This window comes from Microplitis demolitor, chromosome 2 (genome assembly GCF_026212275.2).
Source record: "Microplitis demolitor isolate Queensland-Clemson2020A chromosome 2, iyMicDemo2.1a, whole genome shotgun sequence".
Lineage (NCBI taxonomy): Eukaryota > Metazoa > Arthropoda > Insecta > Hymenoptera > Braconidae > Microplitis > Microplitis demolitor.
The window spans coordinates 6,001,430-6,073,518 of record NC_068546.1 but is presented as its reverse complement, the minus strand read 5'-3'; the positions used below and the strand labels follow the sequence as shown (position 1 = coordinate 6,073,518).

The 72,089-nt window shown below is 30.1% G+C and overlaps 8 protein-coding genes across 8 annotated transcripts; 3 read left to right on the top strand and 5 right to left on the bottom strand.

The window, feature by feature from the left end:
- Nucleotides 1-34,834: 34,834 nt before the first annotated feature.
- Nucleotides 34,835-36,239, bottom strand: LOC103569868 (histone H2A). The gene is made up of 2 exons (XM_008547395.3): nucleotides 35,294-36,239; nucleotides 34,835-35,210 (listed from the first exon to the last, which is right to left on the bottom strand). Exon 1 carries the CDS (start codon nucleotides 36,200-36,202, stop codon nucleotides 35,825-35,827), a length of 378 nt encoding a protein of 125 aa, XP_008545617.1. The 5' UTR covers nucleotides 36,203-36,239; the 3' UTR covers nucleotides 34,835-35,210; nucleotides 35,294-35,824.
- A 309-nt stretch (nucleotides 36,240-36,548) lies between these two features.
- LOC103569869 (histone H2B) lies at nucleotides 36,549-37,530 on the top strand. Its single transcript, XM_008547396.2, has one exon. It carries the CDS (start codon nucleotides 36,574-36,576, stop codon nucleotides 36,946-36,948), a length of 375 nt encoding a protein of 124 aa, XP_008545618.1. The 5' UTR covers nucleotides 36,549-36,573; the 3' UTR covers nucleotides 36,949-37,530.
- A 129-nt stretch (nucleotides 37,531-37,659) lies between these two features.
- On the bottom strand, nucleotides 37,660-38,743 carry LOC103569870 (histone H3). The gene has a single exon (XM_008547397.2). It carries the CDS (start codon nucleotides 38,696-38,698, stop codon nucleotides 38,288-38,290), a length of 411 nt encoding a protein of 136 aa, XP_008545619.1. The 5' UTR covers nucleotides 38,699-38,743; the 3' UTR covers nucleotides 37,660-38,287.
- Nucleotides 38,744-38,978: 235 nt separating this feature from the next.
- On the top strand, nucleotides 38,979-40,021 carry LOC103569871 (histone H4). The gene has a single exon (XM_008547399.3). It carries the CDS (start codon nucleotides 39,033-39,035, stop codon nucleotides 39,342-39,344), a length of 312 nt encoding a protein of 103 aa, XP_008545621.1. The 5' UTR covers nucleotides 38,979-39,032; the 3' UTR covers nucleotides 39,345-40,021.
- Nucleotides 40,022-44,494: 4,473 nt separating this feature from the next.
- Nucleotides 44,495-45,763, bottom strand: LOC103569872 (histone H1). The gene has a single exon (XM_008547400.2). The coding sequence runs from the start codon at nucleotides 45,712-45,714 to the stop codon at nucleotides 45,055-45,057; it is 660 nt and encodes a 219-aa protein (XP_008545622.1). The 5' UTR covers nucleotides 45,715-45,763; the 3' UTR covers nucleotides 44,495-45,054.
- A 12,959-nt stretch (nucleotides 45,764-58,722) lies between these two features.
- On the bottom strand, nucleotides 58,723-60,355 carry LOC103569873 (uncharacterized). Its single transcript, XM_053743004.1, has 5 exons — nucleotides 59,890-60,355; nucleotides 59,463-59,803; nucleotides 59,318-59,386; nucleotides 59,171-59,251; nucleotides 58,723-59,103 (listed from the first exon to the last, which is right to left on the bottom strand). The coding sequence occupies exons 1-5, from the start codon at nucleotides 59,952-59,954 to the stop codon at nucleotides 58,820-58,822; spliced, it is 840 nt and encodes a 279-aa protein (XP_053598979.1). The 5' UTR covers nucleotides 59,955-60,355; the 3' UTR covers nucleotides 58,723-58,819.
- A 447-nt stretch (nucleotides 60,356-60,802) lies between these two features.
- On the top strand, nucleotides 60,803-65,090 carry LOC103569874 (charged multivesicular body protein 4b). Its single transcript, XM_008547402.2, has 4 exons — nucleotides 60,803-61,216; nucleotides 63,030-63,207; nucleotides 63,285-63,535; nucleotides 64,629-65,090. Exons 1-4 carry the CDS (start codon nucleotides 61,036-61,038, stop codon nucleotides 64,685-64,687), a joined length of 669 nt encoding a protein of 222 aa, XP_008545624.1. The 5' UTR covers nucleotides 60,803-61,035; the 3' UTR covers nucleotides 64,688-65,090.
- A 1,831-nt stretch (nucleotides 65,091-66,921) lies between these two features.
- On the bottom strand, nucleotides 66,922-69,244 carry LOC103569875 (transcription factor IIIB 90 kDa subunit). The gene has a single exon (XM_008547403.3). The coding sequence runs from the start codon at nucleotides 68,882-68,884 to the stop codon at nucleotides 67,025-67,027; it is 1,860 nt and encodes a 619-aa protein (XP_008545625.1). The 5' UTR covers nucleotides 68,885-69,244; the 3' UTR covers nucleotides 66,922-67,024.
- Nucleotides 69,245-72,089: the final 2,845 nt, after the last annotated feature.

The window sequence follows — 72,089 nt, the reverse complement described above, 5'->3', positions numbered from 1 at the left end:
TCACATTTAACTAGTACTTATTTCTTACTATTTAAATTTGTATTTCCATAACAAAATTTATCAATAAACGATAAATATTATATGATTGGAGAATTTCTGTACTAAGTAATTACAGAAAAAAAATTATAACAAATTATATTTGTAGTACGATTGAGCTTGGTTAATCAGCCGAGCGCAGAGTGGATATATTAGAGTAGTAGTATGCAATTATAATTTGTAAAATCATAAACCTGTGCCCCTGATTGACAAAAAGTATTTGATAGGATTAAAAAGGATTCAAATGTTAATGCTTTCAAATCCGGCTGAATACTGTAAATCCCGTTTCGAATTTCACGATTAATCATATTAAATACTTTTTCATACTAAAATGATATCGAAAGGAGTAGTAGGATATGACAGAATTAAAGTAGTATTTGAAATTTCTGATTTTACTGAATACTTTTTAATACTAGAATAATGTTTTTTTTTTCAATCTTTTTAGGACATGAAAAGATTTAAATCAGTGCTTAAAAATTTTTGCTTCTGTCAAATACTTTTTAGTCCTGAAATAATGGTTTCATTTCATTATCTCTTTAGAATATAAAAGGATTTAACCAGTATTAAAAAATGTAGTTTCTGTTGATTACATTTTAATCCTGGAATAATGTTTTCATTTCATTAGAATAAAATAAAAACCGGCCTGCAAAATATAAAAGTGGTCTGTACTTTTGACCGGACCTACCTATCTTAATGTATTTCGACGCGCTGAATCCGAATCTGAAGTTATTTTTGCCCGTACACTCTCAAAATTTCAAGTCAATTGAAAAAAACCATAAAAATTGCCAAAAATTAGCAGTTTTGGTAAGAAAAGAAATTATGGAACTATAGACTAAGTATGATTTTTATGTATTTTGGTCCGCTGTATCCAAATTTGAAGTTTATAAGCCATTGAAAATCTAAGTAAATTGCAAGAAAGTCCCTGAAAATAGCAAAAAATTTAGGGCTAACGGGCCAAATAAACTTCAAATTTATATTAATTTACAACTTGTTAAAATTTTCATTTAATAAAGAATTACAAGACTGAAAAACTATCAAAATCTGACAAAGAAAACAAAAAATTGAAGTTATTGTGATAAAATAAATTTTATAGAGCTAGATTAATAGATCGATTATGATTTTTATGCAGTTCAATCTGTTGAATCTAAATCTTGAGTTTATTTGGCTTATATATATTTCTAAATCGGGGGTGCTATAGTATATGCTAGCTAAATTTATTTACTGAAATTAGTGCTCAGAACTATATAAAATGGGAAAATTTTTATCATTTTAAGACGGACAATTAATTATCTTTCGACTAAAAAAAGAATTTTTAAAAAAAATTTTATTTTAAAAAAGTTTTCGAAAATGAGAGGATAAATACCACTATGTCTACGATATAGAAACACAGTAGACTCGCGCTATGACCCTTTACACATATATATGTGTTTGAACGTGTACTTGGTTTAATATATTTCCCTTCACACTTTTCCCAGGCTTAGGACTGGCAGTCAGAAGTAGTTTCTACTGGCGTGTTTAAAAATATTCAGAACCCAGTGTTCTAGCAACATATTAATATAAAATATATCTCAAAAAATAAAATATTTTCAGTGGCCAAGCCGGCCGGTTGTCATTATTTCTTAAAACTAACATGCGATAAACTGAAAAATTTTAATTAATGAATATAAAATTCAATTACTTAAAGAACATGCAAAAAAGGTGATATAACATAAGAAACTTTATAAACTACAACTAATAAATATCGATCACGTAAATTTTTTTTGTTATCAATTAAGAACTTTTGTGCTTCTTACTCTGGTATGGAAGAGCATCTTCTTGTAACGAGCACCCTTTTCGTTTTTGAACCCGTTTCACATTTCTATTTTTCCTCACACTATTCATGGAGCCACTGGTAGAATATAATTCCTCAATCCAACGACTCCTATTCTGGTTTGGAAATTGTCGGATCGTGACTTGTTTTTTCCCTCTTTTATCTAAAACACTAAAATTATATTTTTGATTAACATGCTGTATAGAATGTTTTACCTCTGTCGATTCGAATTCAATTGGCTTCGTCGGCTGGTCGTATTTTTTGTAGATATCAGGAAAATCCCGTTCAATTGATTTCCCTGGAGTTGGTGGTGGTTTCGATATATCAATGTCTTCATCATTGATAAGCACTGAAACAAATGAATACGCTGAGTCAACCATAGTAAGTGAAAGCTTTAACCAAAATATCTACACAATATCAACAAATATTTGAGCTTATTAGTTAACACTGCGATGTAAACGCTAACAAGTTTCACGAAGAAATGATAAATATGGCCGCATAGTTATACTGTATAGTTAAGTCTGCAAAAGAATGGGCTTTTCTCCCACCATTGCTTTATAGGTAAGTCATTACTGCACATGCGCGTTAGCCAACTAAGTAGTGGGAGAAAGCCCATTCCTTTGAAGATTAAATTATAGACTGTTCTTCACATAGTATGTCAATGGGCTTTCTCCCACTACTTGGTTGGTTAACTCGCATGTGCAGTAATGACTTACTTTTATGGTTTTCTTCAATTTACTTGAAATTTTGAGGGTGTATCGGTGAATTGACTCGCGGTTGGTTTATAGCAAGTGATTAATGTTACGTGCAAGACTTGCAATAAATCTTGCATCAAAAAAATATACTCAAAATTTAAGTCAATCAGTCGTTTATTTTATGCGACTGTGCGCTATGATATATTTGAAGCTACCAGTATTACAAAAATTTACAAAGTTCCAAGGTAGCTTGACCCAGGGCGGAGGTCATTACAATATTTAGTAGTGGGAATCGGCAAATAGGAAGTAGGATGAGTTTTCAACGAATGGCAAGTAGGTCAGGTGACCAGAGGGAGAAGTAATTAAAAGATGACAGTTTTTGGGAAGGTGTGGGTGGCGGGAGAGGCCAGGTGCAAAGTTTGACGTCATTGGGTCCAACGACATACCTGAGGATAATTAAGGTAACGGCATGGCTGGACCCTAATGGCAATGTTTACCAAAAATATTAGCACGTCTACTGAATTTTATAATATGCAAACTACAAAAAACCCGGAGGATTGTTAAAAGATTACAAAAAAAATGCCCAAATGTAAACTTTATGACTATAAGAGGATAAGCGAGAATACCCATCTCTTTTGGTATAAATATTTGAATATTTTCTAAAAATTATAATATTTTAATGACTGGGAAAAAATCCAGTTATTTAGTAACAGCTCAATATAATTTTTAAGCCAAAGGCTGCAATAAACAAATAAGCAGCTTAAAATCTTAAGTAAAACTAAAATTTAAGTGTATCTTTAAACATACATTTAGACTATAATTTTAAGCAAATGAATTTAAATTATAAAGTCTAGGCGAAATAATTATTTTAAAAAATATAATAAAAATATGTAAATTTAAAGATATAGTTATAATAAATTTATAATAAAATTTATAAATGCGCGACTGAACAACGGGCAAAGATAACTTCACATTTAGCGCGTCGAAATACATTAAGATAGGTAGGTCCGGTCAAAAGTACAGACCACTTTTTTTATTAACTTCCCGCTAAGAAAATTATTAATTTTCAAAAATTTCGGGAAGTTATTGTTTTCACTCCGATTTCCGAAAATCGAGTTTTCATCAGATGTCAACGTTTTGAGGTGGTAGAAAGCCATTCTTACTATTTTCAGAAGGATATCCGTGTGTGTGTGTGTGTGTGTGTGTGTGTGTGTGTGTGTGTGTGTATATAGATGTAAACTCTTAATATCTTTTTAATGACGTGGCTGATTACAATATTTAAGGTGACAATCGAAAGAGTTTGTTGGCCGTCAGCTTTTCTGAAAATTTCAAATCGATCGATCAAATGGACTCTAAGATATAGAAGTAAAACAAAAAATATTTTTTTTTTAGTTTTTTTCGAATTTATCAGCAATAGCTCAATCGATCAGTTCTAAAATCTAATCAGCACAAGAATCTAACAAAACGCGTTGATTGCCGCCACAACCATCTCAATCGGTTAATTCATTCGTAAGATATCGTGGGAGAAAGAAATGCTAAAAAAACAGTTTCTTCCGACAACAATGGCATACGTGAGTATTTTCCAGCTCGAAGAGCTCAAAAATGTATTCACAACAATGTTTTCGTGCTCAAGGAGCATGTATTTCTAAGAAATTTGTCTTTCGAATCTAATGAACCAAGCTGGGAATATTGTAGAAATGTAATGAATAAAAAAAGTTTAAATGCGAAAAATAGTGTAGGTCTAGACCATCTCTGGGAAATACGAAACGACGATAATGATGTTACGAAGTTGCCGATAACCAGGATAAAAGAAAACTAGGAGCCCCTTAAAGACCTCATGGTAAATTCATAATGGAATCTTATTTACGAAGTCAGAAAAAAGAACTCTTTGAGAACTCTTTTTAAAGACGTCTTACTGAGCTTGATAGGTGGCATTCGACATCTTGAGAACTTCTTAAAGACTTCTTCAAGATGTTGATGAGACGTCCAAATCATAAATAGGAACTCATTTAGAACTCATCACGACGTCATTTTGCTATCTGGGAAGTTATAAAAAACTGAGATATAGAATTTAAAAAATTTTAGTTAAGTTTGAAAAATTTTAACTTCTGATTTTTTTTATTTTACCGGAAGAAGTCATTATCGCCCGGATATAAGTGGGTATACCGCTAATGGACTCTTTACTCTATGAATAATAATATAATTTAATGCAATGCTAATAACACAATCAATCATTTATTGATGTCTTGAATTTACTTAAGTTGATGTGAATTGAAATAAATACAGTCGAGTCGCGTTATAAGTCCTTTTAGTGTCTCTCTCATATTAACGCGAGTCTGGTTAAAAGGAAAAGATACAAGCCGGACTTATAACGTGACTCGACTGTACAATAAATCCTATTGTCAAATGTGCCCCTCGACGCTACTTATTTTTTAAAGGATAAAATCTAGAGATTTGAGTAGTGATTATAGGTACATTGAATACCTGTATATTTGCTAAGTTGTTTAGGCGGCTAATTCTTAGGTACCAGATGCGAAAGGTTATTAAAAATAGGGCTAACTTTACTTTAACTCTAATGGTTGATTTTTATACATGTTACATAATATATTATAATAAAATGATATTGAATGTTGCCAGACACTTACCGTCGGTCATAACTTCACTGGACGCTTTAAAGCTTCTAAAAAAATATCGTAACTTTATTTAGTCGTTTCGAAAATATTTAGAAAAAACCGTTTTCCACCATTTCTTTCTCCCGCGATAACTCTCGAACGAATTATCTTATCTTGATGTTTGAGGTGGGAATCGACGCGTTTTATTGAATACTAGAGCTGATTAGATTTTGAAGTTGATCGTATAAGTCGTTTTTGAGAAATCAATAAAAAACTAAAAAAAAAATTTTTTTTTTTTTCGTAATTCGCCAATATTTTCGAGTCTATTCTATCAAATAATCTGAAATTTTCAGGAAAGTCGATGGCCAACAAGCTCTTTCGATTGCCACCTCAACCATCCAAATCGATTCATTAGTTCAAAAGTTACAAAGAGTTTACATACATACACACACACACACACATACATACACACACTCGGACATCATTCTGAAAATAGTCAGAATAGCTTCCTAGGACCTCAAAACGTCGACATCTGATGAAAACTCGATTTTAGAAAATCGGGGTGAAAACAATAACTTCCCGAAATTTTTGAAAATCGTCGATTTTCTTAGCGGGAAGTTTAAAATATAGTAACTTTATTTAAATTCTAACGTCTGGTTCTTATATATGTTATTTAAAGGACTATTTTAAACATATATTTTTTCAGCCAGACCAATCATAAGGGCCAAACATTTCCCAGACACCAAAAACATTCAGACGTGAGTATGAGCGCGGCGGTACTATGCTCGTGCTTTGAACTAAATGAGATATCTATGTTTGACGTTTATAAAATCTCTTTATTTATGAAATTAGTAATACATAAATGTTAACATAAATTATTAATTGTTCCTATCCGATGGGGGACTTTACCAATTGTTTATTTGTTTTATATTTTTTAACTTCCCGCTTAGAAAATCGATGATTTTCAAAAATTTCGGGAAGTTATCGTTTTTGCCCCGATTTTCAAAAATCGAGTTTTCATCAGATGTCGACGTTTTGAGGTCTTAGGAAGCTATTCTGACTATTTTTAGAATGATGTCCGAGTGTCTGTATGTGTGTGTGTGTGTGTGTGTGTGTGTGTGTGTGTGTGTGTGTGTGTGTGTGTGTGTGTGTGTATGTAAACTCTTTATAACTTTTTAACTATTAAACCGATTTGGATGGTTAAGGCGGCAATCGAAAGAGTTTTTTGGCCATCAACTTTTCTGAAAATTTCAGATCATTTGACCAAGTAGACTCGAAGATATTGGCCAATTACGAAAAAAAAAATTTTTTTTTTTTTTAGTTTTTTATTGATTTCTCGAAAACGACTTATACGATCGACTTCAAAATTCAATCAGCTCTAGAATTTGATAAAACGCGTCGATTGCCACCTCAAACATCAAAATCGGATATTTCGTTCGAGAGTTATCGCGGGAGAAAGAAAAAGGTGAAAAACGGTTTTTTCTAAATATTTTCGAAACGACTGACGCAATCGATTTCAAATTTTAATCAGCTCTAGAATTCAATAAAACGCGCCGATTGTTACGTCAACTATCGAAATCGATTGATTACTTCGAAAGATATCGGCGTTGAAATGTTAAAAAAATAACATTTTATGTTATTTTTTCCGGATAAATCATAATATAACGTACTAAAATGTGCCTGATATCATACCAACTCATCTTTTTTATGGTTTCCTTTGATGATATAATGTCATTGAACTTGGTTTTTAGTTTAAATCATATTATCAACAGAAAAAGCGATAAAACGTAGTTTCTAATATTTTTATCGGATATTTCATATTTTATTGTTTCTTAGATGAGTCAAAACTTACTTAAATCTTGAGGTTGATCCCCGACATTGATTTCTGCCTCAATACACTTATTTTACTGAACAAAATCAGGAACTAAATTTTAAAAACCGCTTCATTGATGATTTTCGATTCTTAAATTTTTAAACTTCAGCATAACAGGTAACTTGTTAGAGCTTGAAAAGATCATAAAAAAACAATTGCATGTGATAACATTTTCGAGCTCGAAGAGTTCCGTAAATGTTAATGTTTTGTTCAGAATCGCTCCTAGATATCTAACGTGATTTTTTGGTCTAATTATTTCGTTGTTTACTTTAATATGTAAGTCTACATTTTTCATTTTCTTTTTGTCAGTGCTATTTACTTTTTTACTAAATATAATTAGTTCTGTTTTACCAGCATTAATTTTGATTTTCCATTAACTGAAAAATATAATTATTTCATTTAGATATTCTTATATTAAATCTACTGCTAGTGTTTTACACCATGAGGCGAGGAAGAGAGCGGTGTCGTCCGCAAATAACGCTATTTGAGTTCTGGTTTTTTGGCAGCAGCTTTTTTAGGCGAATCGACCTTGGCCGGAGCCTTCTCTTCAACTGGAGCTGGAGATACAGATGTCTCAGTCATCTTGACGAATATTAGAGTGACTAATACTTTAAAAAAACGTAAGAATAGTTTCTACAAACTGACGTCAGTAGATAGTGGCGCCACCACCGCTGAACACAAAGCCAACCCTTTTACGCGGATCATTGAGAGAGATTACTTTATTTTTCACCAGAATCGTTTGATCAAATTTTATTCATAATTTAAAAATAGCCTATTGGAATGCCAATGGGCTTCAGCACAAGTGGGCTGAATTAAAAAATTTTATATTTGAAAAAGACATTGATATCATGCTAGTCAATGAATCAAAACTTCCAAAAGATAAAAAATTTGCTATGAGCGGGTATAAAACGTATAGGAAAGACAGGACAGGCGTTAACCCGGGAGGTGGCCTGTTAATTTTAATTAAAAATGATATTAAACATAAAGAAACGAACATTAATCTTGACTTTCAAACAATTGAAGTAATAGGTATCATATTAAGTAACCAAATTGCAGTATATTCTATATACGTGAGACCTACTAAAGACAACAAAACGAACATTATTGACCCTACCGAACTTGAAAAAATCCTAAGCAGCTCCAATAAAATGCTGGTTATGGGAGATTTTAACGCCAAACACTCAACGTGGAACTGTAAAAGAGCAAACAAAAACGGATAGATAATTCACAAAATAGTTTACATCCATAGTTACGCTATATTAGCACCAGACAATTTTACACTACACCCCACAAACGACGGACTCCCCAGTGTTGTAGACTTTGCCATAGCTAAAAACATCAGCACTCCCTTAACTGTAGAAACGATAAACGATCTAAACTCCGACCATCTCCCTATACTTCTTGAACTAGGAAACCACGACAAAATACAACATGACATACGGCACATACTAAACTATATAAAGGCAAACTGGAAAAAATTCAGAAACATAATCAACGACAAGCTTACAATCAATCAAAATATAAACACCAAGACAGATATAGACGAATGTGTTAAAAATCTAACGGATATCATCAACGAAGCAAAAGAAAAAGCCATACCAAAAATCAAAATGAAATCCTGCGAGACACAACTACCAGATAATATAAAACAACTAATCCAAACCAGAAACAGTGTAAGACGTAAATACCAAAGAACTCTACTGTCCATATACAAAATTGAGAAAAATAGACTCAGTAATCTAGTCAATCGTGAGATTAGCCGCCACCTGAACGAAACGTGGGAAAAAAAACTAGAAAACCTAAAAATCAAAGACAACTCAATTTGGATAACAGCGAAACGATTTGCGAAAAGAAATGACTCGGACATACCCACATTACACGGACCAAACGGACTGGCTTTCTCCGACAAGGAAAAAGCCGATGCCCTCGCCCATACATTTGAGAGAGTACATTTTCTAACCGATACAGACGGTGACGAAGACTTTGAAAAGACAATCAAAAAAGCTTCCTTTACGATAAAAAATAAACACATAGATGAAAACACTTTGAAACTAACTTCTCCAGCTGAAATACTATTAGCAATTAAAAATACTGAATCTACAAAGGCACCCGGACCAGATGGCATTCAGAATATTATCCTAAAAAACTTACCCAAAAAAGCAGTGGTCCAGCTAACATATATTTTTAATAACTGTTTTAAAACCTCGTATTTCCCTGCTAAATGGAAAGAAGCACAAGTACTAGCATTTCCAAAACCTGGAAAAGACTATAAAACTATTAAACCTAAAAAACAAGTTAAATATCTAGACATGGTCCTCGATACTCAATTAAAACATAATGAGCATATAATCAAGGCGTGCAATAAAGCATAACAAATTAAAAATCTTTTATACCCGCTCAATAGAACTAAAAGCAAACTATCTGTTAAAAACAAAGTATTATCATATAAAGCTATGATTAAATCTATTTTAATGTATGCCAGCCCCATATGGAGCAATACTACCAAAAATAATATAACTAAAATCCAAAGAGCCCTGATTAAAAACTCCGATTGAAACTGATTGAAAACGTCCTATCAGATTTAATTGGAAATTTCTGATTGACTTTGAATCAGTTTCAATCGGAAACTTCCGAATGATTCTGATTGAAAGTTAATGAGAAATTTTCGATTGACTTTTAATCAGTTTCAATCGGATTCAATCGGAAACTTCCGAATGATTCCGATTGAAAGTTAATCAAAAATTTCCGATGGACTTTTAATCAGTTTTAATCGGAATCATTCGGAAGTTTCCGATTGAATCTGATTGAAACTGATTAAAAGTCCATCGGAAAAAGATTCCCGGAAAAAAATAATTTTATATATTATTAAATGGTAAAAAATTAAAAAATCAAATATATTAAAATCTACGTTGAATCTATATTAACAATTAGATTTTATGTCATGAAGTAATATAGGATATAAAATATTACCACCAAAAATGGCACTTGTCACTCTATCAAAGAACAGAGGAGTGCTCGTGTCAGAATTTTTTTTTTTTGCATTTTAAGTATTGTTTTTATTTATCATTACAAGTTTACAGGAGTATGTTTTACATTTTTATGGCTGTACCTATTGCCTACGCAGTTTTACCAGTTACATTTTTCTGTTACATTAAATGTTTATATTTTTATGTAATTAAGTAATAATACTTGTGTATTTATATATTTGGATAGGGTAAAAATTAAAAAAGCCCATGAGATTTCTTTATTCTTACTTACTATCTTACATACTACTATGTACATCTTACAACTACTTATATCTAAACTATTTACAGGGGCTGTCCCACAGCAAGCTGTAAGGTAATTTGTATTTTATTTGAAACGGAGCGTTGTTCTTATTTAGTGCCCCTATGTCATTCAATATTTTATGTTGCTTAACACTAGTTTTATAGAACTTTTTTGTTTGCATATATATGTCATTTGTTATATCATTAATATTTAGCTTATTTTTTATTTTTACATTAGATATTTCAGGTCCCACATTAGCTATCACTCTTAGTATTTTATTTTGTACAGTTTGCATTTTTGATATTAATGTTTTTGAGGCGTTGCCCCATATGGGTGCCGCATATAGTATTATTGGTTTAATTAATGCTTTGTACAGTATAATTTTATTTTTTGTAGATAACTTGCTTTTTTTATTTATGAGTGGAAACAGGAGGTTTCGCATGGCGTATGCTTTATTGCACGCTTTAGATATATGTAGTTTATGATTCAACCTATTGCTTAGAGTTACTCCTAAGTATTTTACATTATTTTTAGGCTTAATTACCTCATTGTTAATTGTAATATTGAGATCATTCTCCCCTCTTTTTAGTTTCTTTTTGTGACTAAATATGATACTTTCAGTTTTGGCTGCATTTATTTTTATTTTCCACTTATTATAATATTCCATGAAGCCATTGAGGGTTTTTTGCAACTTTTTGATTGCGTTGTTTTTATTCCAAGAAGCTATGTAGACTGCTGTGTCTTCAGCAAACAGTGCTGTATTCGTGTTAGGATCTATGGGGAGATCATTGATATAATATGAGAAAAGTTGTGGCCCTAGGATAGAGCCTTGCGGCACCCCTGCCACAACTGTTTGTAATTTTGATGCAGCACCGTTCACTACAACGCTAAAAGTTCTTTTTATCTGATAACTTTGCAGTAGTTTAATTATGTGTATTGGCATTCCAATGAGCTTTAATTTATATATTAAACCTCTATGCCAGACCGTATCGAAAGCCTTCTCGATATCGAGAAGGATCATAGCCGTTGATTTATTGAGATTAAAATTAGTTGTTATGTAATTAGTAATTCTCGAAAGCTGATGGATTGTGCTCCTTTTATCACGAAAACCAAACTGTTCCTCCCTCATGATATTATTATTTCCTTCAAATTTTTTAATTCTGTTGAGAATAATTATTTCGAATATCTTGCTCAAAGTAGGAAGCAAGCTAATAGGACGATAGTTTTGGGGGAACAGCTTGTCTTTGTTAGGCTTGGGGAAGGCCAATATATTGGCTTTCTTCCATATTTTTGGAAAGTAGGATATCAACATACAAGTGTTAAAGACGTACATAAGCTGTACAATGGCTTTTTTAGGAAGGTTTTTTAACAAGATATTTTGTATTCCATCCGGCCCCGGTGCTTTTTTTGATTTTGTTTTCTTAATGGCTTTAACTATTTCATGTGGTGTTGTTAGCTTCACGTCGTCTTTATCTACGCATGTGTTTATAATTTCTTCGTATGTGTTATTGATTAGTGTTTCTGTCTCAACGTCGCCGTCGTTTTCAGTCAAATGATGTACCTGCTCAAAGTTTTCTGCTAAAACGTTAGCTTTTTCGGTGTCAGTAAATACTAAGCCGTTTGGTCCATGTAAGGTCGGGATTTTATTGTCTAGTTTTTTTGTAAAAGATTTGGCTGTTTTCCAGATTGAGTTATCTTTAACATTTAGATTTTGCAGTTTTTTCTCCCAGTTGTCATTGTTCCACGTTTGTATTTCTCTGGTTATTGTATTAGAAAGGCTGTTTTTCTGTTGTCTGTATATGTCTACTTTTGTTCTTTGATATATATTCCTTATCCTGTTTCTCTTGCGTATGAGTTCTTGTATATGGTCTGGTAGTACACTTTTGTCAGGACGTAGGAGTTTATTAGGGATAGCTTGGTTTTTTGCGTTAATAATGATTGTCTGTAGCATGTTAATAGTATCGTCAACTTCCTCTTTTGTTTTGATTCTATAGTTAACAGTCAGTTTTTCGTTTATTGTTGATTTGAAGAGTTGCCAGTCAGCGTTTTTATAGTCAATCATGTATTTGGGTTCGTGTCTTATGTCTTTAGTGGTACCTAGTTCGAGGTGTACAGGTAGATGGTCAGAGTCAAGATCATTGATTGCTTCTATGTTTGAGATTGTATTACAGTTTTTTACTATCGCGAAATCAACTGTACTAGCTTGGCCGCCATTAGTTGGATATAATGTGTATTGATGTGGAGCTACTACAGTTAGTTGATTACTACTCGTATACTTTTGGATTACGCGACCACTCTTGTTAGATGTTTTACAACCCCATACTTGATGTTTGGCGTTATAATCCCCTAGAGCTATTACTTTTGGAGCACATCCCATAAGCTTGTTGAGATCTGTCGTGTCTATGACGTTTACTTTCTTATTTATTTCCGGTCTGGCATAAATTGAGAAGATGGCTAATTTATCTATTTTAACCCCAATGGCTTCTATAGTGGAGAAATTATGATTTAGAGTTATTGGACTATGTTTAATATTATTATTGACTAGAATCAAGAGGCCTCCACCAGCGTGTTTGCCTGTTCTATCTAACCTATAACTCGAGTAGCCTCGCAAGTTATATGAATATTTTTGTGGCGTGCGAATTTCATTTAGTAGCATCACGTCTATGTTATTATGATCAATGTAGCTTTTTAACTCCGACCATTTTTGCATTAGCCCATTGGCATTCCAATGGGTTATTTTTAAGTTATCAGGCATATTATTTTTATTCGCCATTATTCATTTCTTCGAGGAAGTTGAAAAAAGCTAAGCATTTTGCGGTATTATCTTTGCACGATTTCATTTTGTTGTTAAGCTGTTTGATCATTGATAACATAGCCTTGATGTCACACAGTTGATTTAAGGTGTTTAGTTCAGTAATTAATTCATTAATATTACTAAGATTTTCTTTTAAGTCATTAAATTTTACTGCATTACTAAAGCTAAGATTAGAATTACCATATTCTGTTGTTGGATTGGCGTTGTTGTGTTCTCTTGATGATTCCGCTCGTTGATGTTGATTCTGTTGCTGCTTTGTACGTATAGAAGGGAAGTTTTGAGTTGTATAAGCCGGTGCTGGAGGCTTCCTTGGTATTGAAGAGACAGCTGATTTAATTCTTCTTTGGTCAATATTTTCCAGGTGAGAGAGATACGATGGACATTTTGAATAATTGGCAGGATGCTCGCCTTTGCAATTAGCACACTTGAGTTTATCGTTTGTGTCTAATTTACAATCTTTTGCTGTATGTTCCCCTGCGCATTTAACACATTTTGGTTTATTGTGACAGTTAGATGTTCCGTGTCCAAACCTTTGGCAGTTGTAACATTGTGTTACTCGTTTGGGGTTTTTATATTTTTCCCATCTGACTTTCAGGCTGCAGATATATCTTATTTTGAAGATGACTGAGGTGTCTGCGTCATGTGGTGCGGCCATGTAGTACGTAGCCACTTCTTCATCCTCTTCGTTTTTAGCTTTGGCATCTTTCGGTCTTTTCATGATTGCAACTTTGGTGGGGTTTACCCCCTGACTCTTAAGGTTTTCGACGATGTCGTTTATATCGATTGGTGGAAGACCTTTGATCACAAACTTTTGTTCTCGTTGAGATTTCCGAGTAAATGTATGATACTCTATCTTGTACTTGTCTAGATGCTCCGATATGGTCTTATGATTTTCCTCTGTCGTAGTGTAGAATGTCAAAGTTTTTGGTGAGTATTTCATGTTAACTCCTGGGAGTATTTCTTTTACTCTCTTGATTAACTTTTTTGTATAGTTGATGTCTATTTTACTGATGTCTACTATAATCGGAATAATATTGTTCTTAGTTTTGGTTGTTTGCGTATCCATTAAGTTGTCGTCGTCGTCTTGAGAGTCTTCACTTGATGATGACAAGGCTTCGAATCTGTTTTGGAGTGGTATGTCAATTTTTGCGGTCTTATTTTGCTTTGGCATGTTGTCGCCGTTTAGCTTCCTTTTTGGTTTAGTTTTGCTTTTTTTAAATGCTGCTATTAGCGAATCTTCAAGGTTTTGAGGTAATGTTGGAGGTCGCCCGTTGGCATCTCCTAGAGATGAGTTGCTATTATTATAGCGTGGTTGATTAAGGCTCATAGACCCAGCGTAAGTGAATGTATGCAATTCTTTAAAACACTGTCCTTTCTGTCTCTTTCGTCGTTCCTCTTTCTGTACTCACTGTGCACTGTCAATGCTATTCAATTCTTTCCGTGTCAGAATTGCTTTCAAGTCTGGAATATAATACTTCTGAACTACGTTTCTTACCAGGGACACTTCACAAGTGGTAGGCCCTATCTAGTGGCGAGCATCGAACTACTCCCACTGCTATTGCCTAGGACTGGTGAATTTCCTCTCCTCTACATATATCTTTTCTCCTAAGAAATTTTTCTCTTGGTTCAAGCAACTCTTTTTTCTATTAGTTGGAGCATACGACAATCCTCGCGTTAAACACCCCCATGAAAAAAATTTATTTAAAAAATATAAGTTTAAATACATAAAATATATTTTAGAATTTATAAAAAATCAATCAGAAAACTATTTTTTTAAGAGCTTGACATTGAAATGAAAATAACTAGAAAAAAAAAACGAAATTTTGAAAAACTTTATTTATGATAATTTTTGAGAAATGAAATTACCTACAAAAAAGTTTCTATGAGATTTTCTGATAAAACTGATAGTTTCGCCGGAAAAGTAAGAAGATCTCAAAATTTTCTATAAACTTGAGTTTAAGCTCAAATAACTTTTGAACAGTTAGATTTATCAAAAAATGATGAGACTTTTGTTGTAGAGCATTCAATATCCTACAAAAATATCTGTCGTGCATAATAATTCGTTGATTGGCTTGTAAGTTAGAAAATTCTAAAAAATAAAAAGTTTTTTTCCCGTGTTATTTAAATAGAAAATAGAAAAATTGATTGACGCAAACCGTAGTATTATTATTAAGAGCTTGGATTGGTACCGAAATTTTTATTTTTAGGTAGACTATCAATTTTTGGGTACCAAAAAAAAAAAAAAATTTTTTTTTAACCAACTTAATATATAATATAATTTTTTATTGATGTTTCCTTTTATTTTCGTGATAGTTTTAAACTCAATCAATACAGTTTTTTAAAAAAAGTTTTTATAGAATCCTGAAAAATGCTTGTTTTAACTTTTTATAAAATTGATTAAATTGGAAAGACAGATAAAATTCTATACTCGGTTTTTTAAAAAACTGCTGAATTAGTGATAAATGAAATTCATATCTGCCCAAATTTTAATAATTATCAATACTATCTGAATTGTTATTTTCCGATTGAATCCGATTGATACTGATTGAAAATTTTCTGTCGGATTTAATCGGATTCAATCGGAAAATAATCGATAGATGAATTATTATTTTCTAATTGAATCCGCTTCGTTTGAAACGAAATTTTTTTTTTCTAGCCGACACAAGAAAATTTTGTTGTTTATATTAAGAAAAAAATTCCCTGAAAATTTCAGCTCTTAAATTTAATTCAAAGTACTTTCTCTCGAGTATCACATTTTTCCATTTAAAAAGTATATTAATTGAATAACATTTTTTTTAAATTGCTATAACTTAGCCAGATTTTAAGCTATCTTTTCGAAACCAGTTTTAATTTGCAGAGAATTTGTTGAATTTGAAAGTCTATAAAACAAATTGCTCCAACTCGATCTATGTCGATTCTATCTGCTCCGAAAATCTATTTTTCACTTGTTTCATATAATTTTGTTAATAGTAAAAAAAAAAACGGCTCATCGTACGAAAAAGATGCATAGCACCCATTTTTTAGAAAATTTCGTCCTCTACGGAATTGTTTATTATACTTCCCTGCTAAAAAAATCCGAGAGATTCTTATAGCTGTATGTATAAGGTCCTATACTTAACCATATAGCACTTCTCATAGAACTCATTCATTCTCATAAAATCTCTATGGGAATGTATGAGAATCTATAAGATTTTCTAAACAGGGTGATTTGCTAGAGTGCACTGTTTATAAGATACAATCAGTAGAACATTCTACAGTAAAAAAAAATTATACTATATTAAGCTGACAATTTTCATACTGTCTAATGTTAAACTACTCGTATCTCATAGATAATACGCACACCCCTATTAAAAATAAACGAGGGCCGCCTCGTTTGTCATCTACCGTTAGCATTGATTCTAGCGACGCTAGCCAGTGCCTCGTTTCATTTTTACTAAGGACTTTAGCTATTTATCTAGCTCATCAGGAAGATAGTTTAAAATCAATTAGAACATTCTACACGGAGAAATAAAAAATTGATCAATCGGGATAAAATTTCCGATTGAATCTGATTGAATTTTTTTCAATCAGTTTTAATCGGTTTCAATCGGAAAATAATTAAAAAAAAATTATTATTTTCCGATTGAATCTGATTGAATTTTTCTGAATCAGTTTTAATCGGTTTCAATCGGAAAATAATTTTAAAAAAATTATCATTTTTCGATTGAATCTGATTAAAACTGATTGAGATATTTCAATCGGATTTAATCAGATTCAATCGGAAAATAATCGAAAATAAAAAATATTTTTTTCCGATTGAATCTGATTGAAATTCAATCGGAGGCCTCAAACGCTCCCGAACATTTCAATCGGATTCAATCGGAGTTTTTAATCAGGGAGTACAAAATAAAACGCTAAGACTTATATATAATGAAGTATTAAATATAACTAACAAAAAAATTAGAGAAAAACTTAATGTAACTGATTTATACGATGATATTTTTGAAAGAACATAGAAATTTTATGAAATAAGAGTCAAACAGCATAAAATATTAAATGATGTAGGTACTCTAACTCAAGACACCGCACCATTTAAAATAAAGTACAAACTTCCTCATAGCCTACTCCTAAATAACTAAATACATAAAACTAAGATATTAACTGTAAGATAAATTAAAAATAATGGATATACTCTTTGTAAATTTTGTAAATATTGTATATATTCTTTAGCTTATAAGTATAGTATATAGTTTAATTTAAGGTAAACCCTAAAAAACTAATGAGATTTTTTAAAATTTTACTCAAAAGATAACTAATAAATAATATAAATACGCTATCATAAATAAGTATAAATAAGACATAACAAACTAAATGTGTAAAATTTTCAATAGAAAATGGAAACCTAATGACTAGCACATAAATGTACAACACTTTTGTAATGTTATTATAAAAGATATAAATAAAGAGAATTTCAAAAGCGAAAAAAGATTAAATTTTACTCAACGGTGTTCAAATCTCAGATTTATTTACATTTTTTTAAATATATCTCTCTGAATTTACAATAAATATTTTTTTTCCTTCTAACAAAATGTTTTATTGTGATTTCCGAAAATTTATTTCACTGAAAAGATAGTATATATTAAGTGTATTTGGTATTTTATCAGAGCACTATGGGTTTAGAAGCTATGAATACCGCTTTAACAACTCAAATTAATAATAAAATATAAACATAATCATTGTAGTAATAATTATGGAAGATGCCTCGATGTTTGGCGAGGCTAAAAAAAATATCATACCAATCATGGCATACATTATTACATATATTTTTAATGTATACACTCGGGTCTTACAAACAAATATCACATTTAACTAGTACTTATTTCTTACTATTTAAATTTGTATTTCCATAACAAAATTTATCAATAAACGATAAATATTATACGATTGGAGAATTTCTGTACTAAGTAATTACAGAAAAAAAATTATAACAAATTATATTTGTAGTACGATTGAGCTTGGTTAATCAGCCGAGCGCAGAGTGGATATATTAGAGTAGTAGTATGCAATTATAATTTGTAAAATCATAAACCTGTGCCCCTGATTGACAAAAAGTATTTGATAGGATTAAAAAGGATTCAAATGTTAATGCTTTCAAATCCGGCTGAATACTGTAAATCTCGTTTCGAATTTCACGATTAATCATATTAAATACTTTTTCATACTAAAATGATATCGAAAGGAGTAGTAGGATATGACAGAATTAAAGTAGTATTTGAAATTTCTGATTTTACTGAATACTTTTTAATACTAGAATAATGTTTTTTTTTTCAATCTTTTTAGGACATGAAAAGATTTAAATCAGTGCTTAAAAATTTTTGCTTCTGTCAAATACTTTTTAGTCCTGAAATAATGGTTTCATTTCATTATCTCTTTAGAATATAAAAGGATTTAACCAGTATTAAAAAATGTAGTTTCTGTTGATTACATTTTAATCCTGGAATAATGTTTTCATTTCATTAGAATAAAATAAAAACCGGCCTGCATAATATAAAAGTGGTCTGTACTTTTGACCGGACCTACCTATCTTAATGTATTTCGACGCGCTGAATCCGAATCTGAAGTTATTTTTGCCCGTACACTCTCAAAATTTCAAGTCAATTGAAAAAAACCATAAAAATTGCCAAAAATTAGCAGTTTTGGTAAGAAAAGAAATTATGGAACTATAGACTAAGTATGATTTTTATGTATTTTGGTCCGCTGTATCCAAATTTGAAGTTTATAAGCCATTGAAAATCTAAGTAAATTGCAAGAAAGTCCCTGAAAATAGCAAAAAATTTAGGGCTAACGGGCCAAATAAACTTCAAATTTATATTAATTTACAACTTGTTAAAATTTTCATTTAATAAAGAATTACAAGACTGAAAAACTATCAAAATCTGACAAAGAAAACAAAAAATTGAAGTTATTGTGATAAAATAAATTTTATAGAGCTAGATTAATAGATCGATTATGATTTTTATGCAGTTCAATCTGTTGAATCTAAATCTTGAGTTTATTTGTATTATATATATTTCTAAATTGGGGGTGCTATAGTATATGCTAGCTAAATTTAATTACTAAAATTAGTGCTCAGAACTATATAAAATGGGCAAACTTTTATAATTTTAAGACGGACAATTAATTATCTTTCGACTAAAAAAAGAATTTTTAAAAAAAATTTTATTTTAAAAAAGTTTTCGAAAATGAGAGGATAAATACCACTATGTCTACGATATAGAAACACAGTAGACTCGCGCTATGACCCTTTACACATATATATGTGTTTGAACGTGTACTTGATTTAATATATTTCCCTTCACACTTTTCCCAGGCTTAGGACTGGCAGTCAGAAGTAGTTTCTACTGGCGTGTTTAAAAATATTCAGAACCCAGTGTTCTAGCAACATATTAATATAAAATATATCTCAAAAAATAAAATATTTTTAGTGGCCAAGCCGGCCGGTTGTCATTATTTCTTAAAACTAACATGCGATAAACTGAAAAATTTTAATTAATGAATATAAAATTCAATTACTTAAAGAACATGCAAAAAAGGTGATATAACATAAGAAACTTTATAAACTACAACTAATAAATATCGATCACGTAAATTTTTTTTGTTATCAATTAAGAAGTTTTGTGCTTCTTACTCTGGTATGGAATAGCATCTTCTTGTAACGAGCACCCTTTTCGTTTTTGAACCCGTTTCACATTTCTATTTTTCCTCACACTATTAATGGAGCCACTGGTAGAATATAATTCCTCAATCCATCGACTCCTATTCTGGTTTGGAAATTGTCGGATCGTGACTTGTTTTTTCCCTCTTTTATCTAAAACACTAAAATTATATTTTTGATTAACATGCTCTATAGAATGTTTTACCTCTGTCGATTCGAATTCAATTGGCTTCGTCGGCTGGTCGTATTTTTTGTAGATATCAGGAAAATCCCGTTCAATTGATTTCCCTGGAGTTGGTGGTGGTTTCGATATATCAATGTCTTCATCATTGATAAGCACTGAAACAAATGAATACGCTGAGTCAACCATAGTAAGTGAAAGCTTTAACCAAAATATCTACACAATATCAACAAATATTTGAGCTTATTAGTTAACACTGCGATGTAAACGCTAACAAGTTTCACGAAGAAATGATAAATATGGCCGCATAGTTATACTGTATAGTTAAGTCTGCAAAAGAATGGGCTTTTCTCCCACCATTGTTTTATAGGTAAGTCATTACTGCACATGCGCGTTAGCCAACTAAGTAGTGGGAGAAAGCCCATTCCTTTGAAGATTAAATTATAGACTGTTCTTCACATAGTATGTCAATGGGCTTTCTCCCACTACTTGGTTGGTTAACTCGCATGTGCAGTAATGACTTACTTTTATGGTTTTCTTCAATTTACTTGAAATTTTGAGGGTGTATCGGTGAATTGACTCGCGGTTGGTTTACAGCAAGTGATTAATGTTACGTGCAAGACTTGCAATAAATCTTGCATCAAAAAAATATACTCAAAATTTAAGTCAATCAGTCGTTTATTTTATGCGACTGTGCGCTATGATATATTTGAAGCTACCAGTATTACAAAAATTTACAAAGTTCCAAGGTAGCTTGACCCAGGGCGGAGGTCATTACAATATTTAGTAGTGGGAATCGGCAAATAGGAAGTAGGATGAGTTTTCAACGAATGGCAAGTAGGTCAGGTGACCAGAGGGAGAAGTAATTAAAAGATGACAGTTTTTGGGAAGGTGTGGGTGGCGGGAGAGGCCAGGTGCAAAGTTTGACGTCATTGGGTCCAACGACATACCTGAGGATAATTAAGGTAACGGCATGGCTGGACCCTAATGGCAATGTTTACCAAAAATATTAGCACGTCTACTGAATTTTATAATATGCAGACTACAAAAAACCCGGAGGATTGTTAAAAGATTACAAAAAAAATGCCCAAATGTAAACTTTATGACTATAAGAGGATGAGCGAGAATACCCATCTCTTTTGGTATAAATATTTGAATATTTTCTAAAAATTATAATATTTTAATGACTGGGAAAAAATCCAGTTATTTAGTAACAGCTCAATATAATTTTTAAGCCAAAGGCTGCAATAAACAAATAAGCAGCTTAAAATCTTAAGTAAAACTAAAATTTAAGTGTATCTTTAAACATACATTTAGACTATAATTTTAAGCAAATGAATTTAAATTATAAAGTCTAGGCGAAATAATTATTTTAAAAAATATAATAAAAATATGTAAATTTAAAGATATAGTTATAATAAATTTATAATAAAATTTATAAATGCGCGACTGAACAACGGGCAAAGATAACTTCAGATTTAGCGCGTCGAAATACATTAAGATAGGTAGGTCCGGTCAAAAGTACAGACCACTTTTTTTATTAACTTCCCGCTAAGAAAATTATTAATTTTCAAAAATTTCGGGAAGTTATTGTTTTCACTCCGATTTTCGAAAATCGAGTTTTCATCGGATGTCAACGTTTTGAGGTCGTAGAAAGCCATTCTTACTATTTTCAGAAGGATATCGGAGTGTCTGTATGTGTGTGTGTGTGTGTGTGTGTGTGTGTGTGTGTGTGTGTGTGTGTGTGTGTGTATAGATGTAAACTCATAATATCTTTTCAATGAAGTGGCTGATTACAATATTTGAGGTGACAATCGAAAAAGTTTAATGGCCGTCAGCTTTTCTGAAAATTTCAAATCGATCGATCAAATAGACTCTAAGATATAGAAGTAAATCAAAAAATATTTTTTTTTTAGTTTTTTTCGAATTTATCAGCAATAGCTCAATCGATCAATTCTAAAATCGAATCAGCACAAGAATCTAACAAAACGCGTTGATTGCCGCCACAACCATCTCGATCGGTTAATTCATTCGTAAGATATCGTGGGAGATAGAAATGCTAAAAAAACAGTTTTTTCCGACAACAATGGCATACGTGAGTATTTTCCAGCTCGAAGAGCTCAAAAATGTATTCACAACAATGTTTTCGTGCTCAAGGAGCTCGATCAGTTTTCTTTTATCCTGGTTATCGGCAACTTCGTAACATCATTATCGTCGTTTCGTATTTCCCAGAGATGGTCTAGACCTACACTATTTTTCGCATTTAAACTTTTTTTATTCATTACATTTCTACAATATTCCCAGCTTGGTTCATTAGATTCGAAAGACAAATTTCTTAGAAATACATTAACAAGACCAAAAGCAGGATGACAGCAAAAAAATTTTGAAGTTTCAACAATGATTTAACCCAGACAGCATTCAAGTCGGAATGACTGCTTTACGACGCCTTTTTGAAGGATTTATCAAGAAGTCTTATGATGACTTCTTAAAGATGTCATTTTTAAAAACTCTTAATTAAAAGTTCTTGAACACTCCATAAATAAGACGTCAGTTTTATGACGTCTAAGTGTATTCTTTTTTTAACTTCTTTATGATGCCAAAACTAGGAGCTCCTTAAAGACCTCATGGTAAATTCATAATGAAATCTTATTTACGAAGTCAGAAAAAAGAACTCTTTGAGAACTCTTCTTAAAGACGTCTTACTGAGCTTGCTAGGTGGCATTCGACATCTTGAGAACTTCTTAAAGACTTCTTCAAGATGTTGATGAGACGTCCGAATCATAAATAGGAACTCATTCAGAACTCATCAAGACGTTATTTTGCTATCTGGGAAGTTATAAAAAACTGAGATATAGAATTTAAAAAATTTTAGTTAAGTTTGAAAAATTTTAACTTCTGATTTTTTTTATTTTACCGGAAGAAGTCATTATCGCCCGGATATAAGTGGGTATACCGCTAATGGACTCTTTACTCTATGAATAATAATATAATTTAATGCAATGCTAATAACACAATCAATCATTTATTGATGTCTTGAATTTTCTTAAGTTTATGTGAATTGAAATAAGTACAGTCGAGTCGCGTTATAAGTTCTTTTAGTGTCTCTCTCATATTAACGCGAGTCTGGTTAAAAGAAAAAGATACAAGCCCGACTTATAACGTGACTCGACTGTACAATAAATCCTATTGTCAAATGTGTGATACAACACTGTAGACAACAGCTCAGACTTCGGGCTAGAAGGACTTGGGTTAGAGTCCATTAGTCGGGGGGATTTTTTTTTTTTTTTTTTTTCTCATGGCAATTATTGTATATATTACTTTATAAAGTTATATATAACTATATAAAAACGGATTAAACCAAAACTCATATCTTATTTTATCCAAACATTTTGAAATCATTTCAAATCCTGTTAAATCATATTTTTAGAATTAAATAGTATTTAACATAGTTCAAAAATTTGAATTGTTGAATCCTTCTGAATTATATCTTCAGGATTGGATAGAATTCATGAGGATATAAATTTTTTTATCCTGTCAGTCAAATACCTTTTTTTAATCAGGGTGATTTGATTTAATAAAACCGGGCAGTTAAATAGGTAAATTTAAGTATTAAGAAAATATTCAATATGTTTGGTAAAGGAAAAAGAGTTCATTTGAATTAACAAAGAGAAAATACATCGATTCTTGAGGATTATTGAGATTACGATTGATTATTAATATGATAAACTCGATGAGTATTGATAGAAAATTTCGAGATATACATTTAACCTTTAAAGTGTGATTTAATCATATAAACACCTTATTTGTCATATTTTTGCATCTTTTGACAATGCATTTGTGCTTTTGCTTAGAAAGTGACGTCCAATGGACAGTGACCAGCAGGGTCACAAGATATTAAACCAGTTTCAAGCCAATGGACTGCTAGCTCATCTGGCTTAAGTAAATCAATTTAAGCCTTTCAAAAGAATAAATCAAAACAACATGTCCAGGAAAAAAAACCTAAGGACTGCGGGTATTAACATCTCATTAAGCAACCGATTTGAAGTATTATCATCGAAATATGAATTAGAATTGACAATGAAGACACAGTCAGTACACGCACAACCACGAGAATTGACTAAAACTAAAAGTAAAATACAAGTAATACCTATAGTTCCTGATATTACAACGCTAACTCAACAGCAAACTTCATCATTTCTCAAATTAGTAAAAGAAACACTACCTACGTTGAAAATGAAATACTCGCCTGGAAAAATTATATTCTACACAACTTTTGAAATGAAACATAACGTCAGTATTGACAGCCTCACCCAACTGAAAATATTATATCATACCTACTCACAAAGAGAACAAGTAGACAAAAAATTTTTCATTAAAGGATTACAACCCTTGGAAATAAATGATATAATAGAAAACATCAAAGAACAAGGAGAAACTAATTAAAATAAAAGCACGAGATAATATGCAATCTGAATCGGCAATTTATTATGTGTCAATACCGTATGATACTGCAGTATCATGAGATATCATGAGGCTGATAAAATATAGTAGCCATTAAAGACATCTGTGGCATATTGGTCAAATGGGAGAAATATAAGAATCCTAAACAAGTAACACAGTGCTATAGTTGCCAGAGCTATAGACATGGTACAATTAACTGCCACTATAAATCGAAATGTGTCAAGTGTACAGGAAATCATAAGACAAAAGACTGTACAGTGAAGCTAGAAAATACACCAGCGTGTGTCAACTGGAGGGGTGAACATCCTGCTTCCCAGACAGCATTTGAGTCAGAATGACTGCTTTACGATGTCTTTTTGAAGGAGCCCTCGAGGAATCTTATGATAATCACTTAAAGGTATCATTTTTAAGAACTCCATGAAGAGTTCTTGAAGACTCAATGAATAAGACGGAGTTTTATGACGTCTAAATGTATTCTTTTTTTAACTTCTTTATGATACCAAAATTAGGAGCTCCTTAAGACGTCTTGATGAATTCATAATAAAGTCTTATTTACGAAATTAGAAAAAATAACTTTTTGAGAACTCTTTATAAAGACGTCTAACTGAGTTCGCTAGGTGGCTCATTCGACATCTTGAGAACTTCTTAAAGACTTCTTAATGATGTTGATGAGACGTCCAAATCATAAATAGAAACTCATTCAGAACTCATCAAGATGTCATTTTGCTATCTGGATTACTATTCAAAGTATGCTTGACCTATTAAAAACACCTAGAAAAAATTGAGTTTTGAAAAGACTTCAACGAATAACTACAGCTAAACCAAAACACATGTCGCAACCACCTGTAATCAACCACGAAAACTATCTTACACTATTAACAAATAGGTTCATGTGAACCTAAGCAGAGTCTAATCAGCAACCAGGGCCAACGCAATATCTAGCAAGGGCAAGGCAACAACAAGCACCTTTAATAGGTAACAAAAATAATGTAAGGCAATATAATACTTTACCAAATAGTAGAATAATTAAAATTAATGATAATTTAGAAGATATTAATGAGTTATTCCATTCATTTGAAACGTTAATCAGCCTTTGTAATATTAAATCATTAAATAAATCTCTAAGATTACCAAATGATAAACTTAAGAATTGTACTGATAACACACAAGCAGTATTAGCACGCTTAGAATTTCATCCAATTATAAATGGATAATTAATTATAATAGATAATTATTCGACTAAGCAAAATATAAGAATATCCCATCAGAATGCCAATGGAGTAAAATACAAAGCGAATGAATTGGAAGATTTTATAGTAAGACACAACGTTGACATTATGCTAATTAACGAAAAAAAGATATCTAATAAATGTAACTTTAAATTAATTGGTTATACTCCTCGTTATAAAAAAGACAGACCAAGCAGATACTCAGGTGGTGGTCTTTTGATAATTGTTAGTAATAGAATTAAGCATAAAAAATTGGCATTGACCATAATTTTAAATGAATAGAAATACTTAGTATTAGACTAAATCATGACACTATTCTTTATAGGTAGTCCAAGAGCTCAGTGCCCCTCGACGCTACTTATTTTCTAAAGGATAAAATGTGGGGATTTGAGTAGTGATTATAGGTAGATTGAATACCTGTATATTTGCTAAGTTGTTTAGGCGGCTAATTCTTAGGTACCAGATGAGAAAGGTTATTAAAAATAGGGCTAACTTTACTTTAACTCTAATGGTTGATTTTTATACATGTTACATAATATATTATAATAAAATGATATTGAATGTTGCCAGACACTTACCGTCGGCCATAACTTCCACTTGACGCTTTAAAGCTCCTAAAAAAATCGGTCTGTCGGTTGACCGTGCGGGCCAGCCCCAAAACTTCCCGCTGTTTTCGACCTCAAAGAGCTCGAAAACATTAGTGTAGATATAGTTTCGAGCTCTTCGAGCTCGAAAATGCTATCACATGCAATTGTTTTTTTATGATCTTTTCAAGCTCTAACAAGTTACCTGTTATGCTGAAGTTTGAAAATTTAAGAATCGAAAATCATCAATGAAGTGGTTTTTAAAATTTAGTTCCTGATTTTGTTCAGTAAAATAAGTGTATTGAGGCAGAAATCAATGTCGGGGATCAAAATCAAGATTTAAATAAATTTTGACTCATGTAAGGAACAATAAAATATGAAATATCCGATAAAAATATTAAAAACTACGTTTTATCGATTTTTTCGTTGATAATATGATTTAAACTAAAAACCAAGTTCGATGACATTATATGATCAAAAGAAACCATAAAAAAAGATGAGTTGGTATGATATCAGGCACATTTCGTTACGTTATATTGTGATTTATCCGGAAAAAATAACATAAAATGTTATTTTTTTAACTTTTCAACGCCGATATCTTTTGAACTAATCAATTGATTTCGATAGTTGACGTGGCAATCGGCGCGTTTTATTGAATTCTAGAGCTGATTAAAATTTGAAATTGATCGCGTCAGTCGTTTCGAAAATATTTAGAAAAAACCGTTTTCCACCATTTCTTTCTCCCGCGATAACTCTCGAACGAATTATCTTATCTTGATGTTTGAGGTGGGAATCGACGCGTTTTATTGAATACTAGAGCTGATTAGATTTTGAAGTTGATCGTATAAGTCGTTTTTGAGAAATCAATAAAAAACTAAAAAAAAAATTTTTTTTTTTTTCGTAATTCGCCAATATTTTCGAGTCTATTCTATCAAATAATCTGAAATTTTCAGGAAAGTCGATGGCCAACAAGCTCTTTCGATTGCCACCTCAACCATCCAAATCGATTCATTAGTTCAAAAGTTACAAAGAGTTTACATACATACACACACACACACACACATACATACACACACTCGGACATCATTCTGAAAATAGTCAGAATAGCTTCCTAGGACCTCAAAACGTCGACATCTGATGAAAACTCGATTTTCGAAAATCGGGGTGAAAACAATAACTTCCCGAAATTTTTGAAAATCGTCGATTTTCTTAGCGGGAAGTTTAAAATATCGTAACTTTATTTAAATTCTAACGTCTGGTTCTTATATATGTTATTTAAAGGACTATTTTAAACATATATTTTTTCAGCCAGACCAATCATAAGGGCCAAACATTTCCCAGACACCAAAAACATTCAGACGTGAGTATGAGCGCGGCGGTACTATGCTCGTGCTTTGAACTAAATGAGATATCTATGTTTGACGTTTTGAAAATCTCTTTATTTATGAAATAAGTAATACATAAATGTTAACATAAATTATTAATTGTTCCTATCCGATTGGGGACTTTACCAATTGTTTATTTGTTTTATATTTTTTTTTTTCATGTAGTATAGAATCATTTATTTATTTTCGTGGTAAAAATTGAAAAAAAATCCACTTGATTATTTAATACTTATATCTAACTTAACTCTACTTATTAACTAACTATATTTAAATTTTTACAACATTTACAATATATACAAGTTTTATTAGTTTAAGCTAATTTGTTTAACAGTAGACTATTTGGTAGTTTGTGTTTAATTTTAAAAGGTATTTTTTCTAATTTGTCATAAATTAGGTTATTAAAGATACTGATTTTATTAATTCGTTCTTTATAGAATAGTTCTGTTTGCTTTTCTATGTCACTAAATATGTCTTTTATTTCTAGTTTATTATGTAATTGTTTATTTGAGGTACGGGGTATTGCATTGCTTATCTTCCTAAGTGTTTTATTTTCAACTACTTTTATTTTATTAATGTTAGTATCACATGTATTGCTCCAAACCGGTGCTGCATACATTAGTATAGGTTTTATCATACTTTTATATAATATTAACTTATTTTTTAAGCTTAGTTTACTATTTCTACAGATTAGAGGGAGAAGGATACCTTTGATTTTATTTGCCTTTTCACATACATGTTTGACATGTTCCTTAAATGTTAATGTTTGTCCAGAATCGCTCCTATATATCTAACGTGATTTTTTGGTCTAATTATTTCGTTGTTTACTTTAATATGTAAGTCTGCATTTTTTATTTTCTTTTTGTCAGTGCTATTTACTTTTTTACTAAATATAATTAGTTCTGTTTTACCAGCATTAATTTTGATTTTCCATTAACTGAAAAATATAATTATTTCATTTAGATGTTTTTGTAATAAATCTACTGCTAGTGTTTTACACCATGAGGCGAGGAAGAGAGCGGTGTCGTCCGCAAATAACGCTATTTGAGTTCTGTGATTTTTTGGAATATTATTAATGAAATACAAGAAGAGTGTTGGGCCAAGAATGGATCCCTGTGGGACTCCTGCCGCGATGCTTTGTTTTCGTGATGCTACATTGTTTATAACTACTTTAAAGTATCTATTCGTTAAGTATTTGTTTATAAGTTGAATTACATATCTAGGGAAATTCAAGTCTATTAAAATGTATATTAGCCCCCGATGCCAGACGGTGTCGAATTTTTTTTCGATATCAAGTAATGCCATTGCTGTCGATTTATTTGTATTGAAGTGATTTGATATATATGCCGTTATTCTAACAAGTTGGTGCACTGTACTTTTTTTTTCTCTGAACCCAAATTGTTCATCTATTAATAAATTATTTTGTTTTTCAAATATTTTAATTCTGTTTATAATTAACATTTCAAAAATTTTACTAAGTGTAGGTAATAGACTAATAGGACGATAATTTTGTGGGAAGAGCTTATCTTTACCTGGCTTCTGAAAAGCCAGGACATTTGCTATTTTCCACGCATTTGGAAAGTATGAAATTTTCAGACAGCTATTGTAAATGTACGTTAATTGAACTATTGCTTTTTTTGGTAAGTTTCTTAAAGCTATATTTTGTATACCATCTGCACCGGGTGCTTTACGTGGCTTAGTTTTTTTAATAGCTCTGGCTATTTCATTTGGAGATGTTAACAGTATTTCATTTAAATATATTGGTGTGTTCATTAGCTCGTTATAAGCGTTATTTACTTTCACCTCCGTCTCTTCGTCACCAAAATCTTTTGTTAAGCGATGAACCGATTCAAAATGTTCTGCAAGAGCATTTGCTTTGTCGTAACTTGAAAATACAAGACCATTTCTCCCGTGTAGTGTAGGTATGCTGCTATCTGATTTTTTGGTTAATGATTTTGCCGTTTGCCATAATGTATTATCTTCAACTTCTAGATTTTCTAATTTTTTGTCCCAGTTTTTGTTGTTGTATATTTTGATAGCTTTTTTAATCTCTCTGGTAATGTCATTTTTCAAAATTTTATAAGTTTCTCGACCTGTCCTTTGATAAGCTCGTCTCAAGTTGTTTCTTTGTTTTATCAGTTTTATTACATCGTCAGGTAAGGGTTTGTATTTGCTGTTAGTTGTTTTTTTTTGAATTGCTAATTCAAGAGCTTTATTTATTGTGTCTGTGAGGTCTTCGACTGTTTTATCAATATCCTTTGCTGTTTTAAGTTGTGTGTTTAATATTATATTTGAATTTATGAATTGTCCATACAGTGCCCAGTCTGCTTTTTTGTAGTTTCGTCTCAGTACTGTCATTTTCATGATATTTTGTCGGATTTCTAATTTTATTATTAATGGTAAGTGATCAGAGTCAAGTTCGTTCAGTGTGTCGATTGTGTTGTTATACTGTACGTTTTTGAAGATAGCAAAGTCTACTGTGCTCGGAAGTCCTCCGTTAGTCGGGTATAGTGTTAAATTGTCTGGCGCAACTACTGATAGGTTATTTTGATTTATAAAATCATAAATTAATTTACCGTTAAAATTATTAGTTTTGCAATTCCAAAGCGTGTGTTTCGAATTGAAGTCCCCTACAAGTATAACTGATTTAGAGCTGTTAACTAATTGTCCTAACTCTAATTTGTCTATTTTATTCATTTTATTATCTATAGTCGGTCTAATCTAAATTGAGTATATATTAATGTTATTGATTTTTATACCCAAAGCTTCTATTGTTGTGAAATTTACTTTATTTGTTTCCTGATAATCTAAATTGTTTTTAACTATTATGAGTAATCCGCCGCTCGCTGTATTCCCTGGCCTATCTTGTCTAATAATAACATAACCTGGGATGCTGCTAAGTTTATTTTTGGTTAATTTAGTTTCATTTACCAGCATTATATCTACACTGTGTTCCAGTACAAAGTTTTTTAGCTCTGTCCATTTTTCAATCAGTCCATTCGCATTCCAGTGTCCTATCGTAAGTGCATAATTATTTTTATTTGCCATTATCGTTATCAGTCTCAAATCCTATTTGCGCTGTAAAATCTATAATCGCGTCAAGTTGTGCTTTCTTATTGTTAATGTTTTGGCGTAAATTATAATTTAATATTTTAATCTGTTTAAGAATATTATTAAAATCACAGATTTCATGAATTGACTTAATTTCAGAGACTAGCGAACTAATAAAGTTAATTTCTTTTGAACTAGCTACATTACTAACATTATCAATATTGTTACTAAGATTTTGATTTGAATTTAATTTATTATTTACTTGATTTGTCTTTGTAACCTGACTGTAGTTGGCTGCTGTAGGCGTAGTTAATGGTGGTCCAATCAGCAATGAATTAGGTAGCTCCGGATATAGCTGTGGTGTCCTTGATGGTGGAGGAGAATGTTGTTTAGTTGACTGATACGTGGTTCTTCTTTTTTGGAGTTTTTCTAAATACTTTACGTATACTTCGCATCCTTTGTAGTTTGCAAGATGTAGCTTGTCGCAATTAACGCATTTCGCTGGTGTGTCAGCATCTTTTGTGCATTCACTTGTTTTATGTTCCCCGGCACATCTCAGGCATTTGGACTTTCTATGACAGTTGAGTGAGCCATGACCGAAATCTTGACAATTGTAACATTGTGTGCCTTGTCTTGAGTTTACATATCTTTCAATTTTAACGATGTAAGCATCGATAGATTTAATTTTGTATACCACATTAACGTCCGTGTCTGGGGCTACCGCTAGGTAGTAATATGGAAACATATTTAATTCGCTTTTTGATTTCATTTCTGCTATTTTTATTGGGTCGATGCCCTTGCTTTTGATTCCTTTGATAATGTCTTGCACCTCTAGTTTTGGCAGTCCTTTTATGACAAACTTTTTTTCTTTATTTTCTGGATGTCCGTATGTATAATATAATATATGTTTTTTTTTTGTAGAAAAGTTTCAATGGTTTTGTGGTCTACTAGAGAGTACGGGAAAATAGTGAACGTATGTCTTGTGAGCTTCATTGTTGTATTAGGTAGTATCTTTCTAATTTCTTGTGTTAGCTGGAGCATCTTAGCGTGCTCTAGTTCTTCACTTTTAATGATGATCGGTGCTGGTTTTCGTGATTTCTTGTCTTCATTCATTTCCATGTCATTTTCTGCATTATTTATTGATTCATTTTTCTTTCTTCTTTTACGATTGGTATTAGTGAATCCGTCTGGGTCGAGTGACCCTCCAGTATCGGTTGCACTCATGTTGAGTATCAACTAATCTGAATGCCTATCGTTGTTCACGAGTTAATAATCAACACTTTCACTCTATGAGAAAATTCTTTTCAATCTCTGTCTTGATGTTTACTCGACGAAAGTCCAATGCGAACCACTTAGAGCAGAATCTTCTTGTCAGACTCTCTTCTTGTCAGCCGTCAAAGACGTATTGTACCTTATCTTATCGAGATATCTATGTAAAGTGACTTTTCGCTCTTAAACTCACAGTGCGCCACAGATTACTGTGTAAATGTGTGTGTGTGTTCTTGTGTAGCGTCACATTCAGTATAGTATTGAACCTCGAGAACGTAATTATTACACTGTTTATTTATTAATGTGTGTGTTTTGAAGGGGTAACCGTAATCAATTTTGAATTCAATTTAATTCACGGAGAATCACTGGAAACCTTAAATAAAGAGTTTTTAGCGTTTTTTAAAGCCTTAACAGAGAACTAGAAATTTCATATTTTCAAAAATTATTATTCGCCTCCGAGAAAAATTGTTTTTAAATTATCAATTACTCTGCGAGTGCAACGAAGATAGTTCCGTTTATTTATCTGAGTGTAAGAAAGAGGTCCCGTAACGTATTCCCTCGAGTAAAATAAAAATATATAAAGGCCAAAATAAAATTTATTTTCACAATTTCCAAACGATATCTACAATACTGGCCATTAATTCTTGAGGGGTAGCGTAGAATCGGGAAAAAAAAATGTCTCAAAATAAAAATGTATATGACTACTTTCATACAAATGTAAAAATATAAAAATAAAAAGTTGTAAAAAAAAAATTCAATAATTAAAAATATATATACAAATAATAAAATGTAAAATTATAAATATGTATTGTAAAATAAGTAAATAAAAAAAAAACCCTATAAAAAATGTCTCTATATTTGAAAATCACTAATAAAAATATGGTCACTATTTAAAAATTACTAAATAATTTTAGTGCATATATAAAATTATGAATAATTAAAAAAAACTAAATTAAAAAGTCACTAAAAAAAATTACTATAAAAAATAAAAAGTCCTACAAACCAACATTTGCATAACCAAACACGTATATAAAAAAATTATGTGAAAATAAACATCTCTAAAAATAATATGTCTATAAATAATCGACTGTTTTTGAATATCTCTAAAAAATATAATGTCTATAATAAAATATCTGAATAAAATTTAACCTACAAATTGAAGAATTTCACCATGTGCTCATAATAGTGACTAAGTTTATATTATAAATTATAAGTATTAATAATTATGATAAAACAACAATAATAATAATAAAAATTATAGTTATTATTATGGAAAAATATTAAGGAAAACAATAAATAAATAAATTATTTTAAACTTATAATAAGAGACCTGGAGTAAATGTGAAAAATCAAAATCTGATGTAGAGTTAAAATAGTAAATAAATTAAAAAATGCGAGTTTATAAAAGAACTTTGTTTATTTTTCAAGTTTTTATTATTTTTTTTTTTAAATGTTTAAAATTAATGTTAAAAAAGTAATCTATATTGTAAATATATAATATATACATAAGATATAATTTGTAAAAAACATAATGTTGTACAGTTAAGGAAAATAAATAATAATAATAGAGTATTCTATATTTACAAAAAAAAAAAAAAAAAAAAAATTGATTTAATTGATTTAATGGCACTATTGATTTAATGTATAATAAATCTAACTTATAAGATTGAATTGTTTAGAATTGTATGGATAAATATTTAATAGTAAAAATAAATGCAGCTTAAATACATTTTATAATAATAATAAACGCTGCTTAAATAAATTTTATAATAATAATAAATGCAGCTTAAATACTTATCATTAAAAGGCATTAAATGTTTATCATTTTATATTAGTAGTTATTATATAATTTTTATATGCCGTTCGGCACAATGGGCAATTCTTCCTTCTGTGGACCCAGTAATCATAAAGATAGCAATTGTAACAGCCAATAAAATGTTTACACTTTAAAACTGGGGCACTTGCCTCGGCTGACCGACAATGCATGCATAGCGGATCATACTCTGTTATTTAAACATAAAAAAAAAATTCTAAATTATTATTATTATTATTATTATTATTATTATTTATATTATTAAGATAATAAGGAAAATTTTGTTCCCGGCATATCTGTATGATAGAATTAGTTAATGTTATTAAATTTAGTATCGTTAGGAAGATTTTGACTTGAATTTGTGCCTTTTCATAGTTTTAACTCTTCTTTATTATCAATCATTGAGAAAAATTAAATTATCTGTATCATTCGAATTACATTTAAATTACGCGAGGAAAAATATGATTGTAATTATTTTTTTTAAATAAATTAATATTCTAAATATTCTATCACTCAATATGACTGAATGTCACTGAATATATACTATATTATTTATATGACGTTACTTATTCCAAAATGACAAAGTTTTATATTTTTATTCAGTTTTAGGAGGCTTCTCAAAGCCAAAATAGTAATTAAAGAAGTTTTTGATTGTTTATTATTATTATAAAATGTATTTAAGCTGCATTTATTTTTACTATTAAATATTTATCCATACAACTTTAAACAATTCAATCTTATAAGTTAGATTTATTATATATTAAATCAGTAGTGTCATCAAATCAATTTAATCAATTTTTTTTTTTTTTTTTTGTAAATATAGAATACTTTATTATTATTATTTATTTTCTTTAACTATACAACATTATGTTTTTTACAAATTATATCTTATGTATATATTATATATTTACAATATAGATTACTTTTTTAACATTAATTTTAAACATTTAAAAAAAAAAATAATAAAAACTTGAAAAATAAACAAAGTTCTTTTATAAACTCGCATTTTTTCCAGTGATTTTCAAATATAGAGACATTTTTTATAGGGTTTTTTTTTTTTAATTATTTTACAATACATATTTATAATTTTACATTTTATTATTTGTATATATATTTTTAATAATTGAATTTTTTTTTACAACTTTTTATTTTTATATTTTTACATTTGTATGAAAGTAGTCATATACATTTTTATTTTGAGACATTTTTTTTTTCCCGATTCTACGCTACCCCTCAAGAATTATTGGCCAGTATTGTATAAAATATAAATAATTTATTGTTGTTATCATAATTATTATCATTATTATTCATAAAAAATATGTTTATGTCTTTCAATTTTCCTGAACATCATTGAAAGCTTCATTCGAATCTCCATCATCTTCTATATTGAAATGATGATCATCATAGTCAATATCTTGATCGTTATTGTCGCTAGCAGCTTCATATATAAAAACAAATCCAAAAATTAAAAAACGAACTATGAATGAAATAAATTCAAAAATTGAAATGAATGTAAAATACCTGTATTTTGATGAAGCGATTGACTGACTAAACCCGGTAGTTGATCACCATCAAACCAGTAAAACTGGTACTGGTTGTTTTCCAATGTCCACCCATTGTTTTCTTTAGTAAAATTGCTGGGTTGTTTTCTATGAGCATTATTCCAAATACTTGAAATGTAATTTGCTCAAAGAAATTACTTGAAGATCTCAGTTTTACAAGGTGCTAGAGAGCTCGCATCAAAGTTTTTAAAATTTTGTGGTTAAATTTGATTGATTTTCTATTGTTTGTAATATTTTTCTAATAAAGCTATATGCTTTTGTATATTACGCAGAACTACTTCTAATTTCCATGAGGGAAAAAATACTCCTGTATTATCAGCGAAAAATGCTAGCGATGTAGCCGCATGTTTCGGCAGGTCATTAATATATTTTACACAAATACACTTGCATCAAATGACGGCAATTTAATAACTAAAGAATTTCGTACGTTTTGAAAAATTTGGTGGCCCTGAGAAGGGCCGTTTTGTTTATTAGGAAAGTGGATAGTAATTTAAGAACTGCTTTTTTCGGTTTTCTTGGGTAATAAGACAGCTTGGATGTTGGGCAGAACTCCACCTTGAGCGATGGTAACTCCAGAAAGAAGTTTATTTAACTCTTCATCGTTACGGATGGCCAGTTGGAGATGACGTGGGATGATACGAGTCTTCTTGTTGTCACGAGCAGCGTTACCTGCTAACTCGAGTACTTCAGCGGCAAGATATTCCATAACAGCTGCTAAGTACACTGGAGCACCAGCACCAACACGTTCAGCGTAGTTACCTTTGCGTAACATACGATGGATACGACCCACTGGGAATTGAAGACCAGCACGACTTGAACGGGTCTTTGACTTTCCCTTTACTTTACTACCTTTACCGCGACCAGACATAATTATAAGTTAGAGTGAACGGAACACGTATTTTACTCAAGAGCGTCAGAGACAAATTATGCTCTTCGCAGCAAAAGTCACTGTATTTCACAACTTTACGTTGGTTACTGCGAGCCACTCACAGTGAAGAAATTATCCCCTCCATCGATACTTTTTTTTGATTCGATCGCAGTTTCCGACGCAATTAATATTGTTATTATTTTGTTTCGGTACCTGCGATCCAATCGGATTACGGGTATCCCTTCCATCCGATAGTACGCAATATCATTGGTTCGGTCATACCAATGCGTCAGCTCTTAAAAAAGAAACGAAAGGTTGGCCAATTCACATTTTGACTCCAGTCTTGTACTAGTGTTAAATCAGTTATCATCATGCCTCCTAAAACGAGTGGTAAAGCTGTGAAAAAGTCGGGCAAGGCCCAGAAGAACATCACCAAGTCCGATAAAAAAGGACGCAAGAAGAAGCGTAAGGAAAGTTACGCCATCTACATCTACAAAGTGTTGAAACAAGTTCATCCTGACACTGGAGTTTCCAGTAAAGCCATGAGCATCATGAACAGCTTTGTCAACGACATCTTTGAACGTATCGCAGCTGAGGCGTCCAGACTTGCGCACTACAATAAACGTTCGACCATCACCTCCCGGGAAATTCAAACTGCAGTGCGTCTATTATTACCCGGTGAATTGGCCAAGCACGCCGTCAGTGAAGGAACCAAAGCCGTCACCAAGTACACCAGCTCTAAATAAACTTCCTAATCCCTCAATAAACCAAACGGCCCTTTTCAGGGCCACCAAATTTTTTAAAACGTATTTTTCTCTTAAGCTTTAAATTTACATTTAATCAATGTTAAAATTGTTAATGGATTTGTGTTGAGTTAACCCAAATTAGATAAATGAATTTTTTAAGTTATCTTCCACCATATCAGAAAGGAACAATGATGATTTAGATACACAATCTAAGCATATGGTTCCTTAAGTATTTTAATACTAAAAGTCCCATAACGTTTCTCAATTTACCCTGTAGGTTATAGAACAAAGTAACCAATCAAACGCTCGCTTTAATAGCAAAAGAAAAGTGAGGGGTAACTGCGTCTAACAAACATTACTTTCTTGCCCTGAGAAAATTTTTGGTTTCAATTGATAATGAAACAAACTTGTTGAAACAAGTAAAAATTCTTTACGCTAAGAAATAGTTTTTTTCTGTGTGAGGTGCCTTGTTTTTTATTTTTAGCCTCAATCAATCACATCCCCTGACTTGAATCTTGCATTATTGTTTACTATAAATTATTTTTTTTTCTTTAATATTCACAACAGTCGCGGGTTTTTCAATCATTTACTCTTCTTAACTTGTCTATTTTTTTTTTTCAGTTTAAACTTTTCATACTCTTCGATGTTCTCTATCAATATGTACTCTTTTTGTTTATTATTTTAATTTTATATACATATTCTTTATAAATTAATAAGATTATACGGGTACTTATCGATATTGAATCGTAGTTAATTCAAGTTCTTATTTCTAATGATATCTATTAGTATTTGGAAAAAAAATTTCGCATGATTATTTGTTCTGCGCCACCTATATTAAAATAGAATGAGTAAAAAATATAAAACATAACAATAAAATTGTAAAGTTTGTGGGGAAACAGGCATACATATATTTCAACAAAACTAAACTCTGTAAAATGAACACTTGTCACCAGAAATGATAAACAGAAATTCTACAAGTAATAAAGTATACGATAAATATATTGGTATTCCATTTCAGCGCTGGATTTTTGAGACTACTAAAATTTCCAATCGACTATAATCATTAAAATATATATTTTTATAAATAAAAATTCTACCCTATCATGATCAGCAGTACTAGAACTCTTCAGGCAAATGCATAAGTATGATTAGACAGTGTTTAATTGAAAGAAAAGCGTGAACAGTATTGTTGAAAAATTGGGATAAATATGGTATTTAATTTTTTTTTTTAATGTAATCAATAAAATAAACGAAAAACGAGTTTAATTTTCTTAGTATGAAAAATTTGATGGCCCTGAAAAGGGCCGTTTGGTTTGTTAATGTCGGATGTTGAAATAACTCAAGCACGTTCTCCTCGAATACGACGAGCCAATTGGATGTCCTTGGGCATGATGGTAACACGCTTGGCATGGATGGCACAGAGATTGGTGTCTTCGAAAAGACCAACGAGATAGGCCTCGCTGGCTTCCTGGAGAGCCATCACGGCTGAGCTCTGGAATCGGAGATCAGTTTTGAAGTCCTGAGCAATTTCACGAACCAGACGTTGGAATGGTAATTTACGGATGAGGAGCTCCGTGCTTTTCTGGTAACGACGGATTTCACGAAGAGCGACTGTTCCAGGACGGTAACGATGTGGCTTCTTGACACCACCAGTGGCTGGCGCGCTCTTACGGGCGGCTTTGGTAGCCAGTTGTTTACGCGGAGCCTTTCCACCAGTCGACTTACGCGCAGTTTGCTTAGTACGAGCCATGATAAACTAGTTAAACTCCGAATAAACGTAGTATTACGTTCAGAAACTTAGAGCGGAATGAAATTTCGGAGCCGAAAATCGCCTTTTTGTCAACTTGCAGAGCAGCTGGAGCGTAATTCGTTTGTTTTCTCGGTGGAAAGGGTAATTTAGCATCACACCGATTGGTTCATTTCTGAGAGTGGGAGAAAAATGCACCGCCGCTCTGATTCGTCCAATTCGAGCAGTGGGAGTAAATCTAAGAATGTGTTTATAATCAGGATCAAATTCGGTCCTGGAGCAATCTCAGTCTAACTTTGTTAGTGTTCACTTCGTTTAAAGTTCTTAACTTGCAATCATGACTGGTCGTGGTAAGGGAGGAAAAGGATTGGGAAAAGGAGGAGCCAAGCGCCATCGTAAAGTTCTTCGTGATAACATCCAAGGTATTACTAAACCAGCTATCCGTCGTCTGGCTCGTCGTGGTGGAGTCAAACGTATCTCCGGTCTGATCTACGAAGAAACCCGTGGAGTTCTCAAGGTCTTTCTTGAAAACGTTATTCGTGACGCAGTTACTTACACCGAGCACGCCAAGCGTAAGACTGTCACCGCCATGGACGTTGTCTACGCTCTGAAACGTCAAGGCCGTACTCTTTATGGTTTTGGAGGTTAAGCATCATTCGACTCAGCAAATATTAAACAAAACGGCCCTTTTCAGGGCCACCAAATTTTTCATACGTTGAAAGTAAATCAAGTTTTATTAAGTATTATTAATTGCATTATTTCTTCTCAACTCGCTCACTATTCTATGTAACCAATACATGAACCCTAATTATCTTAGTTAATAAAATTACAAAAAAACATCTTAATTAACAAATGGAATATTTCATCGTCAGATGTTTACTTACAGTACATCATTTATTTAAGTTGTATTATAGAAGATTTGCCTTATCTCGAATAAAAAGCCATTCATAAACGTATTAGCAATAGTGCTCAACAACCAATTAGATATAAGAAGCTATTCTTATAAATAATCTCAACTGCTAGAATTACTATCTATAGGTACAATCGCCGACAATAATTCGCCCCGGGTTGTGTTGCCCCCGGCTTGATGAACTTTTCTATTTCAGTACATCTCTTCCAAAACAACAGTAATAAAAATATTTGTATAAAAGATACTTCTAGTATCAAATTAGTTTTTTATTTGATAAATCCATTCTAAATTTAATATCTCTAGGATAATATTTATTAAAACAAGACACAATTTAAATTTCTGTTAAATAAATTATCTGTAAAATTAAACAAATGTATGAAAATAATGTGGAAAAAATAAATTTCAATTTTTTCATATTTCGATTTTATTCATTAATGAAAAAGAGAAAATCTCTGTTGATTAACTAATGAATAAAATGTTTGCTGTCATGAAGTCATCTGTATGGTGAAAATATGAGTAAAAATTATTGTCTATATTAAATTGTTCTATTGTGAAAAAAATTATATTATGCAAAAATAATATTATCTGATAAATCTACTCATGCACTACAGTATTTTATAAGTTTAGTAAAATGAAATTTATGAATATTAAATTAATTCTGCTATTTGATTTATTTACTTTTATTGATCTCTATTAATTAGTTAACGATTGGTAGGTAATATCAATAAAAAATTTCTCTATAAAAAAATCATCATTGTCATACAACTGTATTATGGAACAACTCGTTTGGAATATGTCATTAAAATAATATTTATATAAAATTATAACTATGGGCTGTAACAGGGTAATTTTCAACCTTGCCAAGTTTGGCCCCTTTATTAATAGTTGTTAATAAGGGCGCCACTGGAAGATAAGACTCGGCCTTCCAGAACCGGAGATGTTATATTAAATTAATTTCAGGGTCGTTGAATTTTATGAGAGTAAGATAGGATGAGGAATTAAATTTATCACACAATATTTTGTTAATATAATTTACAAATTTTATTTATCTCAAAACAATTTTACCCACCGGGTTTTATTTCACTTATATTTACTTTATTACAATACTTAGTCCCCTGGACTTTATAAATTAAATTATAAAATTGGCCCCTGGCCTGATCCCCTGGATCTAATTAACTTTAGTCCCCTGGACTTTATATAAAATCGGCCCCTGGCCCGATCCCCTGGATCTAATTAAACTTTAGTCCCCTGGACTTTATATAAAAAATTGGCCCCTGGCCTGATCCCCTGGATCTAATTAAATTTAGTCCCCTGGACTTATTATACTAACTTTGGCCACCGGCCTGATCCCCTGGATCTTAATTAAATCTTGTCCCCTGGACTTTATATTAAACAACTAGGCAACTTGCCAGATCCCCTGGATCTAATTATTTCCCAAAATATTTAATTAAAAATTCCCCTGGAATTATTTCATTTCACACACACACACACGTTGAGCTTATCTTTCTCTTGTTTCTGTCCACTGGACTTAATTCTCACACACACAGAATTTAATTTATTTCTTTTCTCACTAACATTTTAGGTTACTTAATTTAATTACTTTTTATTTTTCTCTTATATGTAATCATTTAATTAATTTTTAATAATTTCCCGTAAATTTTCTAACTCGAGTAACTGACGCTACCTCTCTCTATTTTGCGTCTTTTCTTTGCGTTAAACTTTAGATTTTTCATTACAAAATTTTACTGATTTTACTGATATCAATTTATTCTCTTCAACTTTTGTTTATTTAAATTCTCAATATTTTCTCACTACTTTTCACAGCACTTGATTATTGAATTTTCTTAGTCTCACTAATTCTTATGTATATATTTTCTTATTAATTATTATTGATTAAACTATAATAAATTTTGGCTTATAACCAATTTAATTTCTGGCTCCACGCCGAGAATTTGCTCTATTCAAGACACAAAGCTGTTAATACTTCTAATAATTTTACTCTCAATGTAAGTTAATTTAATAATTCTGGCTTACCTGCCGAGAATTAATATATGCACAGCCCTTCGATATTAACATTAAACTTAACACTTATTCACCGGATGATACTGTTGGCGTCTCTCTGGCTTCCCTTGGTCTTTCCTTGGTTTCCGGTCTTCTGGAAAAGGCTCACGACAGATGGACGTCCGTTAGGCTTGTCGGCTCGACCGACTCTCTCCCGATTTTGCGGCTGTCCTGTTCTTATATATTTTCAGCTCGGCCATTTTCGGAAACTTCCGGAAAATGGCCTCCCCACTTAATTAATTTTGGGACAGAAGTCCGAGCTTCTTTAATTAGCGCACCCGGCGACAAGTCGAAAAACTCTAACGGGTACTTATTTGGGGTTTCGGCTCGGGTAACTGACCAGCCGTGTGAAACTACGATTTTCCTTGATGATAAATTAAATTTTACCCCGTTACAGGGCAAATAAATTTCAGTAATTGGAAATTATGTATTAAAATAAATGTCTATTATATTATCTCAATTATGCATAATCTCGTATCATGCTTGAGTCCACTAAAAATTTTTCAATTCAATTTCAATTTTTCAATTTCAGTTCCGACGAGAAAATTCAATAAAAAAAATTCAAATACGTTCCATCGCGTTGAAATTTGATTTAAATAATTAAAAACATTTTTTTAATAATTTCGATTGAAAATAATGATCTGTACTACATTTTCTGATTTAATGCTCTAATCAAATCCGATTGAAATTTAAATATTTATATTACTTTTTTGATCGATTCTGATAGAAAAGTTTTCATCGGATTTAATTAGAAAATAATCAAAAAAAATAATACTATTCCAGGATCTCAGTCGATGACATCAGAAAAAAAAAATACTTGAATTAGAATATCCTTCACTGCTGATAGGTGATGATTATTGTTTGATGAACAAATTTTTAATAAAAATTTTTAACAAAAAGTTTAGAATGCTTCTTTTCTAAAAAAATTTTCTAGCACAAAAAAATCAAGTTGAAATACGAAACGAAATTTTCCCATGTTACATAAATGGGAAATCGAATTGCTAAAATTAAAAGTCAAAATATAAATTGCTAAACAACGCTCGATATCTTTAAAAGTTCACGAAAAAGGTATGAGCTGAACTAATTTTTGGTCAAATTTAGCAATCACTAACAATAATAATAATAATTTCCAAAAATTTAGAGTGCACACAACATCTACAAGTTTCGAATGATTTTCAAATATAAATAGCTTAATTCGATGTGAAATAAATAATTCGTAAGTTCGAACTATTCCGGTACTCTTAATGCGCAGTTATATACTATCATAGAAGTGGGTGGGGCAAAGTGGGTCCTCTAAAATTTTGAGTTCCCCGAATGATTTGGTGGTAAAATGGGTCCCCAAACGATTAGGGACCCACTTTGCCCCACCCTCCCCTATATGATAGCTATCTATTTTTACATTATTTATTTTTATACGATCTTATATATCATATCTGTCCATATATGGACCTATATGGTCATACATAGACGTACAGATTTTTAAAATAACTTTGAGTACTACAATTACAATTACTAAAGCGGCGTGAGATCATTCATAAATCTAGCTTTTTTTCTCTGAACCGAAAATTTCGAATTCCATAATGGATTCAATTATTTGCATATCTGGTTATCTCTGAGTTGTCAAAATAATTAAAAAAAATATTTTTTTTTCTAACTCAGTTAAAACTTTTATGCATAGTCATATCAAGTCATGTGGTCATATCAAGCTATGTATGGTTATACATGGCCATGTCTGGCCAATTTATATACATGGCCACAAATGGAGCATTCATATATGTCCACGTATGATTAATTTTTAACAGGAATATGCAATAAAAAGTGTAAAAATGTTTCTGAGCGAGTGAAATTGTCGGAAAGTATGAAATGATTTAATAGTAAAGCACCTTAAACGTTTTCAGACTTGAGGTCTGCAATATTTTTTTCACGTTATTAAAAATTTGTTCATCAAACAATAACCATCACCTATCAGCAGTGAAGGATATTCTAATTCAAGTATTTTTTTTTTCTGATGTCATCGACTGAGATCCTGGAATAGTATTATTTTTTTTGATTATTTTCTAATTAAATCCGATGAAAACTTTTCTATCAGAATCGATCAAAAAAGTAATATAAATATTTAAATTTCAATCGGATTTGATTAGAGCATTAAATCAGAAAATGTAGTACAGATCATTATTTTCAATCGAAATTATTAAAAAAATGTTTTTAATTATTTAAATCAAATTTCAACGCGATGGAACGTATTTGAATTTTTTTTATTGAATTTTCTCGTCGGAACTGAAATTGAAAAATTGAAATTGAATTGAAAAATTTTTAGTGGACTCAAGCATGATACGAGATTATGCATAATTGAGATAATATAATAGACATTTATTTTAATACATAATTTCCAATTACTGAAATTTATTTGCCCATAGTTATAATTTTATATAAATATTATTTTAATGACATATTCCAAACGAGTTGTTCCATAATACAGTTGTATGACAATGATGATTTTTTTATAGAGAAATTTTTTATTGATATTACCTACCAATCGTTAACTAATTAATAGAGATCAATAAAAGTAAATAAATCAAATAGCAGAATTAATTTAATATTCATAAATTTCATTTTACTAAACTTATAAAATACTGTAGTGCATGAGTAGATTTATCAGATAATTTTATTTTTGCATAATATAATTTTTTTCACAATAGAACAATTTAATATAGACAATAATTTTTACTCATATTTTCACCATACAGATGACTTCATGACAGCAAACATTTTATTCATTAGTTAATCAACAGAGATTTTCTCTTTTTCATTAATGAATAAAATCGAAATATGAAAAAATTGAAATTTATTTTTTCCACATTATTTTCATACATTTGTTTAATTTTACAGATAATTTATTTAACAGAAATTTAAATTGTGTCTTGTTTTAATAAATATTATCCTAGAGATATTAAATTTAGAATGGATTTATCAAATAAAAAACTAATTTGATACTAGAAGTATCTTTTATACAAATATTTTTATTACTGTTGTTTTGGAAGAGATGTACTGAAATAGAAAAGTTCATCAAGCCGGGGGCAACACAACCCGGGGCGAATTATTGTCGGCGATTGTACAAGTGCAACAACGATAGTGCCATTTATCCAGCTGAGAGCGAATAGAGAAATAAATGAAAATGCGTCTTAAATATTTTTTCATTATTTTAAATCATAGTCTTTAACCAAGAGAGTATCATAGCAGATACAAATATTGATCTCGAAGAGTTGGATACGTTTTAAAAGATTTGGGTGGTCCTGAAAAGGACCGTTGGCTTTGTTTCTTATATTTGTATAATGTATTTGTCGAATATCTAATAATCAAACATTCCGAAGAATGTATGAGTCAGAATTTATTTTTTGGCTGCTGAGGTTTTCTTCGCTGGACCTTTTGTTGTTTTTGGTGCAGCAGCTTTCTTAGGTTTCGGTGATTTGGGTTTAGCTGTGGGACCCTTGGCAATTCTCTTGGCTTTTGGAGAAGCAGCAGCTTTAGTTTTTGGTGGAGCTTTAACAGCTGGTTTCTTTGGCTCAGCTTTCTGAGCTGGTGCCTTTTGAGGTGATGCAGGTTTCTTAGTAGCTTTGATTTCACCAGTTGCTTTTTTGGCTACTGGTTTTTTAGCAGCTGCAGGTTTTTTAGGAGCGGCAGCTTTCTTCGCAGCAGCTTTTGGCTTCGATGCTGCTTTCTCAACTGGAAGTTTAAATGATCCAGAAGCACCTTTTCCTTTTGTTTGAACCAGAGTTCCCTTAATGACAGCTGCCTTGAGGAACTTTTTGATAAACGGTGCTTGTTTTTCAACATCAACCTTGTAGGTCGCAGCGATGTACTTTTTGATAGCCTGAAGGGATGATCCACCACGTTCACCAAGAGTTTTAATAGCAGCAGTAACCATGTCAGCAGCACTTGGATGAGTTGTTTTAGTTGCTGGTTTTTTGGCAGCAACTTTTTTAGGTGAATCGACCTTGGCCGGAGCCTTCTCTTCAACTGGAGCTGGAGATACTGAAGTTGCAGTCATTATGACTAATTTCCACGAGTAATACTTTTAGAACGAATAAAAAGATTCTGAAAACTGATGTAGACAGATTGTGGCGCCACTGTGGCAAAACATTAAGTCCACACTTTCGCGCGGACCGTGGAGAGAGACTGCTTCAGTTTTTACCAGAATCATGTCAGCGAATTTACTTCAGCGGTGTTCGATCTTTAGAGAAACTTATAATTATTTAAATATATTGCAATCAATTTATGTTTAAAAAACATTTTTTCTTTTAACAAAATGTTTGACAATAGTTGAAAAGATTTTATGTCTCTTAAAAACCTCAAAGTATCAAAAATATCAAGTATTTCATTAGGACGCTATCGCTCCAGGGCCATCTGTCTTTCAACAATAATTTTAATAAACAATCAAGTCAATATTTAATTGCTATAAAATTTATTTTTAAAGTTGCTTCGATGTCTATTGTAGCGGTATAAATTTTCGTAATCAGCACATATTCGTTTATTGTCTAAGAAATATTGGGATATATGTCTCTTGCCCAAGCGAAGTCAAAGTTTACTCTCCAATCATTATTATTATTTCCATCCTACATTATGAAAAATTTTTCAGAATTGTGTAAAAAAAAAAGACGTATTATAATTTACTTGTAAATATTAAAAATTTTTTTGTGTAAATTTAACTCACTGCCGTCATCATGATTGTTTAGTTTTAATGATAGTAAAAGAGCTCATTGTCATTGATAAAATTTTGAATCATCCCACTATTACATTGTAAAAAACTTTTTAAACCTGGTGTAGGATAAATGTCTCGGTGTAAAAATTTTCGTATGAAAATTACACCAAGTTCGGTATTAAATTTAGGAGGTGTGACCTTTGTAGAGGTCCGAACTAATTCTCCACTGTCTCTGGTGCTGAGTGATACTCCTTAGATGTCACCCTCCACCCGTTGACTTGGAGATCAAGCCGAGATGACGTGTGTCACCAAGGACAAGACTATATTTGACCCACCAAGGTGACCGCTTCTAGAACCTTCTTACGCTAAAATTGCATAATTTCTTACACTTCCAAGAGAATAATCCTTTGGATAACTTGCATCCATATTAAAAATATTGTATATGAAAAGAACAAACCGAATACTGAATAATTAGAAGAGATAATTTAAATATTAGTTATTTTTTCCTCACCTTCATTTAACCTTTATTTAACCTCGGCTACCACACGTGCGGCATAGAACCGCAAGAGGAGAAGTACGTTAGGTCACTAGAAAACCCATAAAAACTAGACGCTAGTACAACTCGCATCTTTATTTTAGTATAAGAGCAAGGACACGGTCAAATATTATTAATCCACGCAGTCAGCGTAGGGGTACTAATCAAATAGAAATTGAACGTGGAATCTCTGCCTTGCTCATCATACGATTTGCAATAACTGAACGATCTTCCAACCAACAAAAACTTAATTGTATAACTAAAGCTGAATAAAATTCTTATAATTAACTTTAAGTTCTCAAGTTTTGATTATTATTTTAAAACAATTCTTCATACTGATTACTGTTTCATATTCGTTACTCTAACAACGAGGTCTCTGTTGCCCGAGTAAAGAACAAGTGTCTTGACTCAAAATAAGAGACTGCACATAATAATTGTCTTTGTTTTGTATGTTAGACGTAAGACCAATGTCCTAATCTAGTATTAAGACGTGGATTAGCCATGGCAACCTAACGCAATTGAGAATTTAACAAATGCCTCACATTGGGCATCACGAATTTAACATTCTTTAGAGATTGAACAAATGTTTTTACGTGTTTAATTATGCTACTAATTTCATAGAGTGAGACTAATGATTTTAGTTCAGTAAGAAGATTAGTTATTTCTCCTACATTTTCACGTTTTTTAATATTATTAATTATCTGATTGTGTGGTATTGTATTATGATCTGCCGTTCTTGATGTTGATTCTTGATGTACCTGTGGCGATGATGTAGGTTCGAGATTCGGGAAGTTATCCGGGGGGTTGGCCGGCACCTGTATACCTTTCTGGAGTTGTTTTAGTTTTGTGTTTTAATATTTTGGTTGTTCTACAGACAGCAGATATGATTGGTAAAATTCACAGCCTGTGAAACTTGCAATATGATCATTCTTGCAGTTAGTGCAAGTAGATGTCTGTTCTTTTGTTTTTAAATATCTTTCTATTTTGAATATACATGAGCATAGTTTTTTAATTTTATATACTGTTGCATGATCTGTATCATTGGTGACTGACAGTAAATAGAATGGGTAATCAGTTCGATTTCCATTTTTTGTTTTCATAGTTGAAAGCTTCGTTGGATGAATGCATTGATCTTGAAGATTTTTGGTTAGATCTTCAATGGGTACTCTTGAAAGCTCCTTAATTACGAAGATAGACATCAAAAACTTGTCAAAAACACAAATTTCACATGATAAAAAATTTCAAATAATAATAATATAATTTATTTAAAGCTGTAAGATGGGCGGTGGCGTCTGAAGGTTCACCTAAAAATTATAAGTCCAGTGATATTCATGCTTGTAAACTTTACTACTTGAAATTGGTTATTTGTCAGTTTTCTGGCATTTCGCCTATAAGTATCTGGGAAGTGTCTTTCAGAACACTTTCGAGCACATTCGAGCAGATAGATATCTGTCAAAAACTTGTCAAAAACACAAATTTCACATGATAAAAAATTTCAAATAATAATAATATAATTTTTACACTTGATGTTTCATGATTTCTAGATGCGATGCACCGTTTGAGCTGTCTACAGTAATCGCCTCTTTGGAGTATTTTAGGCTGATGTCTTTGTCTATTTTCTTAAGATAATTGGTCATTGTTGTGACTTCTTCGAACGTCTTATTGATGGTACTTACGACAACCGGTGTTGGTTTATACTTTGCCGTCATTTCAGATTCCATTTCTTCTTCACTGCTCTCGGTATAGCTTTTGTCTCCTTCGAATTGGTCTTCAGGTTTTCTTGACTTGTCTTGCGTATTCGCATCGACAAGATTTTGTTTCTTATTAACTTATTGTGCCGTATTATCAGCACTGTTATTGGTTTTACGCTTTCTCTTGTGCTTTATTTTCCACATATTGAGAGACTCTTGGCAGAGATCTCTTGAGGTTTCTTTGTTTTTGGTTTTAACTTTCAGTTTTACTCTTTCGCACTTTCTTACTTTCTTCTGTGTTCTCACTTTAGGTCTGTTCGCTTCGACAACTGGCAGCCGAATCCAATCTGTCAAACACGAAAATGAAGTCAAAACGTCTAATAATAAATCCAGACGGATCTGAATATATATGTAGGGGAGGATAGGGTACGACGACCCCCCTCAAAAATTTGGTAAAACTTTTTTTTTTCATTTTCGGTCAAATCATTATATCTCATATGTCTTAAAAATATTTTAGGCTGATCTGCGATATCCGGAGCATAATGGACCGAATGACAAGAATTTGCTACAGAAAAATGATTTTTTTTCTAAATCAAAATGAATTTGAAAAATTATTGATTAAAGCTCTTTTAGGCCAATGGATTATAATGTGGTTGAAATAAAAATTTCAACAAGACGTTATATTGAAATTTTTATTCTCAAAACCACGAGGGACAGGAAAATGTAACGAAAAATAAAATTACATAGCATATGAAAAATTAAAAACCCATTTTCTAAAATTAAAACAGTAATTATCTATACTAACGCAAAAAATTAAGGGGCGGGGGGGTATGGGCTAAAAATCGAACTTTTTTTCCATTTTCTTATAGTTACACATTTTAAGAATATTATCTCCAAATTTAAAGTCGATCAGAACAAAACTCTCGAAGTTAAACTAATTGGTCTTCTCAGAAAGAAGAGGCTAAAAACATCGAAGCTGCGGCGAGAACTCTACTTTATGGAGCTGGAATCGATGATTCAGTGTAAGTTAAAAAAAAAATTTTTTTTTTTTTTACTTTTTTAGCATCTAAAATTTTAAACGCATTTTTCTCGAAACTACTTTTTCAAGGTCCGTGAGCACTGCTATTTAAAAACTACATTACCGATTCATCTCAAACTTGGTACACACTTTCTACGAATAAAAATCCTCTCCCCCCCCCCCACGTTGAGTTTTAAGAGAGGAGAGTAAACCTTCAAAGTGTGCACATCGCTACAAGAGACATAAGTATACCAAAGTGAAAGCAAAGAAAGACGATGCTACAATAAAAATAGTAGAGACAACCTGCTCTAACCCTAGCATCGGAATGGCTTTGACCAAATTTTCAAAGACAAAGGTTCCAAAAAAACCAAATAAACGAAAACCGCCTGAGTCGACTTCGGTAGATCGAGTGCCTAAACTAAATAAAACTGACTCTACAGCCGTACCAAATATATCCACTCAAAACAAATTTGATCCACTGGGAGATGGAACTTTCAGCGATTCTGAAGATGAAATGGATACCTACACGGCTCCAGCACCAAAGACACTACCAATAGTAGCAGACATCAAACAAGCAAACAATTGACGCTACAATTAAAGACTGTAAAACCAAGACTTCTAACCTAACAATGAGCTACTCCAAGGTAGCCCTTACCTTCTATCCAACAAGCAAAGCAGACCATGAAATAGTCGCTTCAATACTAAGCAACAAACACATTCAATACCACACATATACTCCTCAGCAAGAAAAGGACAAAAAATTTGTCATAAAAGGACTGCACGAAGTAGAAACACAAGATTTAACACAAGCATTAGTCTCCCATGGAGTGCAACCTAAAAAAGTAACACAGATGAAGCAAAAGCATCCAGAAAAATCCAGTAGTCCGCTGTACTATTTGGCTATGGAACCAGAAACTGACGTATTAATAGTATACGGCATAAGATAGCTATTGTCAGTGAAGATCAAAATTGGGAAAGATAAAAATCACCGAAAAGTAACTAAGTATTATAACTATCAAGGTTATGGACATGGAACATCGAATTGCCATCATCCACCTCGGTGCGTAAAGTGATCTGGCAGACGTAAAACTGCAGAGTGTGATAACAACGACAAAAAACTAACCTGCGCCAATTGCAGAAAAGAGCATCCAGCCAATTTTTCCGGCTGTATCACATACCAAACAGATCTTCAAAAAATTGAACAACGACGACAAAAGACCAAAGACGCAGCAAATCATCAACCTCCTCTAGAGCATACGGACAAAAACTATCCAGCCCTAGAGACACACTCAACACCAGCACAACAGCGCCTTATTCAAGGCGCTACTCCAACACTGTTCAGCAGTAAGGCCATAGGTAATAATAACAATAAAAACATAAGATAAGAAAATGAAGTAAGCTATAACATAGATAAAAGTAGTATAACAGAATTGATCCAAAAGTTCGTATGCTCAATAAATTATGTAACATTAAATTTATTATTAATGTTTTTAAGAAACTAAACAATAAATTAAAAACCTGCAAAGACAAAAAATTGCAGTGCTTGGCAGTAGTAGAAATGTTATCCGAACTTAATCGACCATAAAACCAAAAATTACAATAACTTAAAAATAGCCCATTGGAATGCCAATGGGCTTCAGCATAAATGGGCTGAATTAAAAAATTTTATAATTGAAAATGACATTGATATATTGTTAGTTAATGAATCAAAACTTCCAAAGGATAAAAATATTACCATAAGCGGGTATAAAAGTTATAGGAGAGATAGGACAGGTGTTAACCCGGGGGGTGGCCTATTAATTATAATTAAAAACGATATTAAACATAAAGAAACGAACATTAATCTTGACTTTCAAACAATTGAAGTAATAGGTATCATATTAAGTAACCAAATTGCAGTATATTCTATATACGTGAGACCTACTAAAGACAACAAAACGAACATTATTGACCCTACCGAACTTGAAAAAATCCTAAGCAGCTCCAATAAAATGCTGGTTATGGGAGATTTTAACGCCAAACACTCAATGTGGAACTGTAAAAGAGCAAACGAAAACGGACAGATAATTCACAAAATAGTTATAAGCCATAATTACGCTATATTAGCGCCAAACAATTTTAAACTACATCCTACAAACGACGGTCTCCCCAGTATTGTAGACTTTGCCCTTGCTAAAAATATCAGCACTCCTTTCACCGTAGAAACAATAAACAACCTAGATTCCGACCATCTCCCTATACTTCTTGAGCTAGATAGCCATGATAAAATACTACACGACGAACGATACATACTAAACTATAAAAAGGCTAACTGGAAAGATTTCAAAAATATAAGCAGCGACAAGCTTATAATAAATCAAAATATTAACTCCAAGACAGATATAGACGAATGCGTTAAAAACCTAACGGAAATAATCAGCGAAGCAAAAGAAAAAGCCATACCTAAAATCAAAATGAAATCCTGCGCGACACAACTACCAGATAATATAAAACAGCTAATTCAAAACAGAAACAGTGTAAGACATAAATATCAAAGAACGCGACAATACATATTCAAAGTTGAAAAAAATAGGCTAATAAATCTAGTCAATCATGAAATTAGTCGTCACCTGAACGATACGTGGGACAAAAAATTAGAAAATCTAAAAATTAAAGGCAACTTAATTTGGATAACGGCGAAACGATTTGCGAAAAGAAATGACTCGGGCATACCCACATTACACGGACTAAACGGACTGGCTTTCTCCGACTAGGAAAAAGCTGATGCCCTCGCCCATACATTTGAAAGAGTACATCATCTAACCGATGCAGACAGTGACGAAGACTTTGAAAAGACAATCAAAAAAGCTTACTTTAAGATAAAAAATAAACACATAGATGAAACCACTTTAAAACTAACTTCTCCAGCTGAAATACTATTAGCAATTAAAAATACTAAATCTACCAAGGCACCCGGACCAGATGGCATTCAGAACAGTATTCTAAAAAATTTACCCAAAAAAGCGGTAGTCCAGCTAACCTATATTTTTAACAATTGTTTTAAAATCTCTTATTTCCCTGCAAATTGAAAAGAAGCACAAGTATTGGTATTTCCAAAACCTGGTAAAGACAAACTGTTCCCACAGAACTATCGACCCATCAGCTTACTACCAACGATGAGCAAATTATTTGAAATGATAATAGTAAATAGAATCAAAACATTTGAAAAAAGCAACAAAATTGTTATAGAAGAACAGCTTGGCTTCCAGGAACGGAAATGCACAGTACAACAACTTGCTAGAATAACCAACTATATATGCAATAACTTTAATATAAAACATTCAACAGCCATGGTACTCGGAAAGATTAGAACCCGAGTGGTTACTGTTCTGCACCCGACTCAGTACGGTTCTAGAAAAAAATGAAAGAAAATTGAGTTAGCACCCGACTGAGTGATGTGCGCACACGACTCAGTCAGGTTCTGCACAGTAACCAGTGTGGTGCTGCACCACAATCGGAGCACAGTAACCAGTCTGGTGCCGCACATGAATGGCTCGGGTGCAGCACACGAATAAGTAATGTCGAGAATTCTCAGCCGAAGATTTTCGAGCGCACTACTGATTAATGTGTGTCACACGAATAGTTACGGTTCCGCACCGTAACCATTCGGGTGCTGCACGCGAGTCAGTATGGTCTGAGATTGTAAAATTCCTGTCAGATGCTTAGCAAGTGTGTGTGAAAAGAATACGTAAGTTTAGTCGTCTTAATTATTATTTAATATTTATCTACATTCAGTGTTCAATACCGATTGGATTTATAAATATTTAGGTAAGTATATACATATTACAAATGTTGTTAATAGTCGTTTATGTATGGTATGCTGTGTTGACTTTGTGAGGTTAAGTATTAAGTATTTCACGAACACAAAATCATTTCACTTAATGTATTATTCGTGTGACACACATTAATCAGTAGTGCGCTCGAAAATCTTCGGCTGAGAATTCTCGACATTACTTATTCGTGTGCTGCACCCGAGCCATTCATGTGCGGCACCAGACTGGTTACTGTGCTCCGATTGTGGTGCAGCACCACACTGGTTACTGTGCAGAACCTGACTGAGTCGTGTGCGCACATCACTCAGTCGGGTGCTAACTCAATTTTCTTTCATTTTTTTCTAGAACCGTACTGAGTCGGGTGCAGAACAGTAACCACTCGGGTTCTAATCTTTCCGTGTACTATTATATATAGAGAAGGCGTTCGATACCGCCTGGCACCGCGGGGTCTAATATATAAACTAAATCGGATATAAGAATCCCTCTGTACATCACCAAAGTCATACTCCAATTAAAATACCAAATTAAAAACCTTTTATACCCGCTCATTAGAACTAAAAGCAAACTATCTGTTAAAAACAAAGTATTATTATATAAAGCTGATTAAACCCATTCTAATGTATGCCAGCCTCATATGGAGCAATACTACCAAAACTAATGTAACTAAAATCCAAAGAGTACAAAATAAAACGCTAAGGCTTATTTATAATGGAGAACTAAATGTAACTAATAAAGAAATTTGGGAAAAACTTAATGTACCTGACTTATACGATGGTATCTTTGAAAGAACAAAGAAATTTAACGAAATAAGAGTCAAACAGCATAAAATATTAAATGATGTAGGCACTCTAACACAAGACACTGCACCATTTAAAATAAAGTACAAGCTTCCACATAGCCTAACTCCTAAATAACTAATAAACAAACTAAGATATTAAATGTAAGTTAAATTAAAAACAATAGATATACCTTTTGTGTATTTTTTAAATATTGTATATATTTTTTAGCTTATAAGTATAGTATATAGTTTAGATTAAGGTCAACTCTAAAAAACTAATGAGATTTTTTTAATTTTTACTCAAAAAATACTAATAAATAAAATCAGTACGTTTTTATAAACAAATATAAGTTAAAACATAATAAATTTAAAGTGTGAAATTTTCAATAGAAAATGGGAACCTAAATACCATCACATAAATGTATAACATTGTAATACTTATTCAAAGTAAATAAATAGAATTTCAAAAGCAAAAGCAGTTGAGTTTTAGAATTCTTTTTTACATGAAGGGGGGTTCCTACCCTTAAAATGACACATTTTTATAAAAACATGGTAGTTTTTATTTAAAAAGACCACAAATGAAAAAATGAAAAAAAAAATTATTAGGGAACGTTGGGGGGAGGTTTTAATAATGCTTTGATTAAATTTCAATGGTCTTTTTGTTTGAAATAATTTCCAGCTGAGATACACTGCTCACCGCAAATCATGTTTTTTTAATGACGTTTTGGGAAAAGGTCCATCACCTGCTTGTTTGCGGATACTATTACCTAAAAAAATTACCTAATGTTGTTGAATATAAACTCAGTTATGTTCAAAAGGTTTTAATACAGTGGCTCAATCCATACTCCTAAAAAAAATTCATGAAAAAAATGTTTTTTTTTTTTATTTAGCCCCCCCCCCCCTCAAAGGAACAGAAAATTTTTAGAAATTTTTTAGTGATTTTTGCAAGGCTGTAACTTTGTGAAAATAACCCGATAAAATAGATATTTACGTCATAAGGCCGTGAAGTGGTAGTTTAAGGTTTATGGCGGGAACGTTCGGAACGGGCGTAATTTTAACGTCCGAGGCGTAACCGAGGACGAAAATTTACGCTCATTTCTGAACATTCGCGTCACTAACATTAAAGCGAATATCGAAAAAAAGTCGTTGTCAAAATCGCCATTAAACGGCCGAATGATGTAGGGGAGAGTAAGGTCATTTGAACCAAAAATTCCTTGAACATTTTTTTTTTATATGAATAAAAGCAAAATGATAACTTTTTCTTTTACAAAATTATAATTTATTATATAGACTATCATTCATCATAAGCACATAACTTAACAAGTGATGAAAATTTTCAATAAATACGAAATTGTACAACTGCATCAAATGGTTCAATCGTCCCCTTTGCGGGGGCAATTGAACCACTAGTCGGGGACAGTTGAACCAAGAGTATTAGAACCACAAACGAATGACTTAAATGAATAATTTACTATTCATTACAGCCTAAAACTAAAATTACAACACTTCTAATAATATTGATTATTTTATAATCAATATATAACAATATAACAATCTCTTTTAAAACTTCTGTCAATATAATTATTTTTTTTCTTGGTTAGTTTCGCTTGTTTTCACATTCTGTCAAGATACGCGCGCATATCTGATGCTTACAGTGTGTTTCGTGTGGTTCAATCGTCCCCAACAGTACTGGTTCAATTGACCCTATATTATTTTATTGAAATAATTAGTTTAAAAAAAAATATTCAAGAACTATTTTACTAGAAGTAAAGGTAGAAATTTATAACTAATATATGTAAGAAGGTATTACAAAAAAAATTTTAAGATCACATTTGAAAATTAAAAAATTATTAAACAATTTGTCAAGAGCTGAAAAACAAAGTTCAGATGCCTAAAAACACAAAAACTTGAAATTTTTAAATTAAATCATCATATTGGTTCCAAATTTTGGTCAGACTAAGGTTTAGTGTATTAATATTTAATTCCAAGAGGACGACTCATTTGTCTATTTTTTTCGATTTTTTAAGCTTACTGGTTCAATTGCCGCGTGGTACAATTGACCCCACTCTCCCCTACAATATTTTTTGTTATTATCACTCCATAAGTTTAACTTTTAAAGGATAGAAGACAAATAATGACATTTTTTTTTTTTTTTTCATTCAATCACTTGTAGATGAATATGAGTGTGAATGTAGCAGACTTGAGACAAATTCTAAATTATTAATAAATAGATTAAATAATTAATAAATTTAAATTTTAAAAAATGCGCATTTCAAAAATTCAAATATTAATACGTGCATTTATTATAAATATTATTTTTTAAATTATTTACTCTATTTATTTATAATTTTAAATTTGTCTGATGTCTGCTACATTCACACTCATAAGTGAATATAGATATTTCTTAAACAAATAGTTGACTAATTTGTATTACTTGCTTAAAAAATATCATATATGTAATACTCCTATATAGTCAGTCTCCATGAGTGGAAGCTGTTCCAACGAAAGGAGACAGAAATATCTCGTGCTTTTTATCCTCTGAGTGACTAAGCGTGTTCTGCGCAGCGTTTGTGCGCATAAAGGAAAGTACCGCGATTTGAATAAAATATAAATAGTGAGAGTATAACAGATACTAAAAATATTTTGTAAATTAAATAAACAATTAAATAATAAAAAATTGAAATTTAACAATAATACAAATATTGATCTTTCATGTATATAAATGTGTATTTCATAATTTATTAAGGTTTTATTAAGTATTTTTTACATGATAAAGATTCATTGATGTCTGCTAAATTCACACTTATTCACAAAATATTAATATTTTAATAAGTATAATTGATATTTTTTTCTTTTTTTTTATTTTTGTTTGTTTTAACTTTAATTAGTTATTTGAAAATTTTCATCATGTAAATTTTATTCAATTTTCTTAGAACTATAAGTTCATTTGCAAGTTATAAAATGATTTTTATAAGTGAAAAAATAATGACCAAAATAAATAATGATAAATGCAACCTCTATTTTTAAATTAACAAAAAGATAACACAGTTCCTTAATTTTTTATTGATTATGAAATAATATAAGTTCATTATACTTTTGTCGAATATAATTTTCTTTAATAGATAATTTTTTAGCTTCGTAGAAAAATCGAGTATTTAAATGTACTTCAATAATCCACTTTCATAAATAATATCGGTGGTTATCAAAGAAATCTTGAAGCAATACATGTTCATTCATTTCATCATTGTTAAACATAATAATGTAATAATAACAATATATTTTATATTTTTATTTAACAGTTCATTGGAATATTGTCTAATAATTCTTTCCGAAATTTTACAGATATTGATCACATCTTTCGAAGGTACTGTAAATGGCCCTTTATTTTTTATTAAAAATAAAAAAGGTATTGTTTCTTTAGAATTATTTATTATTAACTGACTTTTACAAACTGGACAAAATATAATTTTTGAAACTTTATATGCAACATAACCTGATATATATAAAACGATACTTTCTACAAAAGGAGATAAATCCCAGCAATATCGAATGTAATCATGATCTGAGATGTCTGGTTCTTTAGTACTGTCGAGAAGATCGGTATGACCAATTTGATCATAAATATTTTTTGAATCTGATGATACATGTAAAATATCTACATTGTCAAAAGCACAATTCCCGTTGTTGAATTCTTTTAATTTCTACCTGATTAACAAACGTTTATAAGCATTTTTAAATTTTAAAACATTTGGATTGTTATTAAAACCTCCGCGACTTCTGATGGAACTGAAAAATGTTTCGATATAATCCTGAAATAGTTTATAGGTTAATAAATAATTCATTCCTAATTGCTTTAACTGATCGAAAAGAGGAAATATATTCCGTAGAACTATGATTCCTATAAATCCAGTCTTGCGTTTCGTATAAATCAGTGGTGTTCTTTTGTCATTATATAATCTCTTCTTTTATTGACATTTCATCTAGAACCAAATTAACTATGCCAGATTTTTCTTTACATCTTAATTCTATCGCTTTAAATGACTCATCAGTAAATCCTGGAGAACCATCAACTACTCTATACCAAGATTTTATTGTAGATATTGATGGCAACTTTTTATTGAAAGTTTCTCTCACGTATTTGTAAGCTTTCGGCGAGTAAAAGTGTAAAGTTAGTGAAAAAGAACGAACTTCCGGTGTATATACTCCACAATCTTTAACCTTTATCTTTGTAATACTTGTTAAATTTTCTGGCAACATACTCTATATAAAATACAAATTACAAAAAATGTTACCAAGACGGAGCTCTGCATATTTTTAAGTCATCAATTTTTTTACTAAGTATTGAAAATAAATAAAAATAGTTATATACAATTATAGATGAATAGAATAATGTACATCATTACCCCTAATGAAATTCACCGATAAAAAATTTAAAAAATATTTACAATTCGATATATACAATTTTTTTCCGACTGCGCTATAATGAGGACAATATTTAATATTAATACTTATATTCTAATATATCATATCATTAATTAAACTCGTCTTTAATTATTAATTACTTATTTAAAATATATACAATTGTATGAATATATATAAATGCAATTTAGTTAGAATATACTATACTATCAGGCCGTCTCCACTCTCGTCAGTTAACAAACGGTTTTCTTTGAGATGATTTATTAAATCATGCAAGGATTGTATTTTTTTCTGGAGACTTTTTGTCTGTCTTTGAAGTTGCTTAATTTTTTGCGACTTACTTAAATCGATGTTCTTAATTAAATCAATTGTTCTTTTAGCACTTTTGGGTGATGAAAAATCTGATGGTAATATTTCACTTACATAGCGTGGCTCAAAAAACTTACGTTTTTTACTTTGTTTTGAAAAATTATTTTCACCAAGAGCTATCAAACATAAACAATGTAATTATTATTTATAAAATATTTTTAAATGAAAAATATTTATACTTACTAGTATTTTCATCTTCACTGCTCGAGCTTATTAATTTATTTTGAGAGAATTGATTCAAATCTTCATCTTCGTCGGAAACGCCTGAATAATAAAATAACAATAGTGAAAAAATTAATTTAAATTAAGTGAAAATTTTCATATACGTACTGGTGTTAATACTGCTCCTATTTGACGTTTGAACTTCGACATTTTTTAGCTCATCATTTGTTTCTGAACCTTAAATACGATAAAAAATATAAATAAAGAATTATATAATGTATACTGTACCTGCTCTGATTTATAATTTCATTACTTTTTTGCATAACATTAAATATAATACTATCGTTTTCAATATCATCACCAGAAACATTTGACGAAAATTGATTTGCAACTATATTCTCATCAAATAATTCCAATAATGGTGTTCTTGTTAGCAACTTATTACTTTCTTCAATATTTAGCGGATTTGTAAGAAAAAGTGTAGGGACTGCATCACGTTTTATACAGGTTTTAACTTTTCCAAAAATATTTGATTGACAAATATCATCAGTTCTAAAATGTCTAGAACATATATAAACTCTGTTTAGATCATCGTTTTTCGTTAGTTCACAAGTATTTGACCACTTAGTACGTAACTCGGCATTTTTTGGAAATCTGAATTTATTAAAATTTAAATGACATTTTTAATATAAAACAATAATTATTGATTTTAAAAACAAATCATAATTGCTTATACTTGCTTATGCAATGAAATATTATCAGCTTTAGACGCTTTTCTGTCACATAAATAACACGAGTGGACCATTTTTTAATATATATATTTTTAATAACACCAATTTCACTTGATTATTTAACATATAAAATTCAAAAAATTTCATTTTCTTTTTAATTTTAATAGTAAATAAAATGTTGAGGGAATTTATAACCAAAAAATTTGTTTTGTGCTTATGCCCTCACTACCGTTATTTTAGAAAATCTTCAAGCATGCGCAGAGCGATCGAAGTATTTCGAAAGAGAGAGAGAAAATATATTGTCTGTACCGTAATGTTGTGTCACGCTTTCCTATACCAACTGACCATATAGGAGTATTACATATATGGAAAAAAATAAACGCATTTTATCACTCTGCCAAAAAATAAAAAGTGAAATTTTTTTATATCAATTTATTTTATTTTCTAAAAATGATTATATAAATGAATTTAAAACGTAAGAAAAATTTATGGGTGTGAATATAACTGACAAGTGGCAATTTTAAAAATTTTTGAAATAAATAAAATATAAGTAGAATAAAAATTCAAAAATTAGTATTTAGATCAATGAAAAATCAGTACACGCATTTTTTAAAATTTAATTTATTTATTTTTTTATGTCTGCTACATTCACACTCATAAAAATTTGTATTGTTTAAATTTCGCGGCAATTATTACAGCAAATAAAAAATATCAGAATCTAACATGAACTAACTGATTGTTTCCATGTAAAATTTTCTGCGATATTTTGAAATAAATTAATAAAAACTGTTTTTTATTTTTAAAAAATAAGTTTATTATTGAAAAAAATTAATGATTGTACTAGACTGATTTTTATCACTATTTTATAAATAAAATGATGAATCATATCTTATATATGACGTCACACTGTCATTTGTATCTTACATTTTTTTTTATCGCAGTTTAAAATGGCGACAGTCACACCAAAGTCAGTAATCTGTTAGATACTCAAGTACCTCAAAATTGTTATTAAAACCCCATCAATTACGATTATAAACATTTTTTAATATAAATATAAATATTCTCAGAATATATAAATAAGTAGATAAATTAAATTATATAAATAAATATAATATAATAGTTTTATAAATATTTAAGTGCAACAAAGAATTTAATATGAGTTTCTTTAGTAATTTATTTGGTGGCAGTAAAAAAAATGCTGCACCAACAGCTAGTGAAGCAATACAAAAATTACGTGAAACTGAAGAAATGTTAATGAAAAAACAAGATTTTCTTGAGAAAAAAATTTCATCAGAAATAATGACTGCGAAGCAAAACTGTTCCAAGAACAAAAGAGGTTAATTATTTTTTCACTTTACTATTATAATAATAACAACAATAATTAATATTTATTATAACTTTTGATAGTTTATAATTATTATATTATTTAATCCGAAACTTTGATATTTACTTCCAATTTTTATTCAATAGTTTTATATCTTTTTTTTTTTTGATATTGTCGATCAATTTCAAATCATAGTTCAAATTTAAAAATATTTATTGGGCAAAATGCTCAATGTCAGCTTTTTACTAGTATCTAATTCGTTATATATTTTTAAATATATACATATTTTTTTTACTGATATTTCCCTGCAAATTTGTTATTTTTATTTTATTATAAAATTAAAGAAAGTGAGGAGTAGATAAATTCTCCCTGATTAAGAAAAATGATTTGATCCATGCTAAGTGTATATCTATATATAAGTCGATTCAAATTGTTTTAAATCATTTCAAATAATTTTTCTTAATCACGGCTGGTATTTCACGCAAAATTTGTTAATTTTATTTGGTAATGAAGTAATTTGTCAATAATTATTAATATTAAAATAAAATACAATTATTCTTTAATAAAAAATAAGAAAAAATTAATGATATTTATCCTCTATAAAGTAAAGAACTCATTTATTGTCACTTTATTTTATTATTTATTTAAACATTTTTTACAGCTTTTTAAATTTGAGAGATTTTAAAAAATAAACTTCAAGTTTATAATAAAAAAAAAATAAATAGTCAAAAACAAACAATTAAACATCAAGACTTTAAAAATTGTAAATAAGAAATGAATACTACTTGTCGACAATTGATTTATCAAAGTGATTCTATAAATTTTTATTAATTTGTTAATAATAAAAGTAATAACTCTGAACTTAGCAGACAATGAACGATTTTCGGATTATTTTTTTTAAACAAATCAATTACAAAGAAGAAAAATTGAAAATATGCACATGTAGGAAATTTAAAAAACTATAAGCGCAATTTTTTAAAATACTTTTTTTTTATAATTTATCGTTCTGAAAATATTCCAAAAATTATTAGATGTCGGCTAATTTTAATATCGTTAAAAATACACGATTAAAGTTATTCGAGTATTAAATAAAAAATCAAGTTGACAAAATTTGTTTGTCATTAATATTAAATATAACAAATAAATTATAATGTCAACATACTTCTTATAAGATCAATTGAGTTGTTTTTTTTTTTTTAGATCTGTAAAAAAAAATTTTTTAGAATAAGTTTTCAAAAAATTGAAAACTGGGTAATTTACTCTAGATTTTATAAAATAATTTTTGTATTTTAATTCTCGACTAACGAAGAAGTATTCAATTTTTACTTACATTGATTATAATCGAAATTACACGAAAAAAATACTCCATTTCTTTTTTTAAAAATTAAATTATACTTTTATCAAATTCTTAAATATGAAAAGATTTCAAAACATAAGTATTCATTTCTTGGCTCAGTCACTCTATAAATTACAATTTCATTTAAATTAATTTTTTAATTAAGAATTTTTTATACATAATAACACAAAAATAGTGGCTTTATATTTACTACATAATTCTTATTATTCAATATTAATATTATTTTTTATTTTATTCGATTGGAAATAGAAAAGGAAATAATTAGATTGAGCCCAATAATTAAACTGTATGACTGTTTATTTATTTCTTTTTGGATCATTTGTTATTTTTTTTTTTTTAGTTTTTTTATTATTCGCACTGTGATAAAGCGAATGAAAATTTAAAAATTTTGTTTTTGCAAACGCGGAAAGCGTTAAATATATAAATAATTATTTTAAAAATATTAATAATTTAAAATAAATTTTTTAGCCGCAATTCAAGCGCTCAAACGCAAGAAACGTTATGAAAAACAATTGCAACAAATTGATGGGACATTGTCAACAATTGAAATGCAAAGAGAAGCACTGGAGAGTGCTAATACAAATACAACGGTATTGCAAACGATGAAGAATGCAGCAGATGCATTGAAAGCTGCTCATCAACATATGTACAGTTTTTTAAAATCAAATTTACTTATAAGATTGCTACTTATTTACACTAATTTATTTTATTATTTATCTTAAGGGATGTTGATCAAGTTCATGATATGATGGATGATATAGCTGAGCAACAAGACGTTGCCAAAGAAATATCAGACGCGATATCAAATCCAGTTGCATTCGGGCAAGATGTTGATGAAGATGAACTTGAAAAAGAACTTGAAGACCTTGAACAAGAAGCATTGGATCAAGAATTATTGAATGTTGAGGGTACTGATACACTTCCAGCAGTTCCTACTGCTACTGTAGAACCGGTTGCACCAGCTAAAAAAACAAGTAAGTTATTTTTTTATGACTATATCATTAGGACTGATTCAAACGAATCAACTATTTTTCCTTTTAAAAATTATATGGAAAATATTGTTTGAGATCACGAAAAAAATACTGTTAAAGTTTGAGCTCTTAACATTAATATTAACAACCGCTTCGTCAGCATTTTCGATTTCCCATTTTCAAAATTTATTCTTCACCAGGGAATCAGTGTATTAGAAAAATCAATGCGTATTTTTGTTGAAGATTAAATGTTTTATAAAAAAGATTTATCATTTTTTGACAAATTTAATTTTTCAAAAGTTATTCGAAGTCAAAGTTGAATTCATAGTAAATTTTAGTATTATTTGACTTTTTCAGCAAAACTATTAGGCTCATCTTAAAATGTTATAGGGCTTTTTGCAGATCATTTCACTTTCTATAAAGTTTTCTAAATTTCTGAAAGCCCTTTAATTATTTGCATTTAAATGTTAATTCGTTCCAAGATATCGAATTCCAAACGATTTTATTTACTTACTTTTAAACGCAAATAACTAAAGAACTTTTAAAAATTTCGGAAAGTTGATTAAAGATAATAGGGAGGAAATGACATTATCTACAAAAAAGGTCCTATAACATTTTAAGATAAGTCTGATAGTTTCACTGAAAAAGTCAAATAATACTAAAATTTACTATGAATCCATCTTTGACCTCGAATAACTTTTGAAAAATTAAATTTATCGAAAAATTATAAGAAACCTTTTTTGAAGAGCGTTCAATTTTGAACAAAAATATTTATTGATTTTTCTAATACACTGATTCCCTGGTGAGTGATAAAATTCCAAATTTGAAAAAAAAAAAAAAATTTCCCATGTTATTTAAGAGAAATCAAAAATTGCGATGAGGTAATTGTAAATATTAATTATTTGTTTTTTGTCATTTTGCACAATATTTTCCGTATAATTTTTGAGAAAAAATAGTCGATTTTTTAAAACCAGTCTACGAGTCGTTTAATTTCTCCATTTTATAAATAAATTTTTTGAAAATATTTAAGATAAATTATACAATAATTTTATTTTATAAAATTAATTCTAAAAAATAACTTTTATTTATTTAATAGAAGCAAAAGCTGTCGAGGAGGATGACGAATTAAAACAGCTCCAAGACTGGGCCACGTAAATTGATCGGAATATTATTTAAAAAAAAAAAAAATATATAAAAACTATTGGAGTATATTATTTTAAGCTTTGAAATTATCGTTGAAGCGTATAATTAAACACAAAAAACAGTGATGAAATATTGATAAAGCTTTGCTATTTTATTTTTATTCATATTCTTGTTCTTAGTGTAAATAGCCTGTTCAATTAATCAAATATTAATCATTTATTTTTTGATTAACTGCTAATTATTAAAGAAAAAAAAAATGAAGAAGAAAAATTAAAAAAGAAAAAAATTGGATAACGAAAATTGACCAGTGACCTTGATGATATAATATTGGATAAATTAAACGTCACAACTATACTGTTAATTAAAACTATTAATTACTTATAATTATAAATAAATATACATTTTTAAAAATTTATTTTTCGATTTTTTTTTATCATTCATTTTATTTGAAATTATTTGTAAGTAGTACATAAAGTTTGAGTAGCTTTATTTTCATATTACCAGTATTGGAATATGTATCGACTTGCTGTAAAAATTAAAAATCGAAGCTTCAATGCAGGTGATATGAAAAATCTAATGCATAGCACGAAATGAAACATAATTTCAGACTTCGGGTGAATCCTTATCCTTATCCAGGATGGCCATAAACCAGGAAATATCATGGGAATGTCAGGGAATTTCGAAAAGTATCGGGATTTTAATTGCGACAGTTAAAAATTTTGAAATTTTTCAATAATACACTAGAGGGATATTAAAAAAATTGCAAATTTTTAAGTAATTTTCAACTTGCTGTATCTCGAAGGAAAATCGTCGCACAATAAAAACAAAAAAGGCAAACTGTAGCTTCAACTGTCTAGTTTTCTGATCAGGTCTTAAAATTTTTTTATAATCCGCGGTTCCGGAGTAATCCTAAGAAAACTATCAAAAAAAAAATTTCCAAATTTTTGCTCATCTTAAAAACTGTCTCCGGCCTTCAATAAATTTTTTCGATAATTATGATTGATTTTTTATTACTCCGGAACCGTGCATAATAAAAAAATTTCAAGATCAGATCAGAAAACTAGACACTTGAAGCTACTAGTTGACTTTTTTGTTTTTGTTATATGGCTATTTTTCTTCGAGTTACAATCTGTTGAAAATCACTTAAAAATTTCAAATTTTTTTAATATCCCTTAATTTTTGTGACTAGTGGATTTTGAATTTATTTTAATCACAGAATTTCTTAAGAAATATTTTAACTTACATATTTTTAACATCGAATAATCAAAAGTAGGCCATATTAATTTATTTTTTTTTTTTGGTTTCCCGCATGACTTAATCATCAAATTTAATTATTAACAATGAAAATATAATAAAAAATTTAAATATCGTAAGGATGCCAATAAAATTTCTGAATCAGGAAAAAATGGGAAAAACTTTACTGAAAAATCAGAATATCTCGGAATTTTGAAATCATTTCTTTGTGGCCACCCTGTTTGAAATTGTATCGTTTCATTCCTTGCCACACAATATATTAATAATTATAAATTTAAATTATTTAAAAATAAATATACAGTTTCACATTATTACATATTAAATATGTAATATATATAAAATATTAAAGGCTTAAATTAACAGTTTTGGAAAAAATTATTGAAATAAATTCAACAAATTTTTTCATATTGAAAAAAAAATTTACAATAATAATCAATAAAAGTATTGACGCTAATACTAATTGAACAGTCTTATTAATAAATCTACTTTGTTTAAACTATTATCCATTACATCTGAATATTTTTTATTCAATATAAATAAAATTTTGTTTTACAACTTAAATATACATTTATTTTGGTATATACATTGGATAAACATTACTGCATTTCCAAATTTATCTTACTAGAAGCTTTAACTAAACACAATTAATTTATAATAACCTGAATTGTAATTAAATAATAAACTGATGTAAAAGTTTTATACATGCAATTTTTAAAAAATATTTTTTTGCAAAAAAAATATCAATGCTTTAGATACTTAATATTATAATCAAATTTCACTGGGAGCCGTAATTCATTTGGCTAATATTTTTTCACTCAAAATAAACATTTAGATGAATTTTAAATTTTAAATGCAATACTTTTTTTTTCATTTACAAAAATACAAAAAATTATTTATATTTTTCTATTAATTTTCTATATACAGCAGAATATATTTAATATATCATAAAAAAATAAATATTATAACGAAAATTGTTTCTTTTTTTTTTTTTAAGAAAAAAAAAATTGAGCCTACTGTAGTATAAAAATTAATTCAAACCTGTATTGCGGAATTTTCAAAATTTTCGAAATAAAAATAATATTAAGAATAAAAAATTTAATACTCTTCGTCTTCGTAATCGTAACCAAACCCATCAAATTCATCATCTTTCGAATGTTCTTTCAAAATATTTCTCACAGACATATTTTCGTCGTCATCATCACCCATATCTTCTTCTTCATCTTCAACCTCTTCTTCAGCTTCAGCTTCAACTTCTTCATCATGATCTCCATCAATTCTCATATCTACCATTGATTTATCATCTTTATCTCCATCTTCATTTTCCGAAACACTATTAAATCTATTCCTCGAAATATCAAAACTAACATCACTCTTATTATTTTTCTGCGTATCATTTTTGCTAACTTTCAATGTTTCTAAAACATCGTAATTTATTTTCAACGAAATTCTTTTTTCTTGCAATATTTTTTCGATCGCTTCGCCAGTAGTATTAGCAGGTCCAGACTGTTTCTTTTTATTACCAGCTCTTCGTTTCTTCTTTTCTGGTTTACCTTCTTCCTGTGCTTTTAATCTCTTCTCTTCTTTTTCTTTCTGCAATTCTAAATATTCAGCATTAACTGAATTCCACATGTCAGTTTTCTTACCAGCTTCAGTTTCCGACAAAATGTAACCATCCAATTCATCATCATCCAACCCATTGAGATCTATTTCATCTGATCCATCATTAAATTTATTTATTTTATCACCTGATTCTTTGCTACTTCGAGAATCATTAAATGAAGATGGCAAACCCATTGACGCAATATCTGGTCCCAATTCGACCACTCGATCAGATTTTGATTTTCCATCAGAAATTTGATTATCCTCCAAACAATTCTGTATAATATTCAAAGTATTTTCCTGTATAAAACGATCAGTTTCAATATCTTCTGAACAACTCAATTCCCGTGGTCTCTTTTTAGAAATTTGACTTTGACTTAATTGTCTATCGATTTCATTCTGCAAATCATCAAATTCCTCATCAATATTTTCTAATTTCTGTAAACGTTCACGGTCTTTTTTACGCGTTGCTTTAAATGCCGGTGGGTCTTGTTCTTCTTCTAAATCAACGGTCATAAATTCATCTAGTGTCAGTGCACTAGATGGTGTATCACCAAATTCAATCAAGCGTTTACGTAATGTCGACTCATGTACTTTAACAATTTTAATAATATCACTGGGTGTACGATTGAATTCATGTAGACGTGCTGCTATCAATAAAGCAGCACCACATAAACCCGATGGTCTTCTGCCGCTATGAATACTATCACGTTTCATACGAGTGACTAATCGTGACGCTGTTGTCGAAACTTCATGAGTTTTAGATCCAAAATCAAGTTTACTTGCATAGCGAATGATGTACAAACATGGATCCATTGACGGCATTGTTAAAGAAAATGCTTTTATAAATTTTAAATAAGTACGTCCTAATTCATAAACGTCTATTTGAAGTACATCGCTTATGTCAATTAATAAATGTGATGTTTTTTCAGTTCTACATGTTATGTAAACACATGCGGCATGATTGTGGGCTTGTTTACGACCACGAGTTAAATTTCTGTATAAAGCCATTTTATAAAAATTAACTGACATCTCAATATTGTATGGTTTTAAATGTAATTGTTGACATAAATGCGTTATACCTTTGCGCGCATTTTGAATTGTTATTTCATGAGATTCTTTACTGTTGATACGATAACCAGCTCCGAAACCTGATGCTACTCCTGTGGAATCATTTGCTACAAATTGACCCACTACCATCATGTTACCCGATGACGTTTCTTCAAATGTCGTCTCACTTACTATTAATTGATCTTCAAAGACGACACCACATGATGTACAGACAGCATCTCCACGAGCTGGATCTGTTTCGATGTCATTCGATCCACAGCTACGACATTTCGTTAATGACGACATGATTTTGATTTATTGATGACAGCTCAATTAAATATTTATGGGTTTATTTATTTTTTTTAATTATTAATTGACGCAATTAATAATTTTTTTATATAAAAAGTCAACAGCTTGTACTTTTTATTTATATGATAAATAATTTATTTCATAAACTTGAACAATTATATGAATGTCATTTTTAATTTTTCACTTAATAAATTCATTTTCTTGCAGACACAAATTATTCTGATAATTTAAACTAAAACGACTTATTTATACACTTAACATATTTTTATATTAACTATCAGTGAAAAAAAGTTTTTTTTTTATAAAAAGATACAGGTTAATCTGACAATGCTCGAGAGAATTTATATATACGCGTAAAAATCGACATAAAAAAAATGTTATTCACTCCATAATAGATGTACATAAAAACATTTCAGTTTAGTAAATGCGCATGCGTGGTTTTATTCTAGAGGGAAATTTTTAAATTATTGATATATTTATATTTTCAAATAGTTGTTTATATTCAGGTTTTTTTGCGAATATTTAAATAAAAATGATAACGTATCAATACATTATCTACATATTAAGAGAATAAAGAAAATTTTTATTTTTTCTAATTAATGAAAAACTAATTAAAATCATTTTCTCAAAATCGTTTTTTCAAATATAGGGAAAGAAAATTTTACCAAATCATTTTTTTCAAGATTATACTTTTCCTTTGTAGTGAAAGACGTAGACACAATAGAGAAGATGCGTATTTTCTAATTTATTTTTTTCTTGCAAGTTTAATTATAAATATTAAGCAAAATTGAAGGAAAAAATTTTTAACAATCAATTTTTTTACGAATGTGTGTAGCAGACAGCAGACAAATTTAAAATTATAAATAAATAGTTTTTAAATGCAAATTTTAAAAAATTTTATTTTATTAATTATTTAAACTATTTATTAGTAATATACCCTGATTAAGAAATCTAATTTGAAATGATTCGAGATTACATAACTCTAAATCATTTTGAATCATTCCAAATTGTCTGAATTATTTTGCTTTCGAGTATAAATTTTGGAATGGATCATTTCAAATCATATTGAATTCAAAAATAACGAAATATTATTTTCTGAATTGAGATTATTTAAAATGATTTGAACCCTCAAATCATTTCAAATTAAAACAAATTAGAAAATAATATCGCAATTTTTGGTTCATAATTTTATGATTTAAAATAATTCGAAGCTGAGAATTTTATATTATTTTGAATTATTTCAAATTATAATTTTATGATATGATACAATATGAAATAATTTCGACTTTTTAAGTCATTTCAAATTAGATTTTTTAATCAGGGTATTAATGAATAAATTTTTTCTGATTTTCTTTAAAAATTACATTTAAAAACGAAATCATTGAAAAAGTTATAGTTTATTGAAAAGAAAGACTCCTTTTTTAAATTCATGATTTTTTTTTATGGTTGGGTAAAAAAATTTGTCAAAATTCTGAGAAATGTTTTTGGCCGAATAAAAGAAGAGAAAAAATTTTTAGCCAAATTGACAGGGGTCAGGTTCCAAAGTGGTCATTGGCGTGGAATGCCCCATATATGTTTTTTTGTTTTACTTGGAAAAAAAAAAAATGATCGATAATTAATAATATTTATTAAAATGAAATTTGAAAAAAATATAGTTTTTATCATCAAAATGATAGTAATATATATCTAAAACCTTCGCTGAAATACGCAGAATTTTTTTGGTGCAAATTTCGTGTCAAAATATTCAGTAATTTTTGTGTGATGGGTGTTCAAAGAAAAAAACCTATCATTTTATAGATATAGATTTATGAAAAAAATTAAATTTTTTATACAAAAAAAAAAAAAAAAAAAAAAAAAAAAAAAAAAAAATTGAGAATCTATTTCAAATAACTAGTTGTTGCATTCATTTATATTGTTATGGTGATAAAAAATTTCTATAACTTCTTTATTGTATTGAATATACATAAGAAATTTATGTGATACAAAACTGGCGCTACATTTTTTTTACAGTTTAATAATTAAATATATATTAAAATATTATTGTAATATTTTGATGCCCATCATGCACGTTTGTAATAATATTTTTTCATAAATCGACATTATATTATGTACTTTTATAATTACTTAAATTATATTTGATACAAAATGAGAATTTTTTCATAAATCAAAAAATGTTGGATATGTATTTCCGTTCGCTAATTCTTGTAATATCTCTACGTAAGATCTTACTCCTCGAAAATTTTATTGTTTTTCTTAGTGTAAAAGTAAAATAATGATTATATAAGTTCATATAAGATCTTATAAGAGATATATATTCATTAAGACTTATTATAGGTAATTAAGTTCATAAAGCAACTACATTATAGATAAAGATGTTTTAATTCATTTTGTATTAAAAATACATAAAATTTATCTTTAATGATTGTATATATAATAAAATTTATACAGTATTCGTACATAATGTATGTAATAGGTATTTGTATACTTGTAAAATATCGTCGTCGATAAGATTGAGATACCGCTTAACGTCGATTTTTAGGTAGATTTCTTTAGAAATCGGCCTATTGCAATGGGTCTCATGATCGAATTATCAAAGAATTTTGTCACCATATGTCTTATTTTACCTCGTAGAGTCAGAAAATACCATCCGCTCAAAAATTTATATATATATATATATATATATATATATATATATATATATATATATATATATATACAATATAACGCGCCTTGTCATCACGATAGCGCCCGCAATTCTTAACGGATCTTAATGAAATTTTATACACTTATTTATTGGACGACTACCTTGATCAAGTTCGAAGATGAGCTCAATCGATCGATTAGTTTGGAAGTTGTGGATGTTCGAAATTTTTTCTGATTTTTATAAAAATGAATTTTTTGGTTTTATCCTAAAATAACTTTTGAACCGAAAATGATAACTCAATTCTGTAAAAAGTATCTCAAAATTTGAACGATTAGCTTTAATTTCGTAGTACTTGATTTTTTGAAACATCTTTTCTAACAATTTGATGATATCGAAAATTTCACAAAAAATAAAAAAAGCTTATTTTTGCAGCTTAGTCTTCTAAATAATAAGGCATAACTCATTTCCTTAAAGTTCATGTTTAAGCTTACAAAATAAGTATTAATTACACTATTGTAGCTTTATTGTATTTACATATATAAGAAATCTATCTTTTCA

What these genes read in the sequence shown, in the direction of transcription:
- LOC103569868 (XM_008547395.3), bottom strand. Translation starts at nt 36,202, where the DNA reads ATGTCTGGTCGCGGTAAAGGTAGTAAAGTAAAGGGAAAGTCAAAGACC.
- LOC103569869 (XM_008547396.2), top strand. Translation starts at nt 36,574, where the DNA reads ATGCCTCCTAAAACGAGTGGTAAAGCTGTGAAAAAGTCGGGCAAGGCC.
- LOC103569870 (XM_008547397.2), bottom strand. Translation starts at nt 38,698, where the DNA reads ATGGCTCGTACTAAGCAAACTGCGCGTAAGTCGACTGGTGGAAAGGCT.
- LOC103569871 (XM_008547399.3), top strand. Translation starts at nt 39,033, where the DNA reads ATGACTGGTCGTGGTAAGGGAGGAAAAGGATTGGGAAAAGGAGGAGCC.
- LOC103569872 (XM_008547400.2), bottom strand. Translation starts at nt 45,714, where the DNA reads ATGACTGCAACTTCAGTATCTCCAGCTCCAGTTGAAGAGAAGGCTCCG.
- LOC103569873 (XM_053743004.1), bottom strand. Translation starts at nt 59,954, where the DNA reads ATGGTCCACTCGTGTTATTTATGTGACAGAAAAGCGTCTAAAGCTGAT. An exon ending in GATAATATTTCATTGCATAA is followed by an intron (nt 59,804 to 59,889) that starts GCAAGTATAAGC and finishes TAATAAATTCAG; the next exon opens with ATTTCCAAAAAATGCCGAGT. An exon ending in ATTTAATGTTATGCAAAAAA is followed by an intron (nt 59,387 to 59,462) that starts GTAATGAAATTA and finishes ATCGTATTTAAG; the next exon opens with GTTCAGAAACAAATGATGAG.
- LOC103569874 (XM_008547402.2), top strand. Translation starts at nt 61,036, where the DNA reads ATGAGTTTCTTTAGTAATTTATTTGGTGGCAGTAAAAAAAATGCTGCA. An exon ending in CTGTTCCAAGAACAAAAGAG is followed by an intron (nt 61,217 to 63,029) that starts GTTAATTATTTT and finishes TAAATTTTTTAG; the next exon opens with CCGCAATTCAAGCGCTCAAA. An exon ending in TGCACCAGCTAAAAAAACAA is followed by an intron (nt 63,536 to 64,628) that starts GTAAGTTATTTT and finishes TTTATTTAATAG; the next exon opens with AAGCAAAAGCTGTCGAGGAG.
- LOC103569875 (XM_008547403.3), bottom strand. Translation starts at nt 68,884, where the DNA reads ATGTCGTCATTAACGAAATGTCGTAGCTGTGGATCGAATGACATCGAA.